The sequence below is a fragment of the Fundulus heteroclitus genome, chromosome 14, assembly GCF_011125445.2.
Source record: "Fundulus heteroclitus isolate FHET01 chromosome 14, MU-UCD_Fhet_4.1, whole genome shotgun sequence".
NCBI lineage: Eukaryota > Metazoa > Chordata > Actinopteri > Cyprinodontiformes > Fundulidae > Fundulus > Fundulus heteroclitus.
This window is the reverse complement of record NC_046374.1, coordinates 21363152-21434654: the sequence shown is the minus strand read 5'-3', so window position 1 is coordinate 21434654 and position 71503 is coordinate 21363152. Positions and strand designations below refer to the sequence as shown.

Here is a 71503-nt window from a genome sequence, read left to right as displayed (position 1 = left end):
CATGAGTTTCGAAAGAGGCTGAGAAAATGGGCTGGCGTCTGCTGAGATGCGTGGGTTTTTTGTTGTGTTAGGGCTGGAAACTGTCTGTCAGATCTTCAACCTTGGTCTTATTTGCCCCTCTCTCTTTTCCCGCATCCAAACTGTGTTTAATGGTGCGAAAAGTTCAGAGTTTTGAAAATGCTTTCCAAAATGAAGATTTTTCTTTTTTTTTAAAGCTCTTGTATTTAGTTTTGATGTAGACTGTGCCACCAGAAATTTCTACCGACGGCAATGTTGTCGCCTGCTGCTTGCATGCTCACTTTTGATTTTTGTTAGAAACTTCAACAGTAAAATATTTGCATTATTGTATTTTCCACCCCTTTTCCGTCTGTCCTTACTCTAACCATTAAACATCATAGCTAAAAAAGGCTAAGTAATGGGATGAAATACTGCACAGAGTTAAAGGGAAAAAAATGAGCTACGGTTGTTCTGGGAGAAACTTCTTTAGTCATGCTCCAGTTTGTTCCTCATTAAAGTTATGGCAACCTGCTAGTGTAGCATGGGCATTTCCATGTTTTTGCAGGAATTTGTTTGGTCAAATGTTTCTTGTTTACAAAGGGAAAAAAACATAAGCTGACATTAGGGTTAGTGTAATCTGATCTTAAATTAAAAGCTATTAAATTCCAAGTGCTGTTTATTCTCCATGTCAACATAGCCCATTTGACCAAAAATGTGGACTGCTTGAGATGCTCACACCCCATGTAAGCTTCATTTCATTGAACTATGATTATCTCATGTGCCCATTTCCAAGTCATAAAAGCCAAACGGAAACATTGCCCAAAAATTGCACCTCAAAGTCAAAGGTTTCTCACCAACTCTAGGCCCAGAAACAAGTATGGCTACTTCACATAGTGACAATTACAGTGATAAATCATTTAGTGGCACTTCTGACAGGGTGTTTCTCACTTAATCAAAATGTTCTCACGCCGTTGTGCTAAACTACTAAAGTGAAGGCGTCACAGCAGTGTTTAATTGTTTAAAATGTAGGTCTGTGGCTGCCAGTTTCTATTGTTAACATCATATCCTCATATCATTCACGTTTGACATTAAACGCTTATGCATAAAATATTTTAAGTATTATGATTACTTAGGAGAAACAGGATGGAGGAAATTTGGTTTTCTTTAGCAGATGCTGTCATTTATAGTGACAACATCCCTTCTAACTACCTAGCTAGCATCCAACTATATAGTAGCTAATAGCAATATTGTTGCTAAATACAGGAAAAGCTATTAGTAAGCGGATGGATGGATGGATGGATGGATGGATGGATGGATGGATGGATGGATGGATGGATGGATGGATGGATGGATGGATGGATGGATTTTCAAACAGACGACAGATTAACATAAATAATGTCTTGCAGTCAGAGGTGTGCAGAGAGTAGTAAGAGTTGCACTACTTCAACATATTTTTACACAAATCAATATAAAAAGTACCCAACCAAGAAATTAGTCAAGTAAGAGTAAAAAAGTACTTGGTAAGAAGGCTACGCAAGTACTGAGTAGTGGTTTAATATTTAAAGATGATGTAATCGGTACTAAGTAACACATTCAGGCAGAATAAACACTTCTCTAAACAATGCTTTTCAACAGAACCTATGAAACTAAGCAGGTAATGTATATACAGTAAGTTAGGACAGTGCAAAGTACTTCCAGTGACAATATCTACTGTTTATCGTACGGTTACTTGACCTTTAAATGGCTCAATAAGCTCACCTGATGGAAAATACCATTAAAACAACAACGCTTGTGCACAAACAAGAAGTCTTGCCTCAATATAAACTGCAGATGTTTGCCTCTCTGGTGCATGTTTGGTTGAAACAAGTTTGTTCTTTATTGAGTAGAGTTACAGTGGATGGAGTAGCAACAAATTTTACTCAAGTAAGAGTAGTGATACTTCTTGAAAATATTTACGCAGGTAAGAGTAAGAAGTACAGTGTAGTTATACTACCCCTAGAAGTACATTTTGTTCAAAAAGTTACTCAAGTAAATGTAACTGGGTAAATGTAAATAGTTACTACCCACCTTTGTTTGCAGTGGTATGAACGTCTGGTCTGCTGCTCTGGGGAAGATGCAGAGCAAAGCTATGTATTAGATACTGCTACTGCAGCAACAGCCCTGATCATAACATTTACAATTATTAAAAAAAAAACTGGCAAACTGTCGAGATTGCCAGTATCAACAAAAAAAAGGTTCGTACCCACTGATCTATACCTCACAACATGCCATATTCCTATCCTTCTGTTATTCTCATGCTGTTCGTGTAACAGATCCTTCTCGCCAAGACTGCTGTCCTTGTGATGCTCAGTGACTCCAGCATGGCTCACAGACATGGTCAGTGAGCACGACTAACCAATCCCTCAGTCAGGGTGGTATCTTCATTCCCTCTCCTACCCTTTGGTGTAACACACACCCATCTGGCTTTAGCACACACGTCCCTCCATTCCAAAACCCCAGTCATCAGTCACCATCGGGCCAGATAGCAGCACCCATCAGGCATTTGAGTGACGATTGGACCTGTTACCTGAACGCCTGTGTGACAATGGGCCTGTGCGAGCTGAGGCAGAGAGACAAAACTGTAACTCCAAAACACGCACAGGCGTGATGCAGCGTGCTGGCAGCTCTTTATTTCTTACTGTTTAAGCAGATGTAAATGGCTTGTGTAAAGATTCTCTGTGCAGCGCACCTTCCCTGGTAGCATGTGGTTGAATGCTGAATCTAACTTCTCGTCGGCACACGCAACGGTGAGAAATGTGCACGTATATTCCGACTAGGAGAAATTTGGTATTACCCCTTGAACTTTTTTCACTCTTTGTTGCCTTACAAGCACAAACTGCTGTGTATTTTATTAGGGTTTTATGTGACAGGTTATCGCAAAGGAGTGAAAGAATTCTGAGTTGGGAAGAAAATGATACATGGCCTTTAAATTCTTTAACACATGAAATTCTAAAAAGTGTGGTGTGCATTTGTATTCAGCACCTTTTACTTAGATATCGCTGAATAAAATCCAGTGCAACCAACTGGCTTCAGCACTCAATTTAAGTAATCAGAGTCTTTTACTTTGGTCTTAGGCGGCATCCAAAATGTTCTAATTATATAGCTCCTAGCTCCTGTTTCTTGACCTTTCATGATGTCAACAGTAAGAACTTTTCAGGAAAGGAGCTTTGGACTGCTGTGCCGATTTCAGACAGCTTTTAACTCTGGTGCCTTCATGCGACAGAAACGCAAATGGACAATTCTAGTCAAATCCAGGCCTACAGACTTCTGAAAATTAACTACAAAGTGCACGCTCTCTTCTTGCCGGACATTTTTGTTAATTTCCGTAAGGCGTGCTGTGCCTGCATGTCATGTCACAGCAGTAATTTTGGTATTCCTTATGGTTCCTCAGAGCCAGTAAGGGACATTGCTGAGTTAGCTGAGAGAGAAAACATACAGGCTCCATTTCCTACCTCCTTCCTTACTGACTGCACTATTCAGACAGCACTTATCATGGTGACCGCTGACGCACTTCCGCTTTGGCTGAAGAGTCCAATAGACATTTTCAGATCCGGCCTTAGGAAGGGTCCAGCTATTCTGTGAGGTCCTCAGAGGTTCATGGAGAGAGCATTTGTTAACAAATCAACTTTCATGAAGACCAAGGAACACAGCAGGAAAAAAGCTGTTGAGAAGTTTAAAGCAAAGTTGAGTAACCGTATTTTTCGGACTGTAAGCCACACTTAACATCCTTACATTTTCTCACAAATTGATGGTGCACCTTATAATACGGTGCACCTTATATGTGATAACAGTTGCGCTTACTAACCGATTTTATGCGGTACAAGGTGCTCAAAAATCTGTTAAAATGTGTAAGTACGACTTTGGTAAGCGACAAACCCGCTCCGGTCAGTGGATATTCAGAGCATTACGGTACACTGTGTCACTACCTGATCAGACCCCTGAGCTGTTTATAAGACTGCCTGACTGTAATGTATAAACTAGAAGTGCATTCATGTAAGGCAGCCCGCATCCGGAGTACATGCCAGCAACAATAAACCAAGTAAGTTAATTCAATATAAAAGTTAGGTTTATTTTGGCCTTATGTAGAAACAGGGCAGTGTAGTCCAACTACTCTGTCCTCCCGCCACAGGCGGAGAGCTCTCCCTCTCAGGAGAGAGCTGTGTAAGGTGACCAGATTTGATTTCTCTAATGAAAATTGGGGACGTTTCTGATTTCGTTAAGCGTAGAATCTCTGCCTGGGGGTTGGTTTGTTTTGTCTGAACTGCAACGCCGACAGGTCGGGAAAGGTAAGTTCGGCAAAGCTCCACTAGGTCGGGACAGCAGCAGGACCGGGTAAATACCTTGTGTCGTGCTAAACTCTTTTTTACTCCATCATGATACGCTGATATCAGGAGCATTTTCGGGGACAGCTTTTGCCGGGGAATGGTCATCCAAAATGGGGACTGTCCCCAGAAATCAGGGACATCTGGTCATCCTACCGGAGGGGCGGAGTGATATTCTAAAAATGTTTAAAAAATATTTATTTTATTTGCACTTCATAGCAGTCTTTCACATAAAAAGCCCAATGAAACAGACATTTGTGTTAATACTTAAGCTAGGCACTGTATGCAGAAGGACAGCACATAATCACAATTTAGGAAGTTATGCATCTGATCTGGTCATTACGAGTCATTTTATTTTCCAATGAGAACAGTCTCTAGAGACTTTACTTCCTGCTAACAACACAGCTGCAAAACATAGTATTTACTTGACATATAAATAGTTTAAAAATGTATCAAAAACACACTTTTTCAATTAGAAATAACCTAATTACATAGAGTCTATTCGCAATGTCTCTTTCGGGCAAAGACTGAACATTTTTTTAACTGAAAAGGTCAACTCTAAAAATGTCCTTTAATCTCGAGCACGGCTGGTGGGGCGGCTGCAGACCTGGAGGCACTGACCCTCAGAAGCTCCACGCGTACGTTTGTACAGCTAAAGTTGCTCTCGGGCTATAATTAGACGTCCTAAGCACACCAAAGGATTTACAACAATGAAAGTCTCCCCAAAAGGCACCAAAACGCAACAAATCGTTTCGCAAGTTGACTTGAACCGGAACTGATCTGCTATTCGTTACCTCGGGCACTTGTCAAAACAAAACAAAACAGCAACACAAAAAGAAAAAAAAACCTGGAAAAACAAGCCCAAAAAAATAGGTGCACCCCGTGCACTTGAAAGGCTTTATTGCTAATGTTTCCCACAAGTGCAGGGCTGTCTGGCTGTGAAACATCATCACAAGGAAACTCAAAATACCTTGATCCAATTAGAAACGCAAGCTTATTTCCTTGCTTATGAATGCTTGAATTGGTGATAGCAGCAGGTAATTATCAAAACGCCCCCCCTACCCCCCACCCAACCCAACCCAACCCCTTCAAATCGACTGTATGGCTCTCTCTGAGCACAGCAGGTCGGTCTTGTGTTTGAACACCAGTGATTATGGTAATTTAACAATTCCAAAATGCTATTGTATGTCACAGACTTTTGTTGCAGACCCGTGACCTTATTAACCTTCTTAATCCTCAGCTGGGTCTTCACGATAAGGGACTCTGAATCACACGTAGAGGCATTTGTACACCTCCGACGCCCCATCCTGCACACCTGAGCTTCCCGGCCTGGTATCAACACAAGCCCTGAAGTAATCCAAGACAATTAACACTACCAGATGAACAGTGGGGCAGGGAGGCAAGTGGATAGTGACGTTCGGAGCGAGGGGGTCCTCCCAGTGTGGGCACATGAGGAATCGGGTCTGATTGGTATTAAGTGGTAAGATTAAAAAGCCAATCTTACAGGTCAGGTCGGCCAGCGTTCATTTGAATGCGTTACCGGCTTCTGAGTCTAGATAATTCTCTCATTAGTGCCACTCAAACCCTGAGTGACAACGCGGGGCGAGAAAGGAGCATGTCTTACAACACTTTGAGTTAATTAGTCCACACTCTCTGTTGTTCGCCCTCCCTTGCCTCCGCTCCGTGTCCGTCGTCTTGAAATGGCCTGAACCTGGAGCGTTTCCCAAAAGGAACCACTTGTTGTTCGTGGGAGAACTTTGAAAGGAGGATGATTTTGTTTTAAAGAACAGGCTGCGCTTGACAAAACTATTAGCATACTATGTTAGCTTTAAGCCAGAGGTGTTGATGATTTTGTCTTATAGTCCACTAAAGATTTTATTTATTTATTTTACTTTTTTTAATTTTTTTTTGGGGTGGGGGGTAAAATGTGAAATGAAACTTCAACTAGTTTTTTTAGTCAGCGGCGTTCTCAGCTTGAAACTCTCCCATAGAGGCCATTTTAACCTTCTCTCATCCTCGTTGCTGAGTCATAAACACATTAACTGAGGCCAGTGAGGCCTGCAGTGTTTGGATGTTATCAGTTCCTTTATGATCTCCTGGAAAATTCGCTGCGTTCTTGGAGCGAAGGCCTACCGCTCCTGGGAAGTCTCGCCACTGTTCTCTGTTCTTTCCGTGCGGATAACAGCTTTTGCTGTGGTTCACTTGAGTCCCGAACAAGTCATAGAAATGGCTTTGTAGCTGGGGTTTTTTGCTGATATATGTTAGTGACTTTGTTTCGTGTCTGGTCTTGAAGTTCTTTACATGATTTGCTGCTTTTTGAGATCTTTCAGCATGCCTCATGTTTTGCCAGTAATCAGCCCGGGGTGCGGCGAGTGGCGAGTGACATTGTACTCAGCTGTCTGCAACATTTTTTGAAACATTGATTTTGAATTTAAGAAAGATTAGTCCAGGTTGGTTTGTCTATTACCCCCCCATCCCCATTTTACAACTGATTTGTGTTTTTATTCAGGTCATTTGTTGTGTTTGATTTTAAAGGAGCATCGCGCAAGTACATTTCTCTTTTTGTTTCCATGCAAGCCCTTTCAATTGCCCAACATTTGAACTGAGTTTTCCTCTATTTACCGCAGTTGCCCCTATAGGCTCCATCCGTCAGTCCATGAGAGAGGGATGTGGCGCGCTGTGCGCTCTCATGCACCCGGCTACTTTGTTGAGTCTCCACTGTAATCGATGCATTAGCGACAGGACGCAGGCCAACTTTAACGTTTCTAGCTTTCTTACATCAGAAGACGTCGCGCCTCTAAACAAACGGCCTGTGCAGTCGCAGCGGCAGATGCTTTTCCTCTTCTCGCATGCGTGCGCGCACAACACTGGTGTCATTTCAACTTGTCGCCAGAGGGGAGGGAAAACGTCTGGTAAATCTCTGGAACTTGCCCTGTCCTACTTTTAAGGGTATATCTTTGAAAGCCAAAAACAGTAGAAACGGTAAGGGGCAAACATTTTCAAGGCACTATGGACATTAACATGCTGACAAGGTCCCTTTTTTTTTTTTTTTGTTTTATCAAACAGACTATATGCCAATTTTTTTTCACTTTTTCACCTGTCCTTTCACTTTCCAGGGTTTAAATCTTCAATGACAACTCTCTGTGTTTGCGTTTTGTGAGCACGGGGCTTAAATCTACGCCATTAGTCTCTCTCTGCTCGGATCCAGGCCTGATAGCTATTCAGTCCGTTGGGATTGTTCACCTCAGTTTGGAAATGTCCGTAAAAAAACACAAAAACGTTTTGTTCCCTTTGCTGCATTTGCTCACAAGCACTCCCAAAGTGTTCCTATGAAACACAGCATTCGGTTGACTGGTCACCACAACACACACACACACCCACCTGGGTCTCTATCACCACCGCTGGGTTTACCCACCATGCACGTTTTCCCCACCCCGGAGTACCGATCTCTGCATGTGCACCCCCAGCGGAGCACCCAAGGAGAGCTGATTATTCCAGGAGCTTTCAATTTTTCAGGCAGGTCTGTGAACTTCCTCCCACAGCGCAGCACCATCACACTCAAGGGAGTTGGGAGTTTTAACAGTCATTAGCAGGGTCATCTGCTCTCCCTCCGGGAGCCGACTTAAAACAAAGGGTTTAAATTGTCTCCTTCTCCTTTTATTCTCCCCCATTCGTCTGCAGGGGCTCTCTCTCAGTATGGGACCGGCGTAAGTCTTGGAGGCCTCGCAGCATCCGTCGCCCCTCAGTTGTGTCTCTGCCACCAAAATCCATCAATCACCCAAAAAAAAAAGGTCTCTCTCTCTCTCTCTCTCTCTCTCTCTCTCTCTGTCACAGCATCTTTTTATAACTCCAATGTCATGCTTCTTACACCACTGCAGAAAGCGGCGACAGCGCTCCGAAGCATCGGCTGCGCCACTGTAAGGCGTTTATCTGCTTGTATAATGTGCTGTTAGCGCTGGTGCGGGATCAAATTCAGGATGCGAGGGGAAAATGGCCTCCAGCTGAAAGAGAAAGAGGAGAGTTTTCTTTTTTTTTTCTTTTTTTTTTGAGGAAGACGGAAGAAGCAGTTTTGGGTTAAAAGAGAAACATTTCTTCTTCAGACTGTTTTTTTTTTTTTTTCCTAATGTGAATTCCCAAAGAAATGTCTGGCAAAGTAGGTCAATGGGATTTAAAAAGTTTGTGCTCCTTCCCTCCCCCCCCCCTCTTCTCCATCTTATTCTCACTTGTCAATGGGAAATGAGCAATGCGATTAGAGAGGGGAAGATGATGAGTTGAAGAGAAAAACAGGAGGAGGGGGAAGAGAAAGAAAAGAGACACAAGGACGGGCTGAGTGGTGGTTTGGGGGCTCTCGCAGGTCCCTCACCAGCTGACTGAGAGCCCGAGACAAAGGAGAGGAGAGAGGAGATTTGTATCTGCGCTGGAGAGAAAGGGAGTGGCGCACATCTCATCATCTGGATATTGAAGCAACAATCTAATTATAGCGTTCGTCGGGGGGGGGGGGGGGGGGGAGATCCACATAAGAGAGTAATCAGTAAATAGAAAAAGGAGCAATTATTTTCCACAAGTCGTACACTTTGCACCTGTAAGCCTTCCGCATCCACCCACGAACCCAGCCTGTACCAACCGATGATGGCGGCAGCTGATTATTACAAATTAAGCCTGATAATATTGCTCCTGACTCAAATGAATTCCCCGGTTATTGAATATTTCATAGTGTCTGCCAAAGCATAATGAGTTAAGTTTGGTCAAATACAAATGAGCCCCCCCCCCTCCCCAACACACATCCTTGTTAAAAGCACAAAGTGAGGACCGCGCCTAGACTAACCCTAACCCTTACAAGTATAAACCTGATAAACGCCTTAGTCCTAAACCCTAACCCTTAGCCCAAAGAAAAAGTGAGGACCAAAAAAAGGTTCCCACTTTACATCAAAGTCCTCATTTTACTAGAAATATCAGCAACAAAAGTCTCGCTCTGCTACAAGTACAAGAACACACACACACACGTCTCACCCTCAGCCTTCTTCAAGTCTCCGTCGGCGAATGTGATTGAACGTCACAATTAAACGTGCCAATTTATCGTCAAGGGCAACACATCTGCGCACGTGACGTATCCGACACTTAATTGTAGCGTGCGTTTGGAAAACGGCCCCTTCTTTCCTCGCCGCGGCCTGTAATCGGAGTAAATCCCGCCCCGGAACGTAATGAATTGAAAGTCGAAACGTTCACATTTGGGCTGTTAGAAGACACTCTGAGGGGTGAATTATTTAAACGCTAATTAATGTTTTAAGCTCTCGGAAGCGGCAATAGGCACATATTATTCTCCGGCTCCTTTTCGAATGACTAATTTTCCAACGCCCGCTAAGTGCCGGGGTAACTTCTCGCTCATATTTCATTCAGTCAATTCAGCAAGCGGTGGAGGTTCCTTCCACCTATATGGCAGGTACTTCTACGCGGCGATTGGGAGATGGGATCCATCAATACTGGGAGACAGCTGCTGGAATTACTAATCAACTCCTGGCTGAGGGATTCGGAGGAGCTGAAAGGATGAGACGAGTCGAGGGGAAGCCTGATTCAAAGCTACTTGACTTATGAGGCGATTCTGATGCATCAGATCAGCTTTTCTTACACTCCTCACAATATTTCAGCTTTTAGCCCGCGTAATGCCCGGCTTTGTGCGTGCATACCTCGCACGACCCCAAAGGTCACAATGTTGTGCTTTAAAAGAAAAAAAAAAAAGTCCAGCAGCTACTTGTATTGGTGGAGCTTGTGATGTTGCTTCCAACTTTTATTTAGAGTTTTACTAAACGAAAGAAGTGCATCTTTGATTGTTTTCAAGGCGGGAGCAAGTGAGAGTTTTTAGTTCTGACGCATTTAATGTACTGAAGGAAAACTGAGAAAGGGGGAAGTAGAAAAAAAACTGTTGCATAATCTCCAGAAGGTTGGCAAATGAAGCAGAAACACAATAGATTTCTAAAATAGACTATATCATTCTGTACTTTAGAAATGGCTTAAGTTTTAGCCGGCTTTTGTTAATCTTAATGCTTAATGTGCCTCTTAAAATGCTGCAAATAAATATTAAATATCAGTTACATAGGTGTCACTTGTGCACAGTGAGAGGGACCCTTTGACCCATCGCAGGTCAAACAACTGGAATCTCCTTTTTCTCATGCAAAACAAAAAAGCAAACCGAAGCAACCTATCGGAAAAGGACGATTTAGGTACTTTTTAAATCTTAAAAAAAAAAACATTAAGATTGAATCAATTGGAATATATATAAACACCCCCAGGTATTAGATGAGCTTTATTAGAGCTGAAAGACGACATGTGGTTCAACGTTGCCTTCAAGTCATCCTGCAAAGAAGTCGTGATGCACGCAGCAGCAGCATTATTCATGTTTCCACTATAAGCTTGTGATTCATCACAAGACAAAAGAGATTCTCCCTTGTCTTGACGTAAATGGAAAAGGGGCACGAGGGTATTATTCACATCTGTTGAAAACGATGAGCACAGCCAACTGGATGTCACGATGCGCACCATATGCTTATTAATGCAAACTTAGCCCCTCCAACGCTCAGTGTATAAATGGCATTTTCCTTCACACTGAGATCCTGATATTAATTGTGGTGAATGTAAGATATGTTGTAGTTTGAGAGCTGCTTCACTTGTTTATTGTTCAACCAACATGTCACCTGTCACCACATTGTGGAGTCTGTCTGACACAGCTGTTGAGTTCTGAGTTGTACTTTCTGTCTGTGCCACAAGGTGGCAGTGTAGTCTCACAAACAGATGCCGCCAGTGTCCTGGTTTGGATGACTCCGAAGAGGTATCTCCGCATAAATCATCAGAAATGTACTTATTGATGCTAAATAAGTCTTTAAATGCCTCATCAGCTCAGTCTTTATGCCAAACATATACTGATGGCCCCTCTCTGTTCAAGTTGAAACACGTCCTTCCTTACATAATGTAGTATTTTCTAGTTTTCAGACACTTAAAACAATCTTAGTTTTATTCCTAATTGTTTAATAGTTGGAAGTGACTGCTCACTTCTCAGTTATATAAGCACAGACCACATTTTGGTTTGTGCTCACAGGATTACAGGAACAAGTAGTTTAGACAAGAGGCAACTGGGGCAAACAGATTTAAAAAAAAACTACTTTTAAATTCTAAAAATCTTTTAAGAAATCTTGCTATAGTATATATAGATAAAGAGATAGATGGATAGATAGATCCATATAGATATATATCTATATAGATAGATATATAATGTGTGGGAGAAAGCGAGTATGTGTGTATTACTTATAGAAAGTTATTATACCCTTATCTGGGGATTTTTGTGATTTGTTCTAAGCATTGTTTTTCTGGATTTTTCCTATATTGTTTTTTAAAACCTAAAATCTCTGCACAGGTTTTATCCTATTAGTAATTTTCTTTAATCAAAGCTAGTTAAAAATTACACATACAGGCTCAAATACTTATAAATGCCCGCACCCTCACTAATATCTGGCTCAGTGACACCACACGCTCTTTATGGCAGCCAACAGGTTTCTGACATAACTCTGGGTGGCATTTGGTCGCTCTTCCTGACACAAATGATGAAGCTTGTTTTAACCTGTGGATTTCTAGTCACACAGCCCACTTTTCAGCATAACCAGTACATTTCCAATAGAGGTGTCGGGGCCTTTACTCAAGCCTATAAACCTGCTTTATCCACTGTGAAACACGTTTGAGGGGTCATTGTCCTGTGGAAATCTCCAGTCGCGTAATTGTTTAAACCAGCAAGCTGTTGATTTGAGGTAAAACTGAATGTGGACTCCTCAAAACATTTGTGTTGTTAATTTGGCTAAAGAGCTCAGTTTTTGTCTCGCTTACTTGAGGAGATGGACGATCGGCACCGCTTTAGCTACACTGTGCTGCGATCCATCTTTTTGTTTATCCTCCAACTATTTTGAGGTGACGTTAGCTGGTTTTAATCTGTTTGTCTGGAACAACCCTACCACTCAATTTTCAAATGGCGGACTGCACAGTGGTTTAAATATTGTCTCAAAAGTCCTTTTTTACACTGATTTATTGTTTTATTGTACTTATTTTATTGATTGATAGCCTTTTCCTAATTTAACATCCAGATGATATACCATAATTGGCAATGGATGTTTTACTTCTTAGACCTTAAGACCTCATAAAAGGTTTCTTATATTTCTGAATCGCCCTCCTCTTGTTTCCATCAATGGTCGTCACTGAAGAATCCCCGACATCCACCTTGCCAACTCCTCCTCATGTGAGTCGACGAGACTTGTACTCTGAGATGATCTTTGCGTATTCCCTCCCAGACCGATAGATGGTTCGGCGCAGCTCGGCGTCGGAGAAGTCCACGTGGAAGAGGCCAAAACGAACGCTGAATCCATCAGCCCATTCAAAGTTGTCCATCAGTGACCAAGCAAAATAGCCACGGACGTCGACGCCGTCCTCTTCTATAGCTAAACACAAAACATAGCGGGGTAATGGAAGGAGTGTAGGACCTGAGTTTGCAATACAGTACAATTTCCTTCTTATCTTCTTTGATTAATTATTCACTCACATACACAACTTTAAACAGCTCAGAAAATTATCACCATGCAGTTTTCCGTCACACCGACAATAAGACGATATTGCGTAATAAAAAAGAACAACGGATGCCCACTTAGATGATTATCTGCAAAGGCCATGTTGGGAAATTGTGCAACCCTGTGTACAGAGCTGCACGTTATACCGGTACAACAAATTTGTAATTGTAATTTTACTTTGGCATAGTGCAAATTGACCCATTGTAGAGGCTCTTTGACTCTCTGCACTTGATCAGCTCTACTGATCTCCTCCTGGTGAGAACTATTTGTTGAAGTGAAGCTGGAGGGTTTTAACCTTGGTACAAGTTGATACAAGGGGACCTTTGGACCTTACACTCCCTCTCTTAATTACTTTTTACTTAACAGTCCTTTCCCACAAATATCAACATCCCATAGAATGAAATGAATTCATCCTGAAAAATGAAACGGTGTTTTGTAAAAAATAGATGGATCTAAAAGCTCACTTAACATTTGTAGCACTAAACCAGTTTTATTTAGCTGAACTGTTGGCAAAAAATGGCTGCAGACCCCAAGAATACGCAGAGACCGCAAACCATCGCAAACCATCAAGAAAACTGCATCTCATGTAGGAATATGTACTATGATGGTAAAAAGAAAGTAGACCCCTCTAAATTCTAGGGTGTTTAAAATGTTTTTTTAAACCAAACCAAACTACCTCCATTGACTTCATCACATGTTTACTAGTCTTTTAAATGTGTTCTTTGTTATTACAGAGCTACTACCAATATTTAAGTATGAGTAACTACCTTTAGCCACTTCCAAGATGGTGCTTTTGTAAAAGTTGCATCGTTCCACATCCTCAGTTTGCAGTGGGCCAACCTGAGCAAAGCCGTTCTCCGTGATGTAGATCGCTGGGTTATTGAAGACATCCTGGAAAGTCACAGGGCAAATGTTTTTTTTTTTTTTGTCAAGCAAGGCGTCACGGTTGTCAGGCATTCAGAGAGGAGACAGATTGGCTGCATTTTACCAGTGCCAGGTTCAAGCTAATGGCCTGTGAAGAGGCAAAACTGTGGGAAATTGCTCGTTTGCAAACACTTTTCCCCAACAAAGCAGCCGTTTCACACAGTGTGACAGCACTAATGAGGCATCAGCGTGCTTCTGGAGGCGTCTAAAAAGAGATTATTGAAAAGGATGAAGTTTGATTTTTACCTTTATATATTTAAGAAGTTTCCTTAAGCCATGCGGGACAACAGCCAGCCATGACACTCCGCAAATGGGCCAGGATGGATCTAAAAGCTCTTCTGCATCCAAGTCCCTCTTCATACTCAACGTCTGCTCGCCACACCCTCCCGATTTGACCTTCCGGGATGTGTAGTTGTTTAGTGCAAAGAAGTCAGCCGTTCCTAAAATGGGAGGGTCATCCTTTGAGAACGTGGGGAGTCTGAAGTCGCCTCTGTATCCCAACGCCTTGGACTGAGTTTCTACGGCGGATCTCATGATTTCTGGATAGTCTCCCGTGACAAACACCGGCCACGCAAACCAACCCAGGGTGAAGGCGAGGTCACGTTCAGCGGACTCGACGTCCTCCCGGCAGCCTGGGTCTAGAGGCTCGAGCCAGTCGCTGTTGAGGGCCAGAGACACCGCACCCTTCTGCGTCGCTCTGTACGCAGAGTCGTAGCTGTGCCAGGCCGAGGCGTGAGCTCGCAGCATGTTATGTCCCACCAGGTAGGCAGCGGTGCCTTTTTCTTTCAACCCTGGGGCGTGGATGCCGTCTTCGTGGCCTAGTTTGGCGCACACGTGCGGCTCATTTATAGTGATCCAGAGTTTGACGCGATCCCCGAACGTCTGGAAGCAAAACTTGGCGTAGCTGTCAAAGAGAGTTGCTACACCAGGGGACTTCCAGCCTCCTAGGTCTTGGATTGCTTGGGGGAGGTCAAAGTGGTAAAGAGTGACCATTGGTGATACGTTACAAGCCAGCAAGTCGTCAATCACTCTGTTATAGTACTGTACACCTGTTGGAGAGACACATATACTTGCTGGTGAAGATTCTCAGTGATCCAGGTCATGGTCATTCCAAAAAAAGTAAAAAACAAAGCAACTGGACTTGTTTTCCGTAGTTGAAGTCGTTTCGCTTCCTCTCCTGGAAGCTTTCTCAATTCAAAAAGTCTGGAGTAATGTGGAGTAACAAGCTTTATACCATTGGCAAACAAAGGCCTTGCAATGGCTTAGATAGCGCGCTACCTCCTCGGGACAAGACTCTGCTGTCCACTTACACCTTAAGGACAAAGGACACTCTTTTGTCCTTTCTCATGACAAAGAAGACAGATGGTTTGAAAGGGGTGTAAAGGAAGCTGTCTACGTTAAGAGAGAAAAAACAACTTTGAACAGACGAGGAGGCCTTAGGTTCCAACTCTCAAAAACTTACAACACAGCTATAGGGTTAATTCCGGCCAATCATCACCTTAACTCTCACCCTCATTCGGGTGATCAAAACATTGTTCCTGCAAGCCAAGCCAATAACAATCCTAACGACTCCTCGTTACAGAGGAGTTTCGGTCCAATCTGCTGGCTTAATGTCTTTAACGACCGCCCATTACTAAGGGGTGGACCTGTTTTGATTGAATTTGCTGGTTATCTAAGCCATTGCAAGGCCTTCGTTTGACAATGGTATAAAGCTTGTTACTCCACATTACTCCAGACTTTTTGAATTGAGAAAGCTTCCGGGAGAGGAAGCGAAACGTCTTCAACTACGTAAAACAAGGCCAGTTGCTTTGTTTTTTACTTTTTTTGGAATGGCACATATACTTAAATCATCTTCTTTAGAGTCGGGTTTCATGCCGCCGCGGGTCTTTTAAGGGAATGGCATTACCTCTCCGGTTGACGTTCCGGGTCGTCCCATCAGGCAGGAGGCGGGCCCAAGACAGAGACAGGCGGTAGTGCGTCAGTCCAAGCTGCTGGATACACTCCAGGTCTTTCTCCCACAGCTCATAGCTGTTACAGGACACATCTCCATTTTGACCTCCATGAACTCCTCGTTTCTCATGGCAAAATGTGTCCCAAATGCTCGGTCCCTTCCCATCAGCCTGCCATCCACCTGAACAAGCGCATGCAAGTTTACATTTAAATAAAACAAAGGAATTGAAGGTACTGACATGACTCTTTTGAAACGTGTGTGCTCTTTATAGTGAGTTTAATGTGATTCTAGCCAACATTAAATCTCAGATTTATTTTATCTTAATGATCTAGGAGGCCGGAAGATCAAAAACACCAAATTTAATAATAAGATTAATTCAGTTTTATTTAATTAAAGACTCTAGGCAAAGTAAAGTTGTTTCTCTTCTAAGGTCTTGGACAAAGTTACTTACGTATTTTTTCTGAAACTTGGATGACATTCTGCCTCAAGGAGCCCAGAAGACCAAAAACATCAAATTTAATAATAAGATTAATTCAGTTTTATTTAATTAAAGACTCTAGGCAAAGTAAAGTTGTTTCTTTTCTAAGGTCTTGGAGAAAGTTACTTACGTATTTTTCTGAAACTTAGATGACATTCTGTGTATAAGCAGCTAGCGCAAAAAGCTGTCTGGTAGTTTTTGACATGAACGAGGCAGAGAAAGCATTTTCAATCCAGTGCAGGCCTCACTCCACTGGCTTCCAGACAGTTACAGAATATCTTTCAAGGTCTAATTGTTGTGTTCTCAGCGGTCGGTCCCCGTCTTATCAGCAGGCTCATCTATACAGCGCCAAGTTCTATCTAATATAGTGAGGTCAAATAGCCAGATGCTCTAAGATCTAAACTGAAAAGCAAACCTTTGTAGTTGTAATTCCTATTCGGTGAGTCAATGACTCTATGTAACAAGATGGGTTTTAACTATTGGTATTTGGGACTGAATCTCACTGCATTGTTTTCTAACAAGAATCCATCTGGAATGTATGGAATTGAATTTGGATTTCCAGGATTGGGAATATTCAATTCAGATTTCCGTACTCCATTTCATCCAATGCTCTTATTCCGAATTGGTACAATATAAATAAACTGAACTGGATTGAACTGAAAAACACAGATGCAGCTTGATATCTCAATTTTATTTTTCATATCCTTCTTTATATTATGTTCTTCTGTGACTGTAATCCGTGTTTTATCAATTGCTTTTATTGTATTGTTTTAGTTGATCACAACACCTTTCTGCTTTTGTGGTGTGTTGTTTCATAAAGTATGGTTTTATTAATCCGAGATACTTTGGTGAAACCTCTTGTTTTTGTGTTTTTTTTCAAGTGTAATACCAATACAGTTAACACAGACATCATTCCTGGATATAGGGATCACGTACGAGTCCAGTCGGATCCAAGCAGGATCTGATCCCGATCTGGATGTAGCGTAGGCATCGGAACGGATCCACAAAGCGGACCCGGATCGGAGTAATCTTGCACAGCGGAACGGATCCGGAACAGAAAATGATCACAGATCCGATCCGGAGTCTGTTTGCTATCTGGGACTTAAATCCACTCAGGTTGTATTGCACGTGTCTTCAACAACAATGCGCACCTTTTGTGCTCGCGCTGCCACTTCAAAGATAAGATTAATGTTTAGTTACTAAACTTATACAGTCTAAAGTTCATTTGACATTTATCCAAGTTCCTGTTGATAAGACGCACTTGTGCTAACCTGTCCTAATCTATAAGGAAATTATTGTAAAAAAAAATCCATCCTCACACAAATTGCATTAGTTTAGATGAGAACAAAGTCTCGTGGCTGTGCTTACCTTCTATTTGGTACGCAGAGGTTGCCGCTCCCCAGGCGAAGTCTCGCGGGAACATATTTCCTGCGCTTCAGGAAACCGATTTAGCCTCTCGCTGGCCCTTTATCGCTCAGAGGTGAATATAACTTTCACTATGTACGTTCAGGTGTGTCAGCTCTCCACCAGAGTCTCAAGAGAAGACATCGCGCTGCTCTCAAGCCGGCAACGATGACGTTTCGTCAGGAAGAACGGTGTGTCGCTCGCGAATGAGCCGCTTGTTTGTGCCTCCTCTTTTAGGTGAACGTTAAGAGCCGATGTCTCCCGGAACGCATCTGCGCCGTTCTATTGGCTCACTACTAACTATCATTCACTGCATATTGTTTGACTGCTGAGCTGAACAATTGTAAATCAAAAAGGACGAGTTGACAATGCAAATCAGTTAACATATCAAACCACTGAGGCTTTCTGAGAAACCAGGCTGCCATCAGGTTCAAAAGCTCATTGTTTTTGCTGAGCTGAACGGAATGATCCGGTTCATAAAGAGAAAGAACCAAAACTCTATAGGGGGGTTGTGGTCACAAACATTATACAAATACCCCACTCTTCTTTTTGTTTGATTTAATTGGACTGGATGGACAGTTTATTAATCCCAGAAGGGAAGTTATTTTGTCACAGATGTGTATAACTGTATTAAGTGCAAGCAAAGCAAACAACATAAAATATAAAGTTTAACACAGTGTGTACATTATTAAAAGCAAGCATTAAATAAAAATGCAAAACAGTAAGTAGTCAAATAAGGCATAAAGAAACGTTCCAATTTGTAGCAATCAAAAGAAAACAATAATGTTGAATGTACGTGTAAACTGAATTTATAGACATAAAATGCAGGGAGCCTTCATGTGTTACACAGAGAACTGTTTTATGGTGAGATATTGAATAAATTAAATAAAAAAGATTCATACATGTTAGATTCTTTCTTTGTGGCCGTGGAGCCGATAGAAAGTTTGTTGGAGAAAGAGCTCCAGTCTTTCTGCAGAGGCTTGTGAAGGAGGCGGAAGGGACTGTCCATGATTATTGTTGCATTTGTTTCAATTAAAAGTAATATTAACTTAAAAACGAGGGAAATGTAGGGAGATCTGCATTCGATTTTTTCAGCATTAATAATACATTATTTTAAAGGAAATAAATGAATATTTATGCGATATTAGTGAGTTTGCTATAAGGGTAGGTTTAGGTGATGATGGGGAGGAGACAAATGATGAATTGAAGTTTGGTCAGATTGCTTTGTGTAAGCTTTCGACTTCAGGACTACCAGTAATCAATAGAGAAAAGAAATTTGAGTAAACTTAAAGTTGCTTCCTTTCCAAAATATATGCTTTCATCGCTGTCTTGCATGATGCACTCTTATTATTTCAAAGAAGAAGGCACTACAACACACAAAGCAATGAGCAGTGTGCCAAACTTCTTTATTTGCCGTTATTACTCAGTATACAGTTTTTCTCTCATCTTCATGAAGTTAACCCCAAAGGAAATAAACAATTAAAACAAGTTTGTAGACGGCTCTCCATGTAATAAAATGCCAATAAATGCTAGTAAATGAAAGCCAGTAGAGGCCACTAGCACTTGCAGGTTCAGCCTCTGCCCACAAGGGGACACCGGTTTTCTTTCATGAATTCCCTTTAACTCCAATTTACAACAACATTGTCTACCTGCTTTAGCCAATCTGAAACCTTGCCCCTGATACTCATATATTTGTTATTTTGGTTTTACTGAAGATATGAAATAAAATCCAAAAGACTATTTCACCTCAATTATATTCAGTTAATGTGTCCCATGAAAGGTCCAGACCTTTCCCCTCAGAAGGACTACAAATTAAGTGCAAGTGATGTAAGTACAATTCAGTTAAGTCCAATAATATTACAATCTAAATAAAGCATTGGATGTTTAATTTGGTTTCATCCACCGTTCAGGTGTCAAAAACGCAGTTTTAACAGGACAAGATCCATGAAACCCAGAGACCTGGAAGGCAGGGAGTGAGGGGAGGCCCAAAGACACACACCCATTAGAGGTTTGTGTCCCATAAACAGGGATATCCTGTTTATGGTGAGAACAAATATATAAACACAGGTTAGTGACTTTATGGTCATTCTAAACTTGTAGTAAGACACTTGCCGAAGTAACCACGGCCCTTAAACTTGTTTCCGTCACACTCAGACAGTTTTATTAGTACTAACAAGTTATTCATTCATAAGCTTCTAGTCTTTACATTCACCTCTAACATACATTCACAAACCAGAACCATTAATGAATCCTCTAGGATTTGAAGCACACTTTCAAAACATAAATGCAATAAAACCTCGATATTTGTTGAGGAAAATTTCATTGATTTTCAAAGAAAACCTGAAATGTGCTTCATCCATTTCTAGCCCCCAGTGCTCTCACTACAGCCCTACGTAAAATTCAGTGCGACCAATCGTTTTGGAATTTACCTTATTAGCAAAAGAAAAACCCTGTGTGAAGCTATCTCACTATAAATCCAGCCGCCCTGTGAAGCCTCGGAGCTTTGTTAGGGAACATTAGTGAACAAGGTCAGTGAGAAATATGCAGAGAAAAAAAAAAAAAAACGAAAAAGTATGGAGCTGCTACAAACGTACAACTCCATGACATAACAGGCTGCAAGGAGAGCAATTATCAGATAAGCAGCCAAGAGGCCAGCTGTAACTGGAGGAGAAAGGGGAGCATCCACAGCTCAGGTCCAGAATCTGTTAACCGGACAACTATTAGCCATGCGCTCTAAGCCATAAGAAGTCATGTTTGCACTTTGACTTGGGCCATGTACTAAACATGTGGCAGAAGGTGGTCCTGTCCGACGACACCGAAACTGACCAATTTGCCCCTCTTGCCAAATGGAATATGTGGCAAAAACTAACACCGCCTTACTCTGAACACACCGTTCCCACTGTAAAACACGGTGGTGGCAGCATCATGGTGTGGGGAATTTCTGGAAAAAATGGACTGAGTTGCTCCGTTGGGGCAGTGCGGGGTTGGAGGGCTCACCTTCCAGTGGGAACAACAGTCTGAAAACAAGATGTCCGTGTTCTTGATGTAGAGCGACCCAGTCGAAGACTCCACCTAAACACATTTAGAACGTGTGGCAAGACTTGAAAATCGATGTTCCCAGGCAGCGTACAAGGCACACCCGCAAAAGACTGATAGTTGCAAATGCGGCAAAAGGTTGGTTTCCAAAATGGGGAGAATACAAATGTACGTTGCATTTCTCGGATTTATATTTGTAGATACATTTGAAAACAAAGGGTTGCTCTGTGACATAAAGGGCCCAATACCAGACACAGACGTTTTATGTATGGTTAGGAGACAAAATTTGGACAGGATCAACGGTCATGACTACATTTATAAGGCCCAGTAAGACATGAAATCCAATAAGAACAGCCTGTAGAATTTTGGCACCTTAACCAAAGGGTCGGGTCAGTGCTGTACCTTGGTGATGAAGTGGGGGGGGGTTCTCTCCAACTGATTCCCACATTGTTCATGTACACATTTAGTAGACATTTGTATTTTAAATTCTGATTGTTATTGATGATCGGTGTTGGAAAACAGGCAATAGTGTAGAAATTGGTCTTTGTCAGGGCTGTGATATTTTAGATATCTTAATGTACAAATCCGTTAAGAAATATACAGCGGCCTCTTTTGATTTTTCTTTCTTGTTCTTTTGTGAAACGTAGGAAAAACTTAATTGACTATGTATAAAGTTGACAACATGGACAACATTTTTGTCAACCCAGCCCCCCCACCCCCCCCCTCTCCCCTGAGTCTGGGGTTTTAAGACCCCATGTGACTTCATCTGTCATGGCAACAGCAGACTAGACCGAGCCTGTTCATGCGCTCAGACAAAAGGGAGGAGCAGGGGTAGATAAAGAATCAGTTGTTCAAGTCCAGGCACCAAAGAGAGAAGCATGAAAATTCCCTGCAGTCTGTCGGATGACCAGAACAGCGGCTTCAATTATGGAGGGTATCCTCTGCACAACTTTGTGGACGAGCAGGGACTTCTTAAAATAGCTGGCTGTTTGGTGAATGCAGTTACCCACGACTTTTTTGCGTGGCGTGACCTCTTCTGTAAACTGACAATCAGCCCCGACGTGTGCGGTTACGGTTCTGTGGATTTCAGACTTCTTCGTTTTTTTTTTGCTTTCTTGCCACACTTGCACCATTCAAATCATCAAAAAAATGTTCTTACCAGACAAAGATCATCAGTAGAAAATGCGAAGCTCAGGCTCTAATGCGGGATTTTGTTTGTTTAGGCACATGGGCTAGCCAGTCTGACCCGGCCCAAGGTGGAAAATGTAACTGTCAATGTTGGATCATGTTGGAAAGCTGGATTAGGTTTCACCACCCTTACCAAGGCCAAATTACTCCCAGATCACTAGAATCAAGAAGCCACTTAAACAGAAGCAGTCTGAAAACAATAAGTAGACTAAAAGATCTATAAATAACCCCAAAAAACAAGCGAGTGACAAACAAATTTTAATTTCTTCCAGTATAGAAAAATAACTGGAATGTGCCCCTGAAGTAGGAATCCTTGAAGAGTTGGAGGTCTCTCATCCTTCCTCAACGTCAAAATCTAATATGGCTACTATACATAGAAAGTTTAGAGACAGCTCAGTAGGAAACAGTTTTTGGCCCTTCTGACAGCTTTTATCCCATGAAGTCAGTGCCAGATATATTTTAATAAACCATCCATTTATATATATATATATATATATATATATATATATATATATATATATATATATATATATATATATATATAAACCATTTGTGTTTAAGTACTGTGATGAAAAAATAAAATTCTAATCCCAGAATTTAAAAAAAATAAACCATAATATATTATGTCATAATATATTATAGCACACAATTACTTGAGTAACTATTTAAACAAAATATACTTTTGCAAAACTGTACTCTTTATTTTTACTTGAGTAATGTTATTAAAACATATACTCTGCCCACTGTCCACATCTTCACTGAATAAAAAGCAGACGTGTCTTAACCAAAAATGCACCAGAGACACACCTACAGTTTATGTTAAAGTGAGACTTCTTGTTTGTACTTTTTGTTTGTTGTTTTACTGTTGTTTTCTATCTGTTGAGATCATAGAGGCGGTTGGAGGTCAAATGAACATACAGGAGACAGTAATATATTGTCATTGGAAGAAGTTTGCACTGTTCTAACATGCAGTATATAGGTTATCGGCCGTAAGTGTTGGTTTTTTGTTGAAGAAAATTGTTCAGAAAGTGTATTTTCTGCCTGAATTTGTTACTTGGTAATTTTATTTTATTTTTTTCCTTTTAGTCTTTAAAATACCTGAATTTGTACATAACTAAATATTTTGCCTGGCTGATTACATAATTTAAAAATATGAAGTCAGTTATTATTAGTTACTCAGTACTTGAGTAGCATTCTTACCTAATATGTTTTACTCTTGAGTAATGTCCTGGTTGGCAGCTTTTTTACTTTTACTTGAGTAAAAATATTTTTTAATTAGTGCTACTCTTACTTGGTATGATTTTTGGCTACTCTGCCCACCTCTGCATGTGAATGTGTGTGTGTGAGAGAGACATATTTAGTCTTTATGATCTGACATACAAACATGCAGTGAAAATACCATGGGCGGTTGGATGGGTATGTCTGGATGTTTTATGGGACGTTAAATTTTTAATGAAACGAGATTCTGTAACCAACGTTTTCATGGTAGCACCAGGGCGACCCAGCTCTGTATTTCTGTTTACATTATGCACCTATGACAGTGTTAGTTCTCAGTATGGCCAATATGTGGCTACGTTTTTCAGATGACACAGCAGTTCTCAGCTTGTTAACAACTGGCTCAGTTCCAGGCAGCCACACACCTGTGGTGGACAGACTTGGGGTATAGTGAGATACTTATGAACCACAAATTAACACGAATAAGACAGAAGAGACGTTAACGGCCCCAGGTAAATTGGTGACCGGACCCCTGTCATACATGGTGAAAACAGTAATAGAGCGTAACTTCAGTTGGAAAACAGATGTTGGAAAAGACTGTGCGCAGATTAATCGGTGCCTTCATTTCAGCAGGAGACCGCGACTGCTTGGGGGTCTGTAAAGACACCATGTTGACAATATAATCCGTTCCTGATACAGAATAACCAGCTGCTTTGGACATTTAGGAGTTAAATCCGAATCTCGGATCAACAATCTGGTTAAGGCTGTAGGTACAATTATTGACGCACATGCTTAATGTCTGTGAAGATTATGAATTTTTACGAGTTGTTTTTGTTTTTTCCTTCTATGCTATTTATGCCTTTTATTGGACATTTTAACATTTTATTTTGTGGACTGTTTTTGTTGTGATAGCAGTTTTCCCCCTGTTCAGAAATAATTTCTGCCAAGGGAGACTAATCAAGAATTGTTGGCTGCACCCTAAAGGGTCTTATCGGCAAGGACTCTTTAGCCAAAGTGGAAATGCGTCAGCGGTCTCCATGATAAGTGCTGTCCGAATAGTGCAGTCAGTAAGGAAGGAGGTAGGATGAGCCTTTATGCTTCCGATCATAGCTTCTTTAGCAGAGGGAGCTCACGATGTCCCTCACCGGCCATAAGGAATCCCACATTTCTTTTGACACGGTTGTGCCTATATGTCATTTGACACAACATATAGGCACAGGCCACCTCGCAGAAATGAACAAAGAAGAGAGAAGAAAGGGTGCACTTTGTAGTTACTTTTATCTTGAGGCAGAAAGTAGTATGCTGCATTGCTAGGGGGCGGTGCTGAGTCCCATAAAAACAACGGGTAACAGGTGCACATTTTGTTGCATCAAACTTAAATTTGTTCTGACAAAATGGAAAAATTACGTCTCATAACTAATAATTTAAACGGGCCTTTCAGTCGAATCAGGAGGTAGTAGAGAGAGGATGGCAAACCCCAGAAATAAAAATTCTGCTTCAAACAAGTGGGATAAAAAGGAAACCCGCTGTTTTCAAACACCAAGGAAGTCACTTTTGCTTTTCGTGCCTTTTATTTTAATGTTTAATTTTTTTTCACATATCGGAATGACTGGAAACATACAAGTCAGAATAGGACCAATCCCTGATGACTCTCCTCCTTGGTGACTATTCTATTGAAGCAGCAGAAAAATAAAAATGAAGGCAAACAAGGACGCTTTTCACTACAGTGTAAGCGATAAACCAATGGAGGATAGGCGTATGGGCTTCATATACCAACATATGTAACATCATCCACAGTTTTCAATTTTGAAAGAAAAAAAGAGCGATAACCCTCCCCCCAAGAAAAAAAAAATTATAAGACCAAACCTGACCATATTAAAAATTATTTTGTCACTGACATAAAGTATTTGAACATTATTGAATTGATTACAGGATAAATAAAGGCATTTAAAATAACTAAATGTTTGAATTAAAGTGAAAATGGCAGTATAGGCATCGTGTCTCCTAGTTCCCATCCGATTGGAGAGACGTCGGTCTCACCAAAGATGCAACTCACCTCACGGTTGTCAGTGCACACCTGCTGGCCAACTGTCGTGTTGGAACGCTTTCCAATGTTTGTGTAGAATATTTCCTCTTCTTAATAAAAATAAATGATTAATACGGAAAGCACACATTTCCCGAGAAACCCTTGGAAGTTTTATGCTGCGTTCCATTTGCAGTCTGAACTTGGAAATCCTGGCTTCTGATGGGAAAAATCAACTTTAATGGCCGCTATAGTCAGACTTTCTCATCGGAAAGTCAGAGAAAAAATGTATGACCAATTGTTGGTTCCAACATGGCAGCTGCTTGCATCAACAACAGTAAGCCGTGGTAAACCATGTTTATTTTGCAAGACACAGTTGTGTCTAAAATCGGTGTTACATGTAGCGGCTGCAACTCTGAACTGCACAAAATAAAAGTGGTGTTTGCATGTGGAAAGTACAAGTCTAAAAGAAGGTTAGAAGAGGTACTATGCACAAAAAAACAACTTTCCTACGAGTCGCCATATTGGAATCGTAACCTTTTTTGTTTGTTTCTTTGTCTTTATTGTGGAATCCCGACTTTTTCGACTGTATTTTTACTCAGGTTTACCACATTCCAATTTTGTTCCAGTATTGTTGCAAGCAAAGCACACCTTTTGTAAATGAAATAGGAAAGAAAAAAAGCAAAAAAAAAAAAAATGCAATCCAGAAATTTAACTTTGAAAAACTTCTTAATCAAAAAGGGTTGAGAGTAACTTTGCTGTTTTCTAAAATTTGTTTTTATCAAAAAAAAAATACTAAAAAAAAAAATTTCTTTAAGTTTTATGTTTTTTTTTATGACAGATCACCTGCTATTACCATCTAATGTAGAAGAAATTCCTGGATTAATGTGTGCTTCTGTACTTTTTTGTCTCTCTTGTTGTGTCTCTGCTCTGTCTTCTCTAACCCCAGTCAGTCGAGGCAGATGACCGTTCATACTGAGCCCGGCTCTGCTGGAGGTTTTTTTTTCTTTCCACTGTCGCTTCATCCTTGCTCAGTATGAGGGATTGCTGCAACGCCATGGATAGTGCAGACGACTGTTGCTGTGGCTCAACGCTCTTTCAGGAGGAGTGAATGCTGCATGTCAAGACTTGATGCAATCTACTGGGTTTCCTTGGATAAGAATTTTGTGACCAATCTGTATAATCTGACCCAGTCTGTATAATCTGATCGAATTGGATTTTGGAAAGTGCCTTGAGATGACATGTTTCATGAATTGGTGCTACATAAATAAAATTGAATTGAATGCTTAAAAGAAAATCTTTTAAGCATTATATATTTGTCTTTTCCAGATTGAGTTTTACAAATTGCATTCTTTTCAAATTGTGTTTTACAGATCACATTCTCTTCACTTGACGCGCACCTTGACCAATAAAAATGTTGCTGCTAACGTTCGTGCAGAGCAATAGAAATATGTCTTAGCTCCTCACGCCAGAGGAAAGCCCGCTCCCAGAATTGAATTGAACGTGAATGCAATTCATAAAACTCAATTTGAAAACAAAACTTTTTTAAAAAAAAAAAAAACTTAACAAATATTTTTTTAAATTTTTTTTTTTTTTGCTAAAATAAAATTTGAGAAAACAGCAAAGTTACTCTCAAAACCTTTTTATGATTAAGGTTTTCAAAGTTTAATTTTTGGATTTAACTTTTTTTTTTTACATTTACAAAATGTGTTTTTCTTCTTTTTTTATTTTTTTTTTGCTTGCAACAATATTGGAACAAAATTCACTTCATAGCTTTGCAACATCTCTGCAGTTGTTGACGCGAGTGTTTCTACCGGAAGCTGGTTTTATTTTAATTTACTTTTTTTTTTTTTCAAGCTTTTATTGTGAAAGGCAAACAGGATGTAGTTTGGACTCGAGCGGACATTGATCAAAGTGGGACGCCGAGACAGGACGACCATGAGATAAGGGACTGAACTTTTGTGTGGAGGACTCATTTGAAGACTATTTTAAACTATTTAATCCACGCCGACCTCTTCGGGTGTGTTTTTTTAAAAGCAGTTTTTAGCTTTTTGTTTGTTCTCAGAACAATCCCGGAGTTAAAAGAAGTTGCTCTAATCTGCTTTCGGATTTTTTTTGTTGTTGTTGTTGATCAAAGTAAACTCGGAGTAGCTATTATTTTGACCAGAATCCGGACCAAACTGCTTGGGGAGTCAGTGAATGTTTTTTATTTTTTTTTTATTTTTAAGAAAACACTACGACGTTTCCTGAGTGGATAACCTGGAATGTGTGTATAGCCGCTTCCTCTGGAAAAGACGCCACTCTAACCTGGACTCCGTGCGTAACAAAGACAGGCTGTAACCTCTCTCTCTGTTTTTAAAATAGTTTTTTTTTTTGTTGCCTTTAAAAAAAAAATAGTCCGGATAAAATGACCGCCACGCCAGGATGGAATGGGAATTATAAATGACCCTGTCCCCCTCCGCCACCCCTAAACAAAGAAGCACACCTCCGTCGAGCAGCGTCGAGCGAGCGAGTGGGGGGGAAACCTTGCGGGGGAATGGAGCAGGAAGGCAGGCTGGAGCCAAGCAACACGCCGGCTGAGATTCCTGGGTGGTTAGCAGCGCGCTCCGAGCTACTCCTCCGCCCTGTTTAGGGACGCGAGCATTCCTCTTCCAAACCAAATGCGGCAGCCGGGTTTGCACTAGTCTTGACTCTGTGTCGGGGTTTAAAAAAAATATATATATATAAAATGAGGCTGGACTGGCTGCAGCTGCTGCTGCTTTCACTGCTGACCGGCCTCCGGGGCTCCGCGGCGCCGCCGCCGCCGCCGCCTACGTCCGCCTGCAAGACCTCCGACGACCGGCCGAGGAGCGCGGGGAAGAGCCCGGCGTCCGACAGGAAAGTGGTCTGCAGCAACATGGAGCTCCATCAGGTGTTGCCTCCGGACTCGTTCCCCAACAGAACGGTCACGCTGTGAGTTTCCGTCCACACACACAAAAAAAAAAAAAAAACACCCACGCTCCCACGTTTATTCAGCGCGTCTCTCGGGGAGACGCGCTGAATAAAGTGGCGGAGGGGGATAAAATCGGAAATTGTGGCTTTCCCAAAAAAAAAGAAAACAGGGCATCCACCCTCCTCCATGATTAGTAAATAAGGTCCGCCTGCATGTCATTTATTCGCCGTATGAACGCGGCCGATCTGTACTAGAGAATGGTGGTGAACGAAATACAAAAATAAATAAAAAAAGCATCATTAAATCAAAAAGTAATCCCCCTGACAGGTTAGCGTTGGAAGTTGGACAGTGATTCCCAGAGCAGCCATTAGTTACGCAAGTCACAACTCTGGCTTGTACGATAGAGTGGCAAGCAGGAAGCAGTTTGTATAAGAAAGGTGTACAAAAAAAATAATAATAAAAAAAAAATGTGACGGGCAAACATCTGGAAGGATGGTGCTGAGATCAGACGCTTTTGGCCTCTGTGCAAAACGCCGTTCACCAGAAAACTAAACGCCATCTTCACGGTGGTGGCGGCATCATGCTGCGGGAGATGCTTTTCTTTAGCGGGGACACGTCCAGCTTTCCAGCCGGATCTACAGTGGATGCGTTTAGACAGATGCATATCAGTGCGTTGGAGTGGCCTAGTCAAAGCCCCAGGCCTGAATCCAATTGGGAATCCAATTGCAGAGAAGAATGGGTGAAAGATTTAAGCCTCTAGATGTGCAAAGATGTGTAGAACCATGTGTCGGTTTACTTCCACCGCACAAGTATGCACTACTTTGTGTTAGCCTATCTCATAAAATCCTAAAAAAAAAAAGTGTGTGATGGTAATGTGACACAATGTGGAAAGGTTCATGGTGGTGTAAAAAAACGTTTTCACTCTCCTGCTTCTGAATTGCGTCTCTCTCTATGAGGCATTTCCAAGAGCTCGCAGGCTATGAATTAAGCCTTGTGGGTTTGTTACACCAGGATGTGACTCAGACTCTGGTGGGATTACGTTCAGATTTAGCTCCTGACAGCACGCACCTGAGTAAGCATCACGTTTATACTCTTTAGAATATGAGGCACACCCCTCATAGCACTGCTGGAACTTTTTTTATATTTTTATTCTATGTTGTACTGCATTGAGTCCAAATAGTAAGTTGATTAAAAATCGGTTATAACGGGTTAGGTCCTACAGTGCGTGGTGTCCAGCCACACGGCAAACACAAAACACTGTACACCACCAGATTTCACATTTGAACCGATGCCCGGTACCTGGGAACCCATACCGGTACTTAACGCTACCTATTTTCGGTACTTTTGTGAGTTTATGTTGTAACAAATGTTAGTTTATTAATACAATCTCTAAATTTTTCAACTGAACATATGTATTTCTCAATATATAAACTTGTTTGGATCTACAAATGAACCTTAACTAATTTAGGGATTTTAAGACATTGCCTCAATAATAATTATGGGGACTTAATAATAAAACAACAGTTATCAGAGGTACAGAGTGAAAGAGGCGAATAAAGGATTGAAGCTGTATGTGAATAAAATTCAGGGAATTGTTTTTGTGCAACAGTTTCAGAGAAGAAAAAAAACATATTTTATCTTGCTTTGTAAATCAGGACAGGCTAATTTGCAATGAGGGACCAGAGAGGCTTTCCTCTCTTTGCTCTGACTGTAGAAGAGTTTCAGGACGAGGCAGCTGTCTGTAGAAGTGCTTGGGAGACTAGTGACTTTTTTGAATAAAGGTCGCTGGATGGGTCTGAAAAGTGGCTAAATATAGCGAGACGTTTGCTAAATTTGCAGCAGTGACCAGGTGCTTGCTGCGCTTGCACGACGCCTCACAAATACTGCAGCGAGCGGACTCTGCAGCGCATTTTGAAAATCTGGGTGCAATGCTGCGTTCACTTTCAGCATGGAAAATCGCCCACTCTTCTACTCCCTCAGTGTCACAGTGATTGGGTATCATTTGACTTTACATGAATCGGGACCCAGCGGTACCGACGGGATTCGGTCGGTGCCTATGAAAGTACTGAATTCCGTGCCCGGCCATAAACATGAGTTCAAAGTAAATAAACATGGCGGACGAGGAAGAAACAACGCGGTGGTTGGTAGGATATCGGGCCGAGACGATCAAACATGTTGAATATCCCTGATTTGAGGTCAGAGTGGTCCCGGCATCCTTCAAAGCGTGATCTTAAGATCTCTCTTAATGCACCATACACATGGCAGAAATATCTTATTAGATTATCCAGAGTCTATAATTGAAGCGCCCTTAAGATTGTTGGAAGGGAAAGATTGAGGCAGAAATTGGCATACTTATCGCACAGTGATCAGGACGTTACTGCAAGTAATAGTTAACCGAGAAAAGATAGTGTTTTGAAAGCCATTAAAGTGGGTGTTTAATGTATATTTTGGTCACCAGTCTTTAAATTCTGTCTAATAGACAAGTATTTTATTAATAAGTCAGTGTACAATCATTTGATTTTTAGTTTTGCACAAAAGCGGTAATCGGTAATCAACCTGGGTCTGCTCCTGTTGTTGAATCTGTTTGGGGAAAGGAGGGACATTCAGCAGAACTCTCCGAGCTGATTGGTCAAAGCGACACCAGGTGCCGGTTGGTTTTAGCCAGCCTCGGTATCGAATCAAAACATAAGTGGCAGGTGTTATGAGAAACCGCCACAAGGTACGCTGGTCAAGGCACTTCTTAATGTTCTTCTTTCAAAGATGAGATGGTGGGTCCTGACAAAACGGATGCGATGGCAGCCGCTACGCACCCGTCCTCCTGCGCTGACACGTTTATGTCGGTATGTCCCGCCTTAAACCACAATTCTGCAACATGATTGGCCCGAATCCCTTTTGTTTTGGTCATAAACGGTTGAAGTCGGAAGTTGAAGTTTTCGGAGAGCTTGTAATTGTCTTGTTGTTTTGGAAGCAGATTAAGGTCTAGAAGAGTGCCTGTGACTTTATTAAAACTGTACCGTTGTAATAACAAGACTAATTTGATTTGAGGTCTCTGCAATCAACACTGCTTGCTTCATTTCGCCATTCTTTTGCTTTGCTCTTAAAATAGAAAAAGTAGCAGAGATACAACTGACTTAATAGTCCCCTGTAAACACAATAAACATTTTACATTAACTCAACAGCACGTTGGGGATGATATATAACCTCTAAAATCAGTGAGCGGTCCAGAAGTGTAGCATTCCTGGTTTATAACTCCAGACTGTAGGCGGGACACAGCTGTGTCACAATAATTAAAACTATGAATTGTCACGATTCTCATGTTGTTTAAAGCTTTTCATGCCATCGCTATGCAACCTGGCCCTGTGTATTGCGCATGTTTTGGTACAGGCTTCTCGCCAGCGCGTTACGCTGTCAATTGTCAAAATTACACTGTAATTAGGCTGTTATGCTGTCTTTGAATCAGCGTAACGGCTCTTTGGCTGACATCTGGACATCTGGGCACCTTTTCCTGTTATATTATCTATAAACCCACCCAAATCACATCGGCCCAAATTGTCGTACCTCTTCCCGCCGTCGTGCAACGACACTCGTGACCCAAATAATGAGCCGCTCCTAGAAGTGTTAAAGTCTGCTAACATGCGGAGAAGGCTGGTTTATGCTTGGCCCACATTACATCATTTTGGTTACCACGGGCATCTGTGCGGCCAAAATTTGCTGCTCCACGCACCTAGGAAAAGACCTAACTATGCGGACAAGTCCGACACGAAAAAATATAGCGGTCAAGCAGGTTCTCCTTCTGCCGAAGGTTTGTGAATATAGACATAGAATCTTTATGATTTGGCCCATAAAGATCACCGTGATCAACAAATTGCTAACAGTTCCTGTACAGAAATCAGCGTCACTCTTGGAAGAAAATAGGGCTACGTTCACACTGCAGGGAAATGCAACCCAAATATTTTTGCCCATATGCGACCCATAGCCGTCGTTTTATTGGCAGTGTGAATGGCCAAATTCTAGTAATTTCACCCAGAAAAATACAATTTGTGCCATATGGTACTAATTCAGATACAAATCGGATCTTTTTCAAAGCAGCCGTAGCCTGAATGGTCATGTCGCATTTTATTTTGTCTTTACGTCACTCTCCTGGCTCCAACTACACATCCACACACAGTAGTAGTAGTTAGCAGTCCACAGAAGACCGTTATTAGGTGCATTGCTTTCTTCTTAACTTACTTTGTCTTGCTATGACGTGTTCTTAATAGCCTCCCATTGCTCAACAGCAAACACAGAGCCGGTACCTGTTTTTTTTGTTTTTGTTTTGTTTTTTCCATTTCGAGGGTTTAAAAAAAAATGAAACTTGTATTGAGCACTCCTACAAACAATTACATTCACCATTACTCTGTAAACAGCGCACTGCTGTGTGATATCTCCGTCTGTTATCTGCGTATGTGGGTCCTTTTATGGTCATGGACCATTCAGACAGAAGTCTGATGACGCATTTAATAATGATATAAACGACCACGCCCCAAAAAAAATTTGATTTCAGCAAAAAATCGGAATTGAGCATCACGACCTGCAATGTGAACGTAACCTAGGAGGCTTTTAAAATGTTGAAAATAGTTTTTTGTACGCGTAGTGGGGTTTAGTACGCTTGGTTTGGTAGGGCAACACTGCCCCCTAGTGTCTAGGAGAATAGTCAAAAACTGCAGACGCTGTGTCCACACGTTTTATTTCCCCACGAAACGTGCATACACCAAGCAAAACCTTTTGATAATGTGTGGCAAGATTTAAAAGTTTAATCTTTCATTTTCAGATTATTATTTTTTTTATCCTACTAGAAACCCGATTCTTTGTGTTGGTCTGTCACAAAGAAATTCACCTATGATGACAATGTGAATAGACATTTGTCGGGTTCAGGGCCGTAAATTAGGCCGATTTTTCTTTAAATATCGTTGTTTCTGGGATTAATTGTGCATAAATGGAACAACAGCAAACTCCCGTTCTTGTGTTTAATTTTATTTTAATCTGTGCCGTCAATGAGCGCAGTCACAGATTAAGCTGATCTGTACGTGACTGCCCGTATAGGGGCCTGACCGTAAACATGGTAAAACGCATGTCACAAAACCATCTCAGTTGAGCAGCAAGTCGAGCAGACGGGGAGGCATGAATCCTGCCTCAGAGCTCACATTCTTGGTGTAAACAGAGACCCGTTCATTAAACGTGGCACACCTTTTTTTTTTTTTTTACGAGAAGATATCCTGTGTTCTCTTTTTTTACTTACTTCATGAGGGTTTCCAGTTTTACTAAACAACGAGCACGCTTGTTTCAGAGCGGTGCCTAGAAATCGGCGCACGCGTACATGTGTCTTTATCCATGCGAGTTTGATTGCAAAGCTGCTCAACCCAAACAACCGATGGGACGGGTTTAACTCGACGCCTGGTGCGAGGAAGTCGTCCGTTCGTTGTTCTCTTTGTCGAGACAAAAAGAAGAGAAAACCCCCGAGTAATGCATTCCCCGATTGACACCGCATGCCTTGGTAATCCGAGAGGAAATGACACAAACGTGTTTACAGCTGGCCTGTCCTCCCGTGTCAGCCGAGGCCCTCAGCTAAGTTACAACCGCTTGACTTTAGCCTTCAGCTCTGGGAGGTTTTGTGCAGAAGTTCTTACTTCAGTCTGAGCAGCCTCGCATACAGGATCTGACCGAGCTTTCTTTACTCCTTCACCTTATATTTCTTTTCAGGACTCGTTTAGTGCATTTAAGATCCTTTCCCCGGAGCAACTGAGCTGGATTGTTGTGAGTGAATGCTCCTGGTTTCATCTCTGGCAGAGGCGAACAGGATTTATGTGCGAAACGTAGCAGGGAAACGCGTGCTCAGCGTAACGGCTCATTAGGGTGCCATAAACTAACCGGTTTTGCCGTGCAAACCGGCAACGAGGGCAGATGGGTTTGTTTCCTTTTCGGATTTCACGGCCTTTGTAAAATCAGATCTTTGGAGAGTCTGATTATTTGTCGGCTTTTTAGTCCTTCCTGGTCGTGCCAGATGCCTTTTTGAAGCGTTTGTGCAAAGAGAACACAGGTGCGTTCAAGCTTGGCGTGTCCTCCGAGCGTTTGCTTTGCAGGAGCGTTTCGGACGTGCTGCCGGTGCACGCCCAGGGAAACGTCCCCGTGTGTCGCTCTTAAGTGGTTTTGCAGTGTTTGCATGGAAACGCCGAGCTCCTGAAGACAAGGCCCCTGACAGCTGCAGATCCATTCAGGTTGAAGCCTTTCATTTTTTGCGGGCCAGTCAGGCTTTTGCTTTGGAGGGTTTTTTATGTTTTAAAAGGAGGCCATATAAGGCTGTCATTTTAAAGAAAAATCTGCAGAAAGTGTTGATGAAAGACAGGTTGAAAGCTGAACAAAGCAACTTTGCTGTGCAATGTTTAACCTTCCTGTTCCCCCTTCAGGGTCTGACTCTCTCACAACCCGAAGGAACTGCAAACACGTCTTTCCGAGTCACACAAACGTTTTCTTTTTAAGTTGCATTCTGATTTTGTTCTTGTGCCGATTCTTTTCTGTAGGCATATTATATCTAAGTTCTGCCATTAGACCTTTCGTCTCAGCATTGGCTCTTATCCATTAGATCTCACTCTTTGGGGGGGGGGGGGGTTGAGCTCAAAAGCAGCTAGAAAGATATTAAAACTCTGCTGAAGATGCAGCAGACTCTCATACCAGTGGACATTTAACATCAACATGAAGAAAGTCACTTTGCTTTGTGCTTAAAAGATCACATTCCTGTTAAGATACAGTGCTATCCCTTACAGACAAGAGACGTCATCAAAATGTAGGTTTTGTCATGTTAAGCCTGTTCGGTTGTTTGTTTCTACCATCTTTACTTTAGAGCAAGATAAAAAATCTGGGCCGTATAAATCTGTGGGGGGAAATTGCATGTTTAAAGATCGGATTTTTTTGCCTTTCTGGCCCGAGCCCAAGCATTTTTTTTCTTTTACTCTACGAGCTTCATCAAGAGAAGACGGAATTGTCTTCTGTAACGTTTGGTGGCTGAAAAAGCCTCCGTTCACGGTTTACAGTCCGGGGACTGACGTGCAGAGACGCGTCCTCAGAGGAGGAGACGACTCGGGGAGCAGACTTCCTGAAGGCGGCACAGATCCTGGGGGTTAAATGAGGGCTACATTTAATCAGATTAGATTTTATTTATTTATTTTTTCGGTTTCATATTGCCGATAAAAGCCAAGACGCGAGACCTGCGGAGACGACCCTGTCATGTGAAACGGGGTTCAGGAAGATTTAAAGGGCGGAGGGAGGATGGAAAGAAGCCGAGGAAAGGCCTCCTAACTTTCTGGAGATCTCCAGTTGTCCGATTTATTTCAAGAAACGGCAGAATCAGCAGGTTTTAAATGTGCACATGATCTTGTATTTGAATACCATAACAAGCCCCTTTTTTATTACCGCTTTCTGTAAAGAGTATAGCTCTTATTTTATAATCTCAAACGACTTTATGAACTTCTTTGCCAGTACTTGTTGTGCCACTGCTCTGCTACGGTTTAGCAAATAGCATTGAGAAGAACGTCACACGCTACAGTCAATCATGCGCAGAATGAATCTCACTGATGTGGTTGAGCACAGTGTTTGTTCTAGTGGGAGGGAAAAAAAATCTTCGGCAAGTCTCGTCTGTCCAAACCCCTTCTACACCCCGGAGGAGCTCCTGTATCGTCTCAGGTTGCGGGTGCAGCCAACCTGCATGGCGCTTACCAACACGTTACCTCCCTGCAGGCCAGTAACACACTCCGACCACAAATCCCTGCTGTGGATTCTTGCCCTGTTGGTTTTAAAAAAAAAAATAAATAAAAATTATTCTAACTACCCCTTCAGGGTAAAGTTTTACACAAACGGTTGAACGGGGAACTGAAGACAAAGCTTGGCTTGCTGCACGTTGGCTTCCATGGCTGCGCACAATAAGAATTCTCCTCCAAAAAAACGGCAGGTAGACGTAAAGATTTCCTCCCGTTTGGAAATCAGATTAAAGGGGGAATCTAGTGAGAACGTCTCGTACGGAACGGCCTGTTACAGTCGGCCTCTTTTACCAAACATCTCCACCATAAAGCCATAAAGATGAGCGTCGCTGGGCCGCTCAGCACCATTTACAAGAAGTTTGAAGCAGACATATCATGCAAAATCAATGTTTCTATCCCTTCAATACATTTAGTTGTATTAAAGAGATAGGTGTGCAGAAAAGTTGCATATGGCCTCTCCAGGGTGCTGCGTGGACATCTTTGCGCTTTTCTGGGTCATATTTTTCAAGCCGTTCAGTTTTCTCTGTCTTCTGTTACGTTTTTTTTTAACAATTATGTCAAGATTTTGCTGCAGAGCAGCGACTGTAGCTTGATGGGTTGAGTAGTCGACTTGCAATCGTAAGGTTGTAGGTTCGATTCCAGCATCCCCTTGTTGCATGACTGGAAAAGCGCTATATAAGTTCAGTCCATTTAGCATTTAAACAAAGTCATGGACTTCCAGCTTACCAGTCTCGCAAATCCGCCATTTTTATTTCTCGCAGCAATTTTGTAGACCAAGTGGATAAAACAAAATGTGCAGCTGTAGATCACGTCGTCCCACAGTTTACTCCAAAAAATGGCCGAATGGGGTGGAGGGGGATTGCTCTGCTACCTGGGAAAGGGTGAGTAAATAGCCTCCCTTAGATTTAAAGTGACGGCACCAAAACAAGCTGTTGTCAGACGCATCTCAGAACAGTGGCAAAAAGGGGGTAAATTAACAAGATATTCAGACCAAAGCTTTGCAGTTCCACTTTATATAGACCGCAACTGAATGATTTCAATGTGAAAAGGAAGGATTTAAAAGCATGATGTCTCCCCTTTTAAGTAGTGATGCCAGCAGGGCGCGCTGAACCACAGGAGGTATGGTGGACGTTGATGTCAACAAATCTGTCTGAAGTCTCCCTAGTACAATCCTTTAAAAAAAAAAAAACAATGACGACAAACTCAGTTTAGCCTGTTTTTCATGGAGTAAATGCTATAAATTGGATAGACAGCCACTCATCTCTTTTATCGATCCATTCATCAAGGGCCACAAATTTTAATCTGATGTGTGAACATTTCTAAAATTCATTGGGAACTTCAATATCGGAAATCTTGAGACTGGAAAACTCGTAAATGCTTGTTTATGTTTTCCATTCGCTTGCGTCCATCCTCTCCACCAGCTTTGGTTCACGACTTCCTCCTCGTCCAGTATCCTGGACCGCTTGGACAAAACACCGCTCCTGATGTACTCCTCCTCAAAGGACAAATCCTTGTCAATATTATTTAGAAAAATGTTTTTTTTTCCCTCTCGTCGTTATTTTCTGTCAGTTCAAGCTCAGGTGAATTTTGCCTGCTCAGCAATAGTTCCGCACGTGTAGATTTCTAGTTGTCCGTTTAGCACCTGCAGACGGTTCAGTGAATTGGTTTAGTTTCAGTTTCTGCTTCCCTTCAGGTATTTCTCGGCTAACCCGTATAGACTTGGCCACACAAAGAAAAAAATCAGACTCAGTGTGTACTTGTGTACAGCAGCAACATAATGCCTCATCCTTCCTCTAATTGAAAAAAGACACTCGATCCCTCTGATTCCACGTTCATATTTGATTAACACACATTCCTCGCCGATGTTTTGGCCTCTGAGCCTGGTTTGCTCCAAGGAGGCGTTTGTTTCCTCGCAGCTCTTGATTTGCATGCGATGTGCGACAACATGACAGAAGCGCTTCGGCATGCCTGAAGCGTGCAACCACGCAATCCGCCAGGAACGTGCGTCTGGGAGTCGCGGCCTGTTTTTCAAGGTCGGCTTCATTCTGATTGCCCCTTTTTTTTTAAACTACTTAATTTTCATCTTTTTTTTTCTTTTGCAGGATCCTAAACAACAACAAGATCCAAGAAGTCAAAAATGGAGCCTTCCTTGGGTTGTCTGCTTTGGAAAAATTGTAAGTGCGGCTAACGAGTAAAATTCACTCACATGAATTTAATCAGCTCTTTGATTGGTTCTTTGCCTCCTTATCCCGTGTGTTTCCACTGTATCCACCTGGCTGCAGCAGTAGTACTAGAAACTGGCCCCAGGGAACGGTCACAGAGGGTCAGTTGTACTATTTGATTAACCCTGAACTAGTGGGATGAGTTAGATCCTGTTAGGAAGTTACGCATTTCATATTTATTTACCTGTTTTGATAATCTCTCATCTTAAGGTTGAGCTTAAGGTGATCATAAACTCAAAAGTTGTGGTAAGTTAGGTAGTTTCCTACTGCATGGCTCGAAAGAGCAATGCAGAGCCATTTACAGATTTAGCAGATTTTGTTGATCTTGATTTGTCGATTCTACTGCACTTTGACCCGCCTTGCTACTGAAATGTGCTAAACAAATAAACTTGACTTGTGGGGGGCAAAAAGCAAAACCTTAAGGTAAGCAGTTTTGGCAATAATCCAGTTTATAGGCCGCTACATACGGCTACTAAAGAGAATACATTTTGTTCTTAAAGCCCCGTCTTTGAGGGTCTCCCTGCTTATTCTCGCCACAGCGTCTGAGCAGAAGCTTTTTCTCACAGGCGGTCTGACTACTGTACTGTGACTGGACAGGATTTAGACTGGGAAAGCGGAAATGTCTCGCACACCTGTTGAACTGCAGTCGCTCAGTCCCGCAGTTCAACTCTGGTGGTTTAAGCGGTCGGACATGCTACCTGCGCTCACTTGCAGCGTTTACCGCGTTTTCGCAGTCTTTCAAGATGCCACTAGAGCATATGTGTCTGCGCCCCAATTTTCAACTCTCCCCCTGCTCCATACCCTCTGTGCCCCCCCCCCCCTCCCCCGCCCGCTCGACGTTCAGTGATGTGAGGCTGGCTTCTGCTGTCGAGCGAATAGACAGAGCCAAAACAAACTACGAGGGAAAAAAAAACCCTCTCTATTCTCTTGGAGTATGCACGCTTATCTCTGTCACAGTGAAGGTGGAGTTTTGGATTTGTGTAATCTGTCTAAAACATGTCACCGTTTTGAGTAACTTTACTTTAGTTACAGAGTGTAGACGCTGTGGAAAAATGAATTGTATTGCCACGGCTTCTGTGAAAATACCAGCTTTGCGCTTTTAGACACGCACCATATAACGTGATCTAACTCCTTTAATTTAGAACAGGAGAGCAGCAATTATTCTTAATCCTGCCAAATATAAAACACTCTTGCTTTTCTGGTTTACAAGAGTTGTAATATTTGAGCCAGCAGACACCAGAAGCACTCCAGTGAGACATTGAAGTGCAGTCCAGAGCATGTCTACACTCGCATCCTAAAGTCAGAATCTTCTTGTCCAAAAAAACAAAAATCAGCGCTTATGAATGGGGCAACTTTATTCAACTTAATGCAATGAGTGGTGGCTGTTTATTCCTATTTAAACTTTAGAGTCAAGTCCTAATCGCGTTAGACGTTTGAACATAGCCAAAAGCGGCACTTCTAAAAAGTGAAGGGGGAAGAGCAACATTAAAGCGGGAAATGCTATTTGCATTACAGCAAGACTGGTGCAGTAAATGGTCCTGGATTTGAGGTGTTGAGTAATAACTCCATGTTTATAAATGTTCTTTGTCTGAAGCCAGTCAAGTGAAACTTTAAAAACCAGGTTTCCTTCCCTGAAAGGTACCTTAACATGTTACTTTAAATATACACTAAGATTATGCCAGTAAAATATTTTTTGTTTTGATTTTGTTTTTTTTATCTTTTGTGAAAAGCACATTTTTACAACAGTGTATAAACTTTACCCAACATGTAACCGCAGGTTTTTGTTGTCAGAGCTCCAAATTACATCCAAAAGTGCATTAGCAGAAGTCATCCATCCGTTCACAAGCGAAGCTTTGACTCGCAGGGCAGAGGGATTTGGGAAAACACGAGCTGGGATCACGCCAGTGCAATATGAAAGTCGCAAAAAAAAACAAAAAACGAGGCAGTCAGTCAAGACTCTGTGTCTGCCCTGGAACACTGGGGGTAGCTGTAGAAAGGGCTAATTATAGGAAGAGCCCCAAGGGTTTGCAGTTTTGCCTGCCTGGTGACAGGCTCTTGACAAACAGCTGCTTGGATATTCCTGGGATCCTGTTGTTTCTCAATTGGAAGTGAGTGACATGCAGCGCCTCGCAAGAGGATCAACACAGCTGAACTTTTTCAAATTACAGCCACAGACGTCGGTGGATTTTAATGGGAGTGTGCGCTAGGGACCAACACAAAGTAGTGCGCCACTGTGAAGTTGAAGTAAAAATGAGAAAAGTCTGGAAGGTGCGGCTCTCGTTTTGTGTTTAGCCTCCTTTTCTGCAATCACCACTAAATAAAATCCCATGGAACTAATTGGCTGTAGGAATGAGTTAATCATTAAATAGTTTGCTTGCAATTTAATCTCAGCATAGATCCTGCTGTCCTGTGGCTGCTTCAGAGGTTTGTTAGGGACTGCAGCACCACAAAGACCAAAGGAATAAAGCTGTGGAGAAAGTTAAAGCAGGGATGGGTTTAGCACCATAGACCAAGCTGTCAGCAGCTCACAGAGCACTGTTATCTGGTTATTTAAAGGGGATAGGAGAGCTTTTGCCAAGACAAGAAACAATAACTTAAATGTGTTTGGAACTAAAAATTACTTTTACAAAGGAATGTATTAATTTTAATACCTTGTGACTCCACACTACGTAAAACAAACCAAAAAGACGGTTATCAGAGGCACACAAAGTGAACGAGGTGAATAAGTAATTGAAGCTGTGTGTGAATCAAATTCAGGGAATTATTTTAGTGCAATGGTTTCAGAGATAAAATAGACTTTAAAAACTATTTACACGACGAGGCAGCAGCAGCAGCTGTGTTGTGCCTTTGAGGCAACGCTGAGGGAAATAGGAACTGTCGTGACAGCTCTCGTTGCTGCCTCAATACAGTGACTCAAGAACTACAGGTGCTTTTGGTAAAGTCACCATTAAAACGAAAAAGTTGCTTGTTCCTAGTTGCTTTTTGAAAGAAAGTCACTACAGGGGTCTGAATAGTCACTAAATATAGCAACAAAGACGCAATATGAGCAACAGTGGACTGTCAGTCTCTAGTTTTCCTTCCCTCCTGAAAGCAGCCAGACAGGAAGGAGCAGGTGGTGTGGGTTTTTCCAATTAAAGTACAGCCTTACGTTTCATTTAAAGGCCATTCAAACTCGTATTATGCTTAGTATAAGTGCGTAAATATAGTCTATAATGTAGGATATTTATATCTTATATCGTTCACATTGGTTTAACATGTATGTTTTTTAAAAACTTCATTCTGAAAATGTGGTGGCTTTTATTTTGCCGCGGCGGTGCGCCACGATCATTGGGTCTGTTAAGTCCTGAAGTATCTACCACTGCTTCTGGGTCCAAGCCGCCGAATCTGTCGTTCATGCAATATGCCACTGTGCTGTTCTCCATGCTTGTCTTAATAGCCAAAAAAACCCCCAAAAAAACAACTCCAGCTGTCATTTTATCGTTTCCCGTGTGATGGAGTCCAGGAAATGATTAAAATGGTGCGATTTTTGCTGACTCACCGCGTTAGCATTAAGCTAACCTGTCACTTATGCTAACTATAGTACATACAACGTTAACGTTTGACATTGCAAAGCATAAACACAAGTTTGAGAATTAACCATAAGCATTTACCGCAGTGTCATGTACAGCTGATGTGGATCCGGAAGGTAACCCGTGACGTCAGACTTAACAAGCGGATTACATGCCAGCTGGTTGCCATTTCCTCTGGTTAGCATTAGCCAACATTTAACTTGCCTGTCCAGAAGGCAAGCAGCAACCTCTGTGTGGCTTCTGAGCCCCTTTGCTTCCTGAACCCGTTCAGGCCTACAAGCTTCTGCGTTACATTAACGCACAGTTTACTGAATGTATATTGTTTCTGGATATATATCCATTTTATTCAATTTTATTGTATTCTAATTTTTGTCTGCACCGTCAACACCAAGTCAAATTCCTTGTATGTGCAAACCTACTTGGCGATTATTCTGAAGTCGGCACCGACGCTCAAAAGCTTGACCGATGTTCTTCCTTGTTTTACTTCATAATGTAACGGTGAGAGGTCATTTCTCAGCGCTATCACGGAGCTACCATAATCTGGCAACAACTGAGCTCCGTCTCACGTGTCTGCCGCCTGCTATTCCTGTTGGTGCAGGATCCTGTCATGTCGACGTTGCCATTTATATATTTTGGACCCGTCAAAATTTATAGAACAATTATTTATATACTATATATTTGATTGTCAGTAAAATTTGTTATTTTACTCTGCACCACCCTGGACGTTCTGTGTAGCTATTCTTTTTGAAAAATGAATCGTTTTGATGAAAAAGTGGTAGCTATGACCCAAAAACATTTGGGCTGTTTATGAATATCTTTTAAATAGTTTTGTATTGTTTTCCATCACAATTGTGCATTATGTTTGGTGTATAAACATAAAACCTTGGTATTTGTTGCCGTGACGCTCCATTAGCAGCTGAGCTCTGTGAACTCTGCCGACTCCATCAAGGGCGCCGTGCGAGGCTACCAACAGTTTGGTGTTTTCTGGCACATCTGTCCAGTTTTCTCTTGGCTCCCTTAACTGATTGCGAAACATCAGCCGGGCCATCCGACGCGGCTGATGTTTTTGCCCTGGAATGTTACAATCTGTGCTTCCTTCCTACATGGAGGTTGAGAACGCGGCTCCGGGCCTGAACATATGGGCCACCGGTGATTTATCGCTCGGGAATGGCTTCATGCAGATAAAATAACCAGACCATTAATGGCTCCCCTCCTACCCAAGGCTACAAAAACACATGAGTGCATTGATATGGAATTTTAAGTGCACGATCTTCGTCCTCCATTTGAGCTCAAGCTGCTGAGAAAACCAGCAGATAGATGGCAAAAAATACTGTCTGGTTCACTAGGTGACTGTTTAGAGACAATATACGCCACACAAGTCATATTCTTCCATATTACGTGCTCATTATTTGTTCTCCTGAATCTTACATTTACATTTGCTCTCCGGGGACTCCTATAATTGAGCCGGCTTGTTAGTTTTTTTTTTTTGTTTGTTTTTTTTTTAAGTTCAGGCCTTGAGGATGGAAAGTTAGAGCTGCACTGAATGTGTAAAATAAAAAAATCTTTGATCTTCCTTAAAGAATCCTTGAAGGCTCTTGTATGTTTTGTTTCTGAATAGCCTGTCTTTGCATAAACCAGCAGGGAAGCTTCCCTACTTCCCCCCCCCCCCCCCAGCCTCCCACTACAGTCCAGCTCCAGATAGAGAGCTGAGACTGCGAGGTGGTTTGCTTGCTTTTGTGATTATAATGAGGCCAAGCTGAGGCCAGAGGTGACAGCCGCAAAATTCCCACACACATCCACACTGAGCGTCCTCAAGCTTCTTTCCCCCACAAATTCCAAAATGGCTCTCCCGCCTAAAATTTCAATGAGGAGTAAAAAAAGAAAAAAAAAAAAACTCCCCTCACTTTGTCTTGGAGCGCCGGGTCTCTTCACTTTGCCGTTCAGACTGGTTATTTTCCTGTGCCCACAAAGGAACCCTCCCTCATTTGGAGATGGAGTGGGGTGGAGAATTGATTTCTGTCTGCACCGCTCTGCGTGAAATTGCAAAGTAACTCCAGAGGCCCCTGTTTTCTGCTGGGGGCCATAGATGTTCCTGCTTGTTTATAAAAGCCACTCAGAATCCTCTATTACCATTTCCTGAAATGCTGATTTCTTTCTGAACACGGTGCTGTGAACGGGTAGCTTATCGGGGGGGATGTTTGCAAGGATGGCAGGCTTTTATGCAGGAAAAGTCCTGCAAAATTACTTTTTTTATCCTGCAAAGTTACTTTATATCCTGCAAAGTTACTTCATTTATCCTGCAAAGTTACTTAGTTATACTGCAAAGTTACTTTATTTTCCTGCTAAGTTACTTTATTATCCTGCAAAGCTACTTTATTCTGGAATCCACTGCAATTCACTGAAATTCTTAAGCTGTATGCAAATGAAATTTCGTTCTGTGCGCACTCTGTGCAAACAAAATGACAAAGTTTGTCTAAGTCTAAGTCTAAAACCCCAATCTGTGTTATTCGGAAACAGATTGCGATGGAATTTGCTGTACAGCTTTTGATTTTGCAGGAAATCAGTTTAATCGGTGGCATAATTGTAAAACAATTGTTGTTGAAAGTAAATCTTTGAGTACATCTGCAACATATATTGACTCGGAAATCTCCGTTGCAATATTACCAAGGGCAATTTAATCACCTTTTTACAATTTGGCACAAAACAAAAATGTAAAAGAAAATGTAGTCATTGTTGCTGCCACATAGGGATAGAGAAAAAAGGGACCTCTCAGGTGTGTGTTTAAGAGGATTTCATGAGTAAAACTGGCATCAAAGGTAGGGCTGGGCAATATTGAGATTCTAAAAATATTGATATTCCTCTAAAAGAGATGAGACTATATTGTTTATATCGAGACAGTCTGTAGCATTAGAATTATACTTTTATGTATTCCAGTAGGTTATTTTTTAGCCAGGTTTTTCAGCGATTTGTTAAAAACGTGCCTGTGACTGTGAGACATTTGGGATAAAGCTTCGATTCCGAGATACCTTTTTGTAATTTATGAAAAGAAAAACATAAATATCGTATATTGGCATATACTTATACACCAGTGGCGCAGTTAATTCCCTCCATTTCAGTGTTGGGCAACTGTGCAGCCGTGAATTCACATCGCTGCTGTCAGATACCATTTGTAAAATGGGCTGAATATCTGTAGCTCTTTTCTACTCATACTGACCACTCAAAGTGAGGTTTATAGACGTCATTAAGTGGAATTTAGCATTATCACAAAACCTCAAAATTCTTATACAGTGTTTCCCCAACCATTATCCAAAGGGGGGGACCCTGCATGAATACCACGGCATGTAGTAATTGTACGTCCATCCATCCATTTTCCATCACGTTTGTCCCTTGTAGGGACTATAATGCTCCAGCAAGACAGCATTCAATGGGCGGGGTACACCCTGGACAGGTTCGCAGGGCAACACAGAGACGGACAACCATTCACGCACACACTCACACCTTTAGAGAGGCCAATTAACCTAACAGTCATGTTTTTGGACTGTGGGAGGAAGCCGGAGTACCCGGAGAGAACCCACGCATGCACAGGGAGAACATGCAAACTCCATGCAGACTCGAACCCGCTACCCACTGCGACACTATGCAGCCCGAAATTCACATCTGATGACATTAAATTTCTTCGCCTGTCTAAATAACACCAGATCACATTGTCGGCTATTTCTGACAGATCTCTCTGCGTCGCAGAGTCACGTTCGCACTCACGTTCTCGCCAGCAATGAAGAGAGCTCACGGAGAAATGCGTTACAACCGAAGAAATGCCACATTTGACAAAAGCTGGACAAAAATACCCCCTCTATCGTCTTCGGCTCCACCGGGAGAGAAGCCGATCTGATTCGATCAATCTCATTTTCATCCTTTCTTTAGGTCGATATAACATCCCATGACTGCAGCTCAGGGGTTGGAAAGTAGATTTATTGATACACTACCAGTTGTGCTTTTAGGTGGAGGCGTCTCTACGACATGTTGCCCTCTTCCTCTAATCTGGCTTATTGGAATGAAGGGAACCTGATGTGCAGCAAATGAATGTCATGTATCAACGCGTACGCTGTAGGTCGCCAACATGCCAAGAGACAGATTAGGAGAAATGGGCTTAAGGTAATCTTTTTGTCAGTAAAACATTATTTTAATTGGCGGGGTGCATACGTGGAAACCTTTGCAGTGCCTGAGCTGCTATGTTTGGAACTAGTTCAGGAAAACACGCCTAAAACAGTCTGCCAGATATTTCAAAGCGAGAATGTCTGGAAAAGCTTCCCCCCTTTTTGTTTTTTTTGGTTTACGTCTGGTTTAAAATACAGCAAGCTGTGCTTCAGGTGTATTCTTGCACTTTGCCACAACAGACTATATGTGCTGCTCCTATAAGCCACGTTCCCACCGTGTCACAACAGGCTAATCATCCAATTTCCATCTGCACTTCACTCCAGTCTACAAACCTGGTTCTCTCTCGGCTATGAGGCGCTTCTGAAAATATTTGCAGTCTCTTTGTGCCGCCTCCTAATTTCTCTCTCAGCACCTCGTCGCAGAAAAAAAAAAAGACCTCGGCTCGCTCACATCAAAAGTTTTGCTCGAGCAAAAAAAAGAAATGTTTTGTCTACGACTCATCTGGGGTCTGGAACCCACCTGTAGAGGAGCGTTTGTTAACATCAAACGGGCGGAGCGGAGAGCCCATTGAACCCTTCGCTTTGAGTGACGAGGCGGTGCCGCTGGCGCAGGTGAGCGCCGCAGGAATCCAGTGACACCATCCTTTGAACCCCGGGAGAAGCGGGGAAAGGTGGCGGCTGTGTGTGCGCGAGAGTCAAAAGAAGTCCTTTTGAGGTTAGCGTCGCAGCGATGGTGATGCAGCGATGAAAGGTGACCGAGTCTGGAGGGGAGGTCTGGTTGTTGCTAGATTAAAAAGCACAAGAAAGTCTTTGCTGCGCTCCTTAATTATAGGTGTCTGCTTCTGCACCCTTTAACTGGGGATTCTCCAAGATTGGTCTGAAGTCATGTCTGTTAACATTTTAATGCCCTGGCTTTGTAAATCAAAGTTAATGTCTGTAAAATCGTCAAAATATGGTTGGGTATGTTGATAAAATGACAAAGTAAAGCTCTACAGCTGGATGAAGCCATACTATAGAATTATTGTCCTGACTTTAATAGATATTACAGCTGTGTAAAAACCATTTTGGTCTTTGGCCCAAACCAGTCAAATAAAAAAAGGCAATGACCGGAAAACTCATATTACTTGTATTTTCCTAAATTCTGCTGTACAATTATTTGTAAAGAGGACAACCCATGCAAAAATCCACTTTTTTAGCCCTTAAATGCATTCTGTTGTGTACTTGGAGTTTCTAGGCATGGAGAAAGTGTTACGGTAATTTAGTCTGTCCAAGTGCTGTGTAGATGTCTTTGTATTCTGTTAGGGTCATATTTTTCAAGCCGCTCAGTTTTTTTTTTCTGTCTTCTATTATGTTTTTTTTGAACAATTACGTCACAGTATTTACCCCCGAAGCCACTAAACAAGGTCATGGACTTCCGGCTAACCAATTTCCGCCATTTTTATTTTCCGCTGTGATTTTTGTAGTGCAAGCTCAAGGATGCCCTTGAAAGCTACAAGTGGATGAGTCTAAATGCTCGGTTGTCGGGTGTATTAACCCACTCAATTCATGACACTGACCCCCAGGTACAGTGGTTCCCAACCGTGGTCCTCAAGGACCCCTGTCCTGCATGTCTTAGACGTGTCTGTTCAAGCTCACGTGATTCAAGTGAATGCATGACCTCTTCTGCACACCATCAAGTGCTGCAGGAGCCTCTTAATCATCCATTCATATAAGTCGGGTGTGTGGCAGCAGGGAGACACCTAAAACATGCAAGACAGGGGTACATCAGAATCAAGTTTAATCGCCAAGTAGGTTTGCACTTATAAGGAATTTGACTTGGTATTGATGGTGCAGACAAAAAATAAGAAGAACCAGGGTTGGGAACCACTGTCCCAACATAGTACAAAAATGGCTTAAAGGGGTGTGGAGTGGAAGGCTCTGTGACCTGGAATGGGGTGGCTCCTTTAGATTTAAAGAGACAGCACTCAAACCAGTTGCTCTCAGACACACCTCAGAACAGGGGTGAAAAGGGGGGCTGTGGAGCAACAATAATGAAGAATTTGGACCAAAGCATTGTTGTTCCACTTTATGTAGACCACAACCGAATGATTTAAATGTGAATAGGAAACATTAAAAAGCATGATATGTCCCCTTTAAAGGTATATATTTAGAAAACTGACTTGATTATTTTAGTTACCCTTTGCCGTGAGTTTCACAATGAAGTAGTAATAAAGACGCGACTGTATTGGTCGCTGCAGCTTTCTGTCTGTTTGATGCGACCTGTTCTTCTGGGGCTCACGTTGCCTCAACAAAGCTGTTGAATTAAATTTAAGAAATCTGCATCTTAGTCAGCAAACGGTAATAAAGAAACCACTTGTTCGGAATCGGATTAAAGCCTATTTTCTTTGTTTTTATTTAGTCTGCGTGGTTAGGTCTCCTCTCAGGAATTTAGTAATAGTATGAAGAGTTGTAAGCATTTCATTTATGATCTTGCCCAAAATAATGACTTGGATGATAAATTAGCTCATCTCTTGTGGTATGCTATCGCTGTTTGAGCTCCTCCTGACCCGATGGGGCCAAATAACCGTATTCCTTTCTCTCCACAGGGACCTGCGGAGTAACATGATCAGTCGTATTGAGCCGGGAGCTTTCCTGGGATTGAGAGCTCTGAAGAAGCTGTGAGTATCAGAGCGTGTGTTGTGCCTCTGTTGACTATGTAGCCAGATGTTTTGTGGCTGTGCGTACTCCCCTTTGTGATCAGACTTTCAGGCTTTGAAGACTTTTGAGTGTCTTATCTTAAAGAAAATATCTGACGTAGTTCCCCTTGTTCCTCAAGCCAGACCTTATAGACAAAAAGAGCACAGCTCCCAGAAGTTGATTATAGCACGTAATTTGGCACAGAAAGACAAGCGGTGGGTATGTAAATGATTTCCTCTGCAAGATGCTGGTATGTAGACTATAATCTGTACAAGATGGGCTGCTGTGACAGCCGTACGCCCCTCGCAGACCAATGGATTCAGGCTTGCTCCGAGTTCGGATCATAGTTGCTCGGCAGCTTTCTAACCCAGAAGCTGCCTGGAACCGATTACGCCACCTCTTGTGCCCTCTGGTGCCTGCTCCAGACGATCCGGCTTCTTGCAACTCAAATTACGTTTCCATTATGCGGTTTGAAGAAAATTAGCTGGGTAGCCCCTAAAATATGATGTTTGCTGCGAAACTAAATATGTTCACTTGAACCGGGGTTCTTTCTATCATCCTTTTCCCCGTACACTACTTGAAATGTGCCTTTTTAGAAATGACTTTTTTCATTATTTTTACCTTTTTAAATGAGGATTTTTATGCAGTTTTGAAAACTGTGCAATTGTTTGGATAAAAAGGGGAAAAAATTACTTTTCCTCCCTGCCCCATTTCCATAAGAAAGTCCATATCAGAATTTCTGTGAATGGGTTGTTTCTGAAATTTAGATAAAATATGGATGAACTCGTGCCTTTGAATGACCTCTTACTGTTTTATCATCAATCCTCGAGTTTCGTTGACACCAACCGACAGCTGATTACCAGAATGAATCAATATTTATATTTTTTTTACACTGGATCAGCCGTCACTAGAGGTCAGCCCGTCCAAAACTAAAAGTCTGAATATTTTGTCTAATCTAAGCGAGATTGCACCGACAGCACTCTTCTCTGAGAAGGTCGTTACTGTGTGAAAAACACTCAAAGGTTCCCGTTTTCTGCTCTGTCGTTGGAAGCTGTTGCATGTTGGGAAATACTGGAAGTCATCAGGAAATCTCACAGTTACTAACGCTACAGGAAATACACGGATGGTCCGCTAGTAATGCTACCTGGGCTAATTAAGCTAACTGCTAATCTAAAAGGCTGAAGGCTGCTTAAAACGTGAGTCATTTTGTCGTCTTGTTGAAATAATAGTGAAATCTTGTTCCTCTGCAGAGCTATATAACACAGAATGCTCTCTCCCTTATCTTCACATGATCTGACACAACTTTCTGGTCTTTAGTATAAATAATTGATTGTTAATGGTGGAAAGGCTTCTTAAGGCTCTTTTATAGTTGCACCAAATGAATAACTGATCTCATAATCTGTCACATGATGGAAAATCCAACTTTCTTCCTCTGAAATAATAGGCTGGACACAGCTTTGATTTATCTCGCTATTATCTGATATGTGGCCCACTTCTGCGTTAGTTGGGATTTATTTGTGAGGATATTTCTGTCCCGTAACTTGGAGGATGTTACTGCATTTTTAGATTTTCTGTCTTGTGTGTGTGTATATATATATATATATATATATATATATATATATATATATATATATATATATATATATATATATATATATATATATATATATATATATATATATATATATATATATATATATATACACACACACACAGTGGAATTCAGGCTTTTTGATTTTGCATGAACCTTTGAATTGTTGGAAAATTTGAAAATGTGACTTGAAAAAAGTGTGTGGGGGGATTGGAGACATCGTATTATGCTGAATTCTGTTTCTGAACATACCTTGGACATTTTTCAGGTGAAGAAACAGGAAGGGATATCGTTGAGCTCCTTGATCGGACCATCAATGTTTCTTGAAGTTTGTTTTTTGACTTCCAGATGTTTAAAGCTGGACCACTGTAGAAATATCCGAACCCCATTTACAGAATTTGATATCCAAACCTGAACAAATAACTGGAAAATTGGGGATGGTTTGAAGTTCTTGGATAAAAGAATTGGCCAGGAACACCGTGTGAAGCGGGTTTTGTTTTGACCTGGTCTCTACGACTATGTTTTGATGGGAACTCGTCAGAATAAAGGCGCATTGTGGAGCAGGAGTCTATTTCTAGCCTCCTGTTCTCCTTGCCTCCCTACCAGGTGCCGTCTCTGACAGCGCGAGGCAGCGTATGCTTTCACGCGCTCTTTAATAAAGGGAAGGGGGCAATCTGCTCGTAATCGTGCTAGGATCGCATTCATATGTGGGGGGAACTAACCTTACACGGCCGGCCGCTGTTCCAGCAGTGAACGTAGAGCCGCGCTTCTGTGAGCCTGTTGCATGAGACCGAGGTGAAACACAGCTTGACTCGCACTCATCAGATGGTACCCACCGTCTGCCAACACAAACTTTAGCTTGGCTGCTGCTGTGGAGCAATAAAGAGCGCGACGTGAAGGCAGTCGGCTCCTTGGTTCAGTCCCGCTCCAGTTCTGCCCCTCGGTGTCTGTTCTTGCTCTACGCGCGGATCGGCCGCGGTCGAAAGGTCTTCCTACTTCCTGCGCTTTTCACCGGAGACGCAACGCCTTGCACCGAAGCGTCGGCTTAAGAGCGCGGTCTGATTTCAACGATGAATCGCAGCTTTCGACCGTGCCAGCTTGTCCGTCTCAGTTCATTTGCCAGGTCGAAATCAAGAGTTGGGACCATCTTCTCCAAGTTTTTTGCAAAACATTGAAGAGGAGTTATTCGACAGCCATGAAAAGTCCCCCAGCCTCTTAAGTAGCAGTAGTTGTGTTGTCATGATTGGCCAAAACGTTTGAACAGTCAAGAAAGTCTTGGAAGAGCTTAAAGATCTTGCTCATGATGTCTGGGCTCTACTCAAGCCCCCGTCCCCCATCTGTTTCCTCCCCTTCAGCATTGCCTAATTAAAATTAATTAATTTTGGACGTCAAGTAAAAGCCGCTGACGTCTTGAATTGGGACTTTTCTGCACACGGCATGCATTAAATGAAGAGCCCTGCCTTAACACCTCTCGGGAAGACAAGTTGAGATTTATCCATAGTTAATGGGCAGCAATCCTTGTTTTTTGAATCTCCCTTAATGGTCTGTTCAAGCAATCTAAGAAATCCTGTTTGCAAAGACCACAAATGAATTTGTGTTACAGCTTGTGTTCCTAAAAAAATTAAAAATAAAGTATGTTAATAGAACTGGTTACAAATAAATAATTGTTGCAATTCAAAGTTTGCCCTTTTTAATTTTATATTTTTTCTCTAAAGAATTCCAGTATCAGGAGGTGTAGACTATCCGGTCTTTTCCAGGTGTAGAAATGACTTAAATGTAACCTGAAACCGCTATATTTTTAGACAAAAGATTAAACCAAAAAAATGAAATGCCAAACTAAGTGCACCCTGAGTACACCCTAGAGTTTAAAGCGGGCGGACTTTCTTTTCATAATCAAGGCGTCTCTTACCATAAGTTATCCACGGCTGACCCACATGTCTGAATACATTTTTTTTTTTACACCCTCACTTTGCTCGACAGCGTAGATCCGTCTGGTGCCGTACACCAGCCCCCCCCCCCACCCCCTCCCCTTTAATGTGCATTCCTCCCAACAGCTGAACAGCCTCTGCTCAGACCTAATCACATCAGGCTATTTTTGCCGCTGCTCAGCATGTCGTACACAGCAGCTGACGTGCTGAAACCATCCTTCACGCTGTTAATTTGCTGCATTGCAACGTCTAAAAGCAACCATTACAAAGTTATTCTGAGGACACGGGGCCGGTTTGCCCATTAAGTTACGCTGCAGATTCCTCGCGTAGGGCCTGATTACAGTAACTGTGTTCTCCGTCTTGTTTGAAGCCCCCCCCTCCCTCCCTCCTCCATCTCCATGCTCCGTCCTTACCACCAGCACACAACACTCCTGCAGATTGGCAAGCCTGCAACAGGCTGTTGTTCCTTCTCCTTCAAGTGGAACTAATAACCTCACACTGTGGATTCCCCACCTGCTACTTTAAAGACAAACTGCAATAAGAGAGAGATAATAAATGCTTGGAAGCTGGCGACGTGACGACCACTCATTTTCCAGCTATTGCTTCATGTTTCTCAAGCACTCCAGGATATAATTCAGCTGCTGGGTTGACGCCTTTTGTTGCATCCTCTTGTCATTTTTTTTTTGTAGAGGGATATATATTTTGTTCTTTTTAGTGCTGAGAAAAAAAATTTACTTCCTGGTTTAACTTGGTTTATCCATCCATTTTCCGTATCCCTCTCTATAATTTATGTGACGGCAACTGTAAGATAGTTTCGGCCTCGCGGAAATGGATCTCCGGGCCGATCTAACCTCCGACAAACACAGACTGAGGCTCAGACAGTGTATTGAAAATGTATTGATGGTCATTTTTCTCACGCCTCTCTGAAACTTTTCTGCAGTACTTGAGATGTGTTCCTGGTTCTGCTTCCTATAGATCTTTTGGGAGCTGGTAGATGAGATAGAATCAAAATTTCTATTTTCATTCTAAACACTTTTAAAGTAGGATTCTTCTTCTATGAACAGAGTTAAATAATGATTCTCTTGGACTTTAGAGAGTGTTTTTTTTTTTTTTTTCTCCGACGACTTCACGGAGCGTCGGTGTGGTTATGTGGCGGTAGAGCCCAGGGTGGATCGTTGAGGCTTCCTCTTTTACACTGTAGGTTACTGACAGCAGCAACATCCATCTTCTTCGCATGTTCGAAGAAGAACGTCTGCCGTTCCTCAAGGGGAGGTGCGAGGCGCGTCGGGCGCTTCCCTCTGATGTTTTTCCACAGACGTCGTGTCGGGTCACATCCAGAGTGGAAGAAAACACACACTTCTGATGAGTTTGACATTAATCGTAGGTGATTAATCGCCTCCCACCGCGCCGCTCCGCCTGTTTTTAAAGTTTCAAATCCCCCGCAGGCCCCACGCAGACATTATCTAATACCATCTTGGAAGTTGTAAAGCTGTCTGCTGAAGGGTTCGAGGTCGCTGCCCCGACCCGCCCGCCAAACCCGCCGATTTCTTACTTTTTAAGACGCGCTCTTGTTTTTCTTTCCCTAGCTTTCCTTTTTTGTCATCGCTGCTTACTCTTCACTTTTTCTGTGTTTTACAGGGACCTGTCCAACAACAGCATCAGCTGTCTTAACGCGGACGTCTTTAAGGGCCTGGACAGCCTGAGTCGACTGTAAGCCTCGTGCCTTATCCTGCATATAATGAGGATAATTAGTGAAGGGCCGACATCAACCGTGTGTTCTCTTTTCTTGTTTTATCTGCAGAAACCTTTCAGGAAACATGTTCTCCTCACTGGCTCAGGGAGTGTTTGACAGGCTGGTGTCTCTGAAGGCATTGTAAGTGTGACGAGGAGATGATCGCGCATCAGCGCAGCGAAAATGTCGCTACAGTCGTCGTGTTTGTCTTTGATTGCAGGGAGTTCCAGACGCCTTACCTGCTCTGCGACTGCAACCTTCTGTGGCTGCTGCGGTGGATCAAGGACCGCAACCTTTCTGTGAAGAACACCAAGTGCTCCTACCCGCAGTCTCTCCAGGGTCAGCTCATAACCTCCCTGAGGCCAGAGCTGCTGACGTGCGGTAAGGAGCAAACACTCTGGAGCTAAATAGAAACAGCAGCCGATAGTCCCGTTTCTGTTTTCCATGTTATTTCAAACTATGTAGGTGATTCAGGTGATCTCCAGGTTCGGGTGACGAGTAAAAACACAATTTTTTATTCCAAACAATCATTTCAGGGTCCATCTGTCCCTCAGTCCATTGCTTTCTTGCTTCTTGGCCTTCCAGTCTTTATTTCTAGATTGCACTGCATCGCTCTACAAATATCTGCCATAAGTTCACAGCTAACTTTTGTATGTATGCTTTAAAATGACTTAAAACATCTTAATATTTACTGTGGAAGGATCGTAGACATGAGCAATGTTTAGGACAAAGAGAAGTAAAGCCTGGTTTATGCTTGTGGTCATATTACGTCATTTTGACAACCACATCCCCGCCGCGCGGCCAAAAGTTTCTGCGCCGCGCACCTAAGGAAGATTTATAACTACGCGGACAGCCCTGTGCGTAAAACATGGCGGACGAGCAAGCGCTCCTTCTGCCGGAGGTTCGTAAATATAGACATCTTTATTATTCAGTCCATAAAGATCACCACGATCAACATATTTTTAACAACTCCTGGAGGGAAACTGTTGTCACGCATGGAAGAAAGTTAGAAGCTTCAACGTTGGAAATAGCGGTTTTCTAAATGTAGTGGGTTGCAGTACGCTGAGTTAAACATAAACATAAACCAGCCTCATCGGCTCACAGTTCAGTTCAAAACCTTTGTTTTAATGTCTCAATCTAGAGAAACAAACACATTTTTTAAAGATTTTTAACTTTATTCAGCAGTGAATGGGCAGTGTGCTCATTTTCTGACTAATTGATTTTAACAAAAGCTTTTCAAAGAGTGGCCAGTATAGAAGATTTGGGAGATTTGGTCTGAACTTTCCCCCCCGTGTTGATAAAATCCTTACACAACCATGTAGAGAGGCTACCCGGGTCATTCACTGCATGTTGCCCCTAGAGACGCACCGATCCGATACCCGGATCGGATATCGGCTTCGATATTGAATTATTAGCTGGATCCGATATCAGATGGATGACGCCAGTCATTTCTTTATTAATATAATAATTAATTTATTAATATAATACACAGCAATATAGCTACAGTGATCTAGTCACGTTAATTCTATGTTTGCAAAGTTGGCTACGTCATCACGCAGAGCAGCTATAAGTGAGCGAACACGGAGCAACGTGGAGCAAATGCCGGACCGAGCCAAGTCTGCTACTTGGAAACATTTCAAACTTGATACGCCAACAAGTCCAACTGCAACATATCAGCAATGTAAAAATTGCGAGGGGCCCGTGATAAAGACAGTAAATGCAACACCACATTCTTGGCAAATGATACGGTTTATTCACTCAACAGTAGTATCGGCTCGGTATTGGGTATTGGCCGATACGTCCAGACCAGGTATCGGTATTGGATTGGATGGGGAAAAAACTGGATCGGTGCATCTCTAGTTGCCCCTTCTTTTTCTGACCTCTTTCCATTCAGCTAAATTGTCAAATGAATGCCACTAGTGCCACACCATATCTTAAAAGACCATATTTAGCCATGCTTGATGTGTTTTAGGTTGGCTGGTGCCAACGTTGTTGAAAACGGCCTTCAGGAAGGGCAGCCACTGTCTGGATCTGGTGTGTAAACCTCTCTTACCGTCCATCCTCAAACATTTTCAGTGGGATTTAAATCAGGGGGGCATCAGGACGGTCAGAAAGAGGGATGCTTTGCTCCCTGGAACAAGCCTTTTTCAGACAGGCATTGTGGACTGACTGTTGTGGTGGTGTTGTTTGTAGATGCATTCATTACTACACAGGTGGGTGGCCTCAGACCAGAGTGTTGAAGGCCCTGCAGAACCTGGAGATCTATTGTTCCATTGAATGAAAAAGCTCCCAGATCAAATTTCACTCAAATGTACTTAGTGAATGTGCAGTTGAATGCCAGTAAAGTCGGTCTATGTCCAGTCGTTGAATGCCCCGCCTAGAGAACACCTGCTTGTCGTGCCAGTAACTTTGGATCCACCAGAATTCTCTCTAGGTTACATATTTTCTTATCTTGAGACGAGAGACTTGAGCTTTAGAAGATGCTTTTAGTTCTTTGTCTTTTTCTTTGTGGGTTTTATCTTATGGTTATTGAGCTGCAAATGTTGGGGGCCTCAATTTGTGTCGACAATCTCTGTCTTCTTGACTTACCCTGTGAAATTCAGCGCATAGGAAATGTTTGGGTCTACTCGACTTTTTTTTTGCCCTAAAATCTTCAAAAAATTTTAAGGATGTTAAAATTATAGTGTTTCTGCATCCTATCTGTGCACCAAAGGGTTCTTGGCAAGGCTGCTCCATTCAAGTCCAGAGAGCCTTTTTGCTTTTGCCATCAGGGGTCATGACACCAAATGCTTGACAGAAACCAACTTGAAATCTAAATATAGACTTTTTTTGGGCTACGGCTTTTAGCTTTTAATCACTAGAATAAGAGCCTGCTAGAGTTTAAAAACAGGTTTCGATAATTTGCCAGATGATCTGCCATGTCCTTTGTTCCTGTTTCTTCTTGATGCATGTTAATGCTCTGTTTACAACCCGGTTATGATCTTGTACATTTTTTCACTTCAAAGTCGGAGTATTGGTGCAGATTTTGCTGTCCAAATGGTGCACTGTGTGTGTTTGTAGCAGAAGGGTCTGTGTTTGGGGAGCGGGGGGCTTGTGCGGAGCGGGGGGCTTGTGCAATGACACGGCAGATAAGACGAAGCCTGCCCAGGCCAGTGCTGCCTTTGTTTGGACCTTCTCATGTCTTATCAGTTTGGCTCTCGCCTCCTCCTGGGATTATAAAACACATGACACAGATTTACAAGGAACTCGTTTCCTGACATGAATTGCAAGTAGCCCCGAAGTATACACGAGTTCAGCTTCCTTTTCACTTCTTCTTTAGTTTTTTTTTAATTTCTTTTGCCTGAAATGTAGAAGTTAAAGTCCTTTTAAAAACCAGGATTTCTAGCAATTCTGAAAAAGTATTTTCTTTCAGGATTTTCCAGTCCTAGATGAGTTTGGGAAAAGAACACCGAGTTTGAGTCTGTTGTAAATTTATAGTGAAATTTCGTATTCTTTTAAAAAAAAAAGTGGGATGCAGGAAACACTACGTTGATGTGGCAAATGTCTAGAAAGCATGCAAGAAATATGGTGTCATTGGAATTAGACTTTTTTTTTTAGACAGTGGATTTATAACACAAAATTATCCTGTGATTCTTTTTTTCCCCTTAAATTCAGCTGCAAATTTTTGCCTGCATGTTGACCTTCTTGTGACTCAAGCTAAAGCAATCAGCACTAGATCGGGCGGAGAGGCTTTTAGCCAATCAAATCACGCTTATTGATCAAGCTGAGGCGAGTCTCTTAAAAGTTAGCTGTTTTTTTTTTTTTGCCCCAATCTTTTTTTGCCCCAATCTTTTTTTGCCCCAATCCAACATGTTGGATTGTCTTGACCGGATATCCTAGCGCCCTCCAACAACTCCAACTTCACTTCTGCAACTGAAGCTGGTCCTAAATGCTCACAAAACTAAGTGTATGACGTTCAGTAGAACTAGCTCTCATACTGGTCTGTATGATGGTGCAAACACTGAAAAAGTCTGATGTTCTAAATATCCGGGTGTGTGGATTGATGAAAAACTGTCGACATACATTGAACAACTGCAGAAGAAGCTGAAAGCTTTGATAGGCTTTTGCTACAGAAATAAATTATGTTTTATCCCCAAAGTGAGGAACAGCCTTGTGCGGTCCACCTTCCTCCACCTGCTGGACTATCTAGATCAGGGGTGTCAAACTCATTTTAGTTTAGGGGCCGCATTCAGCTTAATCTGATCTCAAGAGGGCCACACGAGTAAACTCATTGCAAGATTAAATATAAATAATAAAAGTGGACTTGTTGTTAATTTTTATATTAAATGAATTTCACTTTTTTACGCAATATATTATGAATAACCTCAGCGTTTTTAAGAAAGTATGTGCAATTTCAACAATACTTTTACTCAGTTAAACATTTACTTGTGCATTATGCATAATAACTGATCACAGTGGTTGTACAATGTTGAAAAACATTTATTCACATTTTTTTGGAACTTAAAAACACTGTCCTGCATGACAAAATACATCAAACAGATAAAAATTAAGAAATGATTTCAAATCAATTTTCCACATCTGAAACTCAGTGCTACCATCTGTTGATTAAAACACAGTGCCCCTCGTGGACAATATAGGAACTGCAGATTTTTTATTACACGAAGTACATGTTTTTTTCAATAATTGTTTTATCATTCTCTTCATTTTATCTCCTCTTTCTTTCACCTTTTCTTTTTTTCTTCTTGTTCTTCCTTTCCTCTCCTACTTTCCCAATGTAGTGTCCATATCGTTTGAGATATTCCCCGCATGAATCATAATAAAACTATTCACATTTATATGTCAAGCAGAGCTCTATGGCAAAAGCAGTACTGCTCCACTTGTGAAAGTCAAATCTGATGAGCTTTTTTTCGCATTAAGTCAACAATTCTTATTGCCACATTGCCAGACAGGACACTGAAAAAAAAATATTTTTTTTGTTTTGAATAATTATAATGCATTTAGCCACCGGGCCGGACTCAATTGTTCGGGCCGTATGTTTAACACCCCTGATCTAGATACTCTGTATTTGAACGCAGCCTCTTCAGCCCTCCACTGCTTGGCCACACTGTATCAGAGTGCACTACACTTCATCACCGACTCATCACACCGGAGCCATCATTGTGAGCTGTACTCTTTGCTCTCATGGCGTTCGCTACACCCGAGGAGACAGAAGCACTTGCTAACATTCATTTACGAGGCCATCTTGGGCAAACTGCCCTCCTACCTAAGTCGTCTCCTGCCAACAGTGGTTACAACTCATGCTCTTATCGACTTTTCCCTCATTGTCCCAAGGTTCTTCACAGATTTGGCTTAAAAATAAATTAATTTCTCCATTGCTGCCCCATGGGCATGGAACAGTGTTAAAACTATTTTAAATAGGGGCTTGACTGAGGTGTTATTCTTAAACTGAACTGTAAATAGCTTTATCCGTGTGTAGATGGTTTTTCAATGAAACGTTTCTGGTGCCTCTTGGCCAGGTCTCTCTCAAAAAAGAGATTTTATCTCAATGGCCTTCCTGGTAAAATACAGGTTAAATAAACTAAATTTAAAAAAACGAAAAAAGAGTAACAACCTTATTCTAATGAGACTCCATTTATTCCATCGTTTTTTTCCCCCCAGATGCTCCACTGGAGCTGCCCTCGTTCCACCTAACGCCGTCCCAACGTCAGGTGGTCTTCCAGGGGGACAGCCTGCCGTTCCAGTGTCAGGCTTCCCTCGTGGCCGAGGACATGCAGGTTCTCTGGTACAAGAACGGCCGCATGGTCAAGCCAGACGCCACTCAGGGCATTTTCATAGAGAAGCGTATTGAACAGAACTGCTCCCTCATTGCCAGGTAACACTCATTACTCAACAGTTAAACTGAACGTCATGAACGCAATATAAAGATCTCATTTCTGTCTCCCATTTTTCCCCACCAGTGCCTTAACCATCTCGAACATCCAGCCTGATTTCATGGGGAACTGGGAGTGTCGGGTGCGGACGAGCCGGGGGAACACCACCAGGACCGTGCACATTGTGGTGCTGCAGAGTTCTGCCAAGTACTGCGCTCCTGAGCGGGTTTCCAACAACAAGGGGGAGTTCAGGTACATGTAGGAAAACACACAGCCGGTGTTTTCGGAGCAAAACTGTTGAACTACAAATAGTTAATCCAAACGGGCTTTGAAAAGCAATTGAAGTCGTTTGGCTTACTTTCTAGTAGCAGATCCTGCACATTTACAGTCGTAATTCATTTAATACAACTGTGTGGCTTTTACTGATTTATTTGAACGGCCCACTTTTCAGGAAGGAACGATTCAGATTTGAATTTTTGGGTAGACTTTAATTTAAACATTTTTGTGACTGTTTCATTGTATCTTTTAATGGGCCTGCACACAAGTTAAGGCTCTTTGCTTTGAGTTGTGCATAAAAGAAGCTCAGTTAACTCTTAACGGGGCAAAAAGTTGTTTTAAATTTTATTTTTTTTAAAGCTGCATGTGGTAAAGTCGTCCCGCTTTAATAAGGAACAGACAATTCATTCAAAGGATTGAGTTATTGTGACGTTTTTGCTCGTGTTGAGTTTACGTGAACTCATGCTTACAGTAAAGAAAATAATTGTCAAATTGGGGCTTGGGTTTAATAGTCAAGTCGAGTTCGGAATGCATTTAAATATGTTTTTTTTTTTTTATTATTATCAGTGCAAAAACATTTAGTTGGACCAGTGCATCTCTGTTGGTTTGTCAGCAGCACCACCTGGTGGCTGCATGTAAGAATGACTCGGCTGTGTAGTAATACACACGAAGTAACACTCGAATGCAGGCGACGAAGACATCAATTAGGTTAATGAATTAAATGAACTAGGTTTTGGATTCTTCCAGGTGGCCCCGCACTCTGGCAGGTATCAAAGCCTACCTGCCCTGCAACTCGCCACCGTCCAGCGCACGGGCCTACTCGGGCATCCCGGGCGAAGAGCAGCAGGCGTGGCGCCACTGCACTCCCGAGGGCCTGTGGGGGGAGGAGGACTACTCCCAGTGTCTGTTCCAGAAAGAGGTCACAAGGTTTCTCTACTACATCAACCAGGTTTGTATCTTAGAGGGTTTTTTTTTTTTTTCTCTCTTTTTGTGTATAAATTAGATCATTTCTCTCTGCGTCTTTCCGGCAGATGTCTCTTAACGAGACCAACGTCGTAACCAAAGCTCGAAGCCTGTTTGTCTACACGATCGACGCGGCCAACTTGTCCGACAAGATGGACATCATCTTCATGGCCGAAATGATCGAGAAGTTCAGCAAGTTTGTGGAGAGGTTCAAAGATGTAAGTCGCTGAGGACGAGATTTGCTCCGAGCAGCTGTTTGCTTCCAGACAGCTGGAGGTCGGAAACACTGACAAGCATCTTCATAAAAAAAAAAAAAGACACCGATACACTGACATTTGAGACGGGTCGGACTGTAATTGTGTAATTTTTGAGATGCACTCTCTCACCAAGGTTTTGGTCTCTGGAACCTTTAGACGTTTGAGGCTACAAACAACAGACCAGCTGAGATTTGACCTGATAGAGCAGGAAAAAGCAAGCAGATTCTGGTAAAGCGGAAGGAAAAACGTAGCGTAGCCACAGTTAGATCAAGACTTGCCACAGTTTCTCAGCCGGACTTTGTGGGACTAAAGGTTTAGGGTCTGTCTCGCTGGAAGGTGGACCTCCACCCCAGTCACAGGTTGTTGTTGTTGTTTATTTTGTTTTTTTCGTAGCATCTTAACAGGTTTTCCTCCAGGATTGCCCTGGGTTGATCCCTCCTCGTCTTCTTACCAGCTTCCCTGTCCCTGCTGAAGAAAAGCGCTCCCCTAAAGAGGATGCTGCCTCCTCCATGTTTCAGCGTGGGGATCGGCGTGTTCGCCGTGACCTGCAGTGTTAGTTTATTACGTTGTAGTTACTTCTACGTCCAGTTTTTTGCATTCGTATAAAAAAAGTCTTAAATTTGGTCTCATCCGATCAGAGCATCTTGTTTCATGTTTGCTAGTAATAGGGCGTATTTGTATAGCGTATAAGCTTCTGTAGATTCCCCCACCTGAGCTGTGGATCTCTGCAGCTCCTCCAGAGTTGTCATAGGCTTTATTTGTCTGGCCTGTCAGTCAAAGTGGACGGCCATGTCCTGGTCAGTGTGTTCCTTCATGATGGCCGAAGTTCTCTAAGTGGTCCCCTCAGGGTTTCGCAGACGAGCATTTACGCTGGGACTAGACGGCACACAGGTGGACTCTATGTCTGAATGTAGTCGACTGCACTGGATTTAATTATCACTATCAGAGTAAACAGGGCTGATTTAAAAAAAATATATATACATAAAAAAATCAATACAATTTTCAGAATTGTGTTGGAAAGTTAGTTTTGACAACATTTTGACAAAAAAACGTGTTAAAGTTAAATGGTGTTTGTTGGGTTGACTAATTCCTCCTTTATTTTGACCCCCATCTCCTCCACAGCTGGGCGAGGTGATAGTCAGCATGGCCAGTAACCTGATGCTGGCCGACGAGAGGGTGCTGTGGATGGCCCAGCGGGAAGCCATGGCGTGCACCCGCATCATCGCCTGCCTGCAGAAAATCACCGCCCATCGCCTGGCCACCGCCCAGCCCTTCTCCCTGGTGGGCCTCACTGACGCATTTAGCGTTTTATTTTTATAAAAAAATTTGCCGACGGACACTAGGGCTGGACGATATAAAAAAAAAAAAGATTGTCGATAACAAAAAAAAATGCATATTGAACGATATCGATAATTATTGAAAATATTTAAAACCATATTTTATGTGCAGCTCTGCCTGGACATATAATGATATTGCTAAATGATTTAATTTTAATAAAGAACACAAACACAGAATTCCAATGAAATCTTTATTTAACCAACTTGTTTAACCATAATAGAATTTTTTTTAAAGAAAAAGAGACCTGAGTTATGTTATTAAATACTAACAAAGAATAAACTAAAGTGACCAGTATAATGACCAAAATAAATATACCAACACCATTTTATCACAAAGAAGGGAGCCCAGTTTAGCTGCTATACCTGCTTTGTTTTGGAAGAAGCTCATGTAAGATTTCTCCGAAGATGACGCGGTGCGGCGCGGGGCAAAAACGGCTCGCTCTGCTGTGGGTGTTAGTCTTATGTGATGAAACAAGTTGGTTACGTTATCAGACTTTGTTTTTTTTTTTTTTTTTTTTTTGTTCCTTGCAAGTTTTACAAATCACTGGTTTATTTCTGTCAGACTGGTGAACTAGTAAAACCCCGTTTTGGGACCGTTTCCTCCGCCGCTCCTTGCTGCGACATATTCACGTGCTCTGTGTTGTGGTTTGAGAGGGCGGAGCTTTGTGACGGCGTGCCTGGGTCCGCGATTACGATTGGTCCGAGAGGAAGTAGTGACTGTAGCATCAACTAATATGATAGGCTGAAAGAAAGGAAGGAAAACTGTCTATGGAAGTTTTACCGACCCTGTTTTTTTTCCTATCGTGCCACACGTCTATCGATCGATATATAGTTATTGAATTATCGTCCAGCCCTAACGGGCACAGATATTTACCTTTCCCCCTCGTCGTCCTCTCAGACGTCCCCCAACATCGCGCTGGAGGCCCACGTGCTCAGGGTCAAGGACTGGAACGGCACGACCTGCATGCTTTTCCAGAAGGCCAGCCCCGAGCGGCTCCTCAGCCCGGAGCGCCAGCTCTCCTTCAAATGCAACACCGACGGCTCCTTCTCCACCGTCTTCTACAAGGTCAGAAATGTCCGCCGTCTCTGCACCTGCCCAGACGTGCCTGGATGGCCGGAAACGAGGAGCGTGGACTGTGAAACATGTGTGTCTGAGCAGGGCACCACGGTGGAGGCGTCGCTGCAGCTCCCGCAGTCCCTGTTCAGCCCGGCCGCCGGCGGCGCCGCTCCGGGGCAGCCGGACGAAAACGTCTACAAGCTCTACCTGCTGGGCTTCCGCAACGGCAAGTTTTTCCCCTCTACCGGCAACACGTCCCTCCTGGCCGACGGAGGGAGGCGGAGGAGCGTTGCCACGCCCGTCGTCATGGCAAAGATAGGCAAGTCCCGCACACACATGCGATGATGTTGCTGGTCTGAAACGGGCCGGTTTGGACACGTAAACCTTTTGTCTGCACATCAGACGGTCTCTCCCCGCGCGCCCTGCGGACCCCCGTCAACGTCACGCTGCGGCGGTTCGCCCGCGGCTCCGACGCCGTCGCCGCCCGCTGGAATTTCAGCCTGGCGGGCGGTCAGGGAGGCTGGAGGAGCGAGGGCTGCCGCGTCCTGGAGAACCACGACAACTTCACCACCATGTCCTGCAGCTCCCTGGGCAGCTACGGTCTGCTCATGGTAGGTGGAGCTCCCCTCATGTTAAAGTTTGGATGTAAACGCAGACCACCCCCCCACCCCCCTTCCCCCCTCCAGTGGAACAGCCGCTAACGGACAGAATAGAAAGGAAAAGTGAAAGCGGTCCGTGTTTCTGTGTTCCAGGACCTGACCAGCGTCGACCAGTTCTCTCCAAGCATCCAGCCTCTGCATCCGGTCATCTATGCCACAAGTGTCATCCTCCTCCTCTGCTTGCTCGCCATCACGATCAGTTACATCTATCATCACAGGTGAACACCAGAACCAGGCCTAATTGTTGATTTGTTTTTTTACTTTTCACTTTCTCTAACCCATATTAACCTGCTCTGCGTGTTGTTTCTCTCTCTCTCTCCCCGTGACGGCAGGTCTGTCCGCGTGAGCCGCAAGTTTTGGCACATGCTGGTCAACCTCTGCTTGCACATGTCACTGACGTGCGGGGTCTTCGTCGGCGGCATCAATCAGACCCGGTACGCCAGCGTCTGCCAGGCGGTGAGTATTCGAACTTCCAACTCGGAGCTTCGTGGTCGACAGTCCGAAATGAAGCGATTACGGAGCTGTTAGAACTTGGGGAAACTCTGCAAAAATGTGTGTTTTCATTGGCTTGAGGCGAGCCTGCATCTCTTTTCAAAGTGTGTTATTACTATGTTAGTTGTTCATTGGCATGTCTGTCAGCATTGATACAGAACCTACTGTTTGATTAAATCCCTTCTCACATGAAGGTAGTTGGTATGTTTTTCTTATGTTAGTCAAATACATCCCAGGATTTTTACAACTGCTAAACTCTGCATGTACTGGACTCCAACTCTCTTTTTTTAATTTTTTTTTTTTTAGAGCGTTTATGTATTCCAAGCAGCTTTTTTTTCCTAGTCACTCCGCTGCTATAGGTGTCTGAACCATTTTTGTATAGATTTGGTCACGTTCTGGGTCATTTCCCTGCTGGAAGACCCTTTTTTAAAGTTTTCTGGCAGGGATGCCATGCACGGCTACAGGTTTTTAAGGGTCTTGGATCAGTGGTGTCAAAAGTACACACACGCGGTATATGACTCATCCAATTACACTAGTTCTCACTAGGTGTGGACGCCAATGATCTGCATTGGATGGCGCACATTGCGTGAAATAAATATTTATAAATTTTAAACTGAAGCCAAGAGTAACGAGTAACCTTTGTTTTAAAAATGTAAGGAATAGAAAGTACAGATACTTGTGTGAAAATGTAATGAGTAGAAGTCAGAAGTAGGAAGAAAAATAAGTAATGGAGTAAAGTATAGATACCTAAAAAGTGTACTTAAGTACAGTAACGAAGTATTTGTACTTCGTTACTTGACACCCCTGTCTTGGATATAGAAACAGGCCCACAGCATCACCAATCCTCCACCGTACCCAACAATGGGCATGTGGTGCTTTTCAACATAGACAGAGCAGAGATGGCGCCCTCTGCTGACGTTCTCCAACATCGACGTTGTTTTACCCTCCTATACCATTTATTTAATCACATATATTGATTGTTCCCTGAATAAACAAGGGTCGTCCAGCAAAAATAACCTCACCGGTCATGTCTCCCAACCCGTGCGTGAAGCTGTTGCATCGACAGACTGCTGCACCGTGGTGCCATGAAGGAGCATCAACTCAGGCCCTTCCTCCCAGCTGCTGTTAAGCTTTAAAACCAGCAACCTCAATAAGTGTTTACATCCCTGCTGTTTTCTGCACAGTTTTACCATCTCTGGTCAATAATCTGCTTTTGTTGTTTGTTCACAAACGTTCTTGCTAAGTCCTGCTAGTTAGGAGAAAAAGGCTGTGGGCGCACAAAACCCTCAGGTCCAGGGAGCACGGCGCTTTGCACGGCGCAGCAGTGCACACACCGTGTCCTGTCTGGAAGGCCCATTATTCTCATATTTGTTTTACCCGCGTGGGAATAAGCATGCATGTATCTGGCTTTCACTTTACTGCTGGTACGTCTGGGTTTCCCCACTGCGGGACAGCAAAAGCATATTTCTGTTCAAATAAATAAAATAAACTCAAAGGTTAGCCTACTCTAACCTTTTGTTGTGACACCAACATTTTACTCGTCTTTATCTGGGTGTAAATTATGGTGGAGAACAGGAATGTACTGTTATTTAGACTTAGGCTCAACTTTATTTATCCCTTTGGATTGCTCCTTCAGGGAACTTGTGGTTTCAGTAGCTTATACAGAGTACACAGGGCAAATTTAGAGCCATTAAAGATAAAATACAACAGACAATAAAATACAATATAAAAAGAGTGCATTTGCTACAAAAGTTATGTCTGCGATGCACTGAGCTGCTTGGCCGTCTCTCCCAGGTGGGCATCCTGCTGCACTACTCCACCCTGGCCACCGCGCTGTGGGTGGGCGTGACCGCGCGCAACATTTACAAGCAAATCACGCGCAAAGCCAAGCGCTACGAGGAGCTGGACGAGCCGCCGCCGCCCCCGAGGCCCATGCTCAGGTTTGGATCTCTGACTTCTATGCGCCGCAGGAGTTGCCCATGAAAGCGGGGGCTCCTCCTCCCCCGGCTGGATACGTCTGGAGCTTACGGAGAATGTTGAATGCTTATATTTCCCTTTGTAAAAAAAAGAAAACCGCTGAACTGTCCCTTCTTTGCTGTTTTTTGAAAGGTTCTACCTGATCGGTGGCGGGATCCCCATCATCGTCTGTGGAATAACGGCGGCAGCCAACGTGAAAAACTACGGCAGCCAAAGATACGCGCCATAGTGAGTAGGACCTCCACGCACACAGCAATTAGAAACGGCCCAGCTTGGTCTAAAGGGAAACGCAGCTTTTAGATCATCATCAACGTTTAGCGAGGAGCCGCAAGTCCTCCGGAGGACTCCTTTTAGTTTTTCTGAACAGGAGAACCAAGACTGCTTTGTTTTTGAGAATAATTCATATTATTACGGAGGGAGAAGAACGTTATTCCCCACAGTCCTGGTTCAGGAGTCCTGTTATGGGTCTGCGTGTCCCTGTAGCAGCAGCTGTTGGGATCAGGCGCTGGAGCTGGATAATTCAGAAAGCTGTCCAAGGAGTCTTTGGAGTTTAATTTGTTTCCTGCATGCGCCAAAGACTCTCAGCCCTCGTCTTTAAAAGTAACAAGACGGTAACCGCAAAGAACGAGGTGCTAAACTTCTCTTTATACGAGGCGGATGCGGTTGTTCTTTTAAAGAAATGGCTTTATCTGTGAACAAATTCATCACTTTGTTTTAATCTTATAGCAGACCAGAATAAAACTAATTATTTAAGCTGATCTTTGTTCTCAGAGCTGAAATTCAATTCAATTCAATTTTATTTATATAGCGCCAATTCATGAAACATGTCATCTCAAAGCACTTTCCAAAGTCAAATTCAAGAATATTACAGATTAGTCAAAAATGTCCTATATAAGGAAACCAGTTGATTGCTTCAAAGTCCCGACAAGCAGCATTCACTCCTGGGGAAGCGTAGAGCCACAGGGAGAGTCGTCTGCATTGTCGATGGCTTTGCAGCAATCCCTCATACTGAGCAAGCATGAAGCGACAGTGGGAAGAAAAACTCCTCTTTAACAGGAAGGAAAAACCTCCGGCAGAACCGGGCTCAGTATGAACGGTCATCTGCCTCGACCGACTGGGGTTACAGAAGACAGAGCAGAGACACAACAAGAGAGACAAAAAAGCACAGAAGCACACATTGATCCAGTAATCTGTTCTACATTAGATGGTAGTAGCGGGTGAGTCTTCTCTGGATGATGTCACAGTTAACAGAACGCCAGACCAGGTGTACATACCAGTGTTGTAGTCAAGTCACTATGCCTCGAGTCCGAGTCCAGGTTCGATTCACCAGTGTTAAAGTCCGAGTCAAGTCCAAGTCATTAAAAAAAAATCTGAGTCGAGTCCGAGTCGAGTCACTATTGACGTGTGATGTATGACATGAAGCAGTAACATTCCATTGCACTAATAACTCTTTCGCTGTAGTTACCCTTGGTTTTACTCGGTAAAACTACCGCTTTTTCCAAGTCTAAGACGTCTCCTAACCATGGTTTTTAAACATTGTTGTTATGGAACGTGCAACAGCGACTCGAGGTATGCTGATAGGCCGCATATGAAGGATGTTAAAGCCGCAAGCGGCGTCGATCGGATCCTCGCAGCCAAGCGCACTCCGGCCACCGCCGCGGTGCCGGCCGGCGGGCGGGGTCCGCCCGCCACCGCAGATGCTGTTACGCATTTTCCTCGCCCGTCCACCAGGCGATTCCCACAAACGCGTTCGGCAGCCCTCCCCCATGACTCACAACAAATCTGGTGTGGATCGGTCGATGCAGCGAGGACATACAGCCGTTTCATAATGATAATGCATTTGGCCACCGGACTAAATTGTTCGGTGGGCCGGACAATTTATACCGATTCCTGGACGGTGACTACAAACAAAGAAAAAAACGGCCGATGACGGCATGAACGCCGAGCAGGAGAAAAACATAGACTTACCTTCCTATCAACTTGGCCAGTTTCCCAGTCTTTCCGAGCCCTCGACACTCAAGCTATCGTTTGAGCTGAACGTTGGTATGTTGTTCCACAGTTCTACCAGTAAAATGGGCGCCTGGACATCCTCTTGTGAAAGTTTAACAGCTGAAAAGTCGGACATATTGTTGCATCTGTTGCATGTGTAACGGCTGGTTGCTACGTGCGCTCTCACACTGTTTGCCCAACCTTAGCGGCAAGGGGCGTTGCTCATGAGATGGTGACGTCACGTGCGCGGTACGACATTTAGATATTAAAATCATACACCAAATAATATTCTAATGACATATTAAAATTATAGCCTAATGATATAAAAAAAAGTCGAGTCTTTTTCTCAATTTCCGAGTCAGAATGATCTGAATGTAGGAGTCCGAGTCCAAGTTCGAGTCATCAGTGCTCAAGTCCAAGTCAAGTCACGAGTCTCTAAATTTAGCTAATGACTCGGACTCGAGTTCGAGTCTTGGACTCGAGTACTACAACACTGGTACCTACTATAAAGAAAAAAGAGAGAGAGCAATAAGTTAAAAGCTAAAAATGACAACAAGCAATGCAAAACTGGAGAACAGTAGAAATCAGTAGAGTGCTCACTGTCGTTAGCTGATGCCTGAGGAGGCGTTGTGATTGACTGGTCTTGCCTGTCTCTCCGTCGCCTAGTTGCTGGATGGCATGGGAGCCGAGCATCGGGGCCTTCTACGGACCGGCGGGCTTCATCCTCTTCGTGGACTGCATGTACTTCCTCAGCATCCTGCTGCAGCTGCGTCGACACCCCGAGCGCCGCTACGAGCTGAAGGAGACGAGCGAGGAGCAGCAGCGTCTGGCCTCGGTGAGCAGCGAGGCGGCACCAGAGGGTCCCGGCGGCCACTCGCAGCCCCTTGCCGCGCCGCTCCAGCCCGGCGAGGCGTCCGGCTTCAACGCCGTGGCGCTCTCGGCCCTGGAGAACGAGCACACCTTCGCCGCGCAGCTGATCGGGGCGGCGGGGGCTCTGGGGCTGTATTCGGGCCTGTGGGCGTTCGGCGCCATGGCGGTGTCGCAGGACCACCCTTTCGACATGGCCTTCACCTGCCTCTTCGGCCTGACGGCGCTGGCGCTGGGGGCGTTCATGGCGGCGCACCACTGCGTCAACAGACAGGACATGAGGCGCTTCTGGCTGCAGGTCTTCTGCTCGGGAAGGCGAGCGTACTCTGCGCAGGAGGAGGTCCTGCTGCCCCAGGCGGGCCTCGCCGCGTTGCCCACGGTAACGGCGGACGGTAAGGCGGACGTGGATTTGACCAAATGCGGCCACAGCAGCGCGGACTCCTCCCACACCAACAGGAGCGGCCCGAGCGTGCGGCACTCCGGCCACGGCAGCAAGCTGACCAACCTGCACGCGGAGGCCGCTCAGTGCAAGGCCGCCTCCGCCTCCGCCCCGGCGACGGCGACGGCCAACGGCGCGGCCGCCCCGGACACCAGCCTGACGGAGCACTCGCTGGACAACGAAATCAAAATGCACATAGCGCCGGTGGTGGAGGTGCAGTTCCGCCCGGCGAGCAGCATCAGCAACCCGGCGGCGAGCGCGAGCAGGCACCCGAAGAACAGAGCGCGAACGCAGAGGGCGAGTCGGCTGACGGTGCTGCGGGAGTACGCCTACGACGTGCCCACCAGCGTGGAGGGCAGCGTGCAGAGCGCCCCCAGCAGGCGGCACCACTACTACGACATGGCGGCGCGCAACAGCCGGCGCGCCGCCTACATGGCCTACAGGGAGCGCCACCAGAGCCAGCTGCAGCAGGACAGCAGCGACAGCGCCAGCCTGCCGCGCCGCCCCCGCCTCTCCGACAAAGGAACCAGGACTGCCGCGAGCGGAGAGGCGGAGCAGGCGGCCGCCGCCGGGTCTTCGCCGGCGGCCGACGACGACGACGCTCGACCGCCAGCCAGCTCGGAACCAGAAAGCCACAGCAACAAGTCGTACGGACTCAACCTGGTCACCCAGAACGGCGGCACGCTGAAAAAAAATGGCCACGCGGCGCCTCTGATGAACGGCGACGGTGTCTGCGTCAAAACGGGCCTGTGGAAGCATGAGACTACCGTGTAGCAGGACCGCAGGGGGTAGAACACTCATGCCCCTTTTACACTGTGAAATATCATTTGTTTTTGTTTTTTGTTCTTCAGAGAAAATATCGGAAGTTAGCAGGAACTCTGCTTGTAGATACGCTTTTGTAAATGTTCTATTTTATATACCTTTTAAAGTCCTGCGAGTGAGACTGCATTTCTTTACCTTCGTGCTTCTTGGTCCCACCATTAGTAATAAAACAAAGTTTAATTTACCGTAATGAAAGTTTTTTTTTTTTTTTTTTGCTTTTTATTTTATTTTGCAACACCACAAACACTGGTTCCTCTGTGCCTCTGAGGAGGGAAAAGACAAGCTGGTAATTGGGTTCCTCGCCGACCTTCAGGCGGCCTCAGGTTCCCGTCTCCGCAGCGACGCGGCGCTTTAATTGCAGCCTGCAGCGACGCCGGCCATCCGTAGGGGCTTCCTTCCTGCCTGCTGACAGATCCGACCAGCGCGCTGTGATTGACAGCCGACTCTCGTGGGGGTCCAAGTGAAGGCTGCGAGGATAATGAGGGGTCGAGTCTTCTTCCTTCTGCAGCTCCTTCCAGGCGTCAGCCGCGGCAGGCCTGCTGAATCTGGGTCCAGCTCCCTCTGCTTGACGCCGCCGGCAGCTCGATGACACACGGCAGAGCAGGCGATGGGGATTGGCGTCGCCTTTTTTGCTGCAGGAGTTCCTGCTTTACCGTTCCAGCAGCAGCTGGAGAAGCTGGTTCTGCTGTGGGTGAGGGCGACAAAAAACTAAGCTTCAGCAATGGCT

The 71503-nt window shown here is 43.3% G+C and overlaps 2 protein-coding genes across 4 annotated transcripts; one reads left to right on the top strand and one right to left on the bottom strand.

The window, feature by feature from the left end:
* Positions 1 to 11620: 11620 nt before the first annotated feature.
* Positions 11621 to 18118, bottom strand: gba3 (glucosidase, beta, acid 3). 3 transcript variants are annotated; one of them, XM_036146530.1, is made up of 5 exons: positions 17680 to 18114; positions 15789 to 16013; positions 14129 to 14931; positions 13726 to 13849; positions 11621 to 12832 (listed from the first exon to the last, which is right to left on the bottom strand). In XM_036146530.1, the coding sequence occupies exons 1-5, from the start codon at positions 17732 to 17734 to the stop codon at positions 12630 to 12632; spliced, it is 1410 nt and encodes a 469-aa protein (XP_036002423.1). In that variant the 5' UTR covers positions 17735 to 18114; the 3' UTR covers positions 11621 to 12629. The 3 variants fall into 3 exon arrangements, with proteins under 3 accessions (XP_036002423.1, XP_036002424.1, XP_036002425.1); XM_036146531.1 differs by lacking the exon at positions 17680 to 18114 and adding an exon at positions 17248 to 17384; XM_036146532.1 differs by lacking the exons at positions 13726 to 13849; positions 14129 to 14931 and having other exon boundaries at positions 17680 to 18118.
* Positions 18119 to 27905: 9787 nt separating this feature from the next.
* On the top strand, positions 27906 to 70966 carry adgra3 (adhesion G protein-coupled receptor A3). Its single transcript, XM_012864941.3, has 19 exons — positions 27906 to 28129; positions 38002 to 38073; positions 48430 to 48501; positions 53678 to 53749; positions 53841 to 53912; positions 53992 to 54152; positions 59430 to 59643; positions 59729 to 59893; positions 60665 to 60866; positions 60949 to 61098; positions 62260 to 62418; positions 63373 to 63540; positions 63634 to 63850; positions 63934 to 64142; positions 64284 to 64408; positions 64523 to 64646; positions 66477 to 66622; positions 66792 to 66887; positions 69315 to 70966. Exons 1-19 carry the CDS (start codon positions 27906 to 27908, stop codon positions 70726 to 70728), a joined length of 4062 nt encoding a protein of 1353 aa, XP_012720395.2. The 3' UTR covers positions 70729 to 70966.
* The last annotated feature ends 537 nt before the right edge of the window (positions 70967 to 71503 follow it).

Excerpts from the sequence above, each read along its gene's own strand:
- adgra3 (XM_012864941.3), top strand. The coding sequence starts at position 27,906 with ATGAGGCTGGACTGGCTGCAGCTGCTGCTGCTTTCACTGCTGACCGGC. Across the intron at positions 48,502-53,677 it reads TTGAGAGCTCTGAAGAAGCT|GGACCTGTCCAACAACAGCA; the intron begins GTGAGTATCAGA and ends TGTGTTTTACAG. Across the intron at positions 63,851-63,933 it reads CGTCGTCATGGCAAAGATAG|ACGGTCTCTCCCCGCGCGCC; the intron begins GCAAGTCCCGCA and ends TCTGCACATCAG.
- gba3 (XM_036146530.1), bottom strand. The coding sequence starts at position 17,734 with ATGTTCCCGCGAGACTTCGCCTGGGGAGCGGCAACCTCTGCGTACCAA. Across the intron at positions 16,014-17,679 it reads CTCTGCGTACCAAATAGAAG|GTGGATGGCAGGCTGATGGG; the intron begins GTAAGCACAGCC and ends GCGCTTGTTCAG. Across the intron at positions 14,932-15,788 it reads CCGGAACGTCAACCGGAGAG|GTGTACAGTACTATAACAGA; the intron begins GTAATGCCATTC and ends TCTCTCCAACAG.